Source organism: Chenopodium album, chromosome 21 (assembly GCF_948465745.1).
Source record: "Chenopodium album chromosome 21, dcCheAlbu1.1, whole genome shotgun sequence".
NCBI classification, from domain to species: Eukaryota; Viridiplantae; Streptophyta; class Magnoliopsida; order Caryophyllales; family Amaranthaceae; genus Chenopodium; species Chenopodium album.
The window spans coordinates 33,370,845-33,442,933 of NC_137854.1; the positions used below are offsets into that span (position 1 = coordinate 33,370,845).

The 72,089-nt window shown below is 35.4% G+C and overlaps 3 protein-coding genes across 4 annotated transcripts; 2 read left to right on the plus strand and 1 right to left on the minus strand.

The window, feature by feature from the left end:
- Window positions 1-796: 796 nt before the first annotated feature.
- LOC145602589 (ultraviolet-B receptor UVR8-like) lies at window positions 797-4,419 on the plus strand. Of its 2 annotated transcripts, none has more exons than XM_081658770.1 (8): window positions 797-1,105; window positions 1,215-1,370; window positions 2,147-2,305; window positions 2,544-2,711; window positions 2,811-2,942; window positions 3,038-3,124; window positions 3,562-3,651; window positions 3,739-4,419. In XM_081658770.1, exons 1-8 carry the CDS (start codon window positions 823-825, stop codon window positions 3,897-3,899), a joined length of 1,236 nt encoding a protein of 411 aa, XP_081514896.1. In that variant the 5' UTR covers window positions 797-822; the 3' UTR covers window positions 3,900-4,419. The 2 variants fall into 2 exon arrangements, with proteins under 2 accessions (XP_081514896.1, XP_081514897.1); XM_081658771.1 differs by having other exon boundaries at window positions 3,562-3,655; window positions 3,739-3,875.
- A 104-nt stretch (window positions 4,420-4,523) lies between these two features.
- LOC145602587 (protein PTST homolog 2, chloroplastic-like) lies at window positions 4,524-10,758 on the minus strand. Its single transcript, XM_081658768.1, has 8 exons — window positions 9,918-10,758; window positions 9,375-9,544; window positions 8,824-8,991; window positions 8,485-8,720; window positions 6,236-6,381; window positions 5,562-5,709; window positions 5,059-5,127; window positions 4,524-4,898 (listed from the first exon to the last, which is right to left on the minus strand). Exons 1-8 carry the CDS (start codon window positions 10,496-10,498, stop codon window positions 4,803-4,805), a joined length of 1,614 nt encoding a protein of 537 aa, XP_081514894.1. The 5' UTR covers window positions 10,499-10,758; the 3' UTR covers window positions 4,524-4,802.
- Window positions 10,759-52,539: 41,781 nt separating this feature from the next.
- LOC145602723 (protein NRT1/ PTR FAMILY 2.12-like) lies at window positions 52,540-62,432 on the plus strand. Its single transcript, XM_081658891.1, has 4 exons — window positions 52,540-52,864; window positions 56,426-56,643; window positions 60,320-60,915; window positions 61,340-62,432. Exons 1-4 carry the CDS (start codon window positions 52,672-52,674, stop codon window positions 62,211-62,213), a joined length of 1,881 nt encoding a protein of 626 aa, XP_081515017.1. The 5' UTR covers window positions 52,540-52,671; the 3' UTR covers window positions 62,214-62,432.
- The last annotated feature ends 9,657 nt before the right edge of the window (window positions 62,433-72,089 follow it).

Sequence of the window (72,089 nt, forward strand, 5' to 3'; positions counted from 1 at the left end):
TACATATCTATAAGTACACTTTCTCTCTCTAATACTTTCTAACTTAGGCACCGGAGGGGGGTTCTTCGAGCCACCCCCGAGGGCAGTTTACGTGTATTGCCTTGTGTAGGTTGTCGACGGGGCCTAGCTCACCCAGCAGAACCCTTGGATCCACACCTGGAACATTAGGTCTTGTTAGTTTCACTTAATATGGCCTGCGTAGTATATATGATGAAAACTAAAGCTACCAAAGGCTATTTTGTTCATTTTGGTACTTCGTATATGCTTTACAATATCAGTTTTATATAGTTAAAGGTATAAAAGGTTGAATGGAGGATATTAGCACGGTACCCTATTAATGAGAACAGGAAAAGAAACTTGCACGTTCGGGTTTCAATTTAGGGTATCTCTCTTTATACTACCTCCTATTTTTTGGGTATTTATGAGAGAGATAAAATATTCCAAAGTTGCAACTAAAAAAAAATCGGAATATAGATTTCGGATCCAAAAAATTGAGAACCTAAATCGAAATCTATTGTAACAAGTTATTAATTTTACTACGAAATCGAAAGCTTTTGTACAAATTCTAGTTTTCAGAGTACCTTGGATTTTGATTCTAGTTTTCAGAGTACCCTGGATTTTTGCTCACCCATGCTACCGTACGAGTACCTACTTGGAACATTATATTCCTGTACAATAATTTTAAACAACTTTTCAAAAATTCTCCTTTTTTTTACCATGAAATTCCCAAAATACCCATTACTTACTCTCTCAAAAGGCCAAAATTACAAATACCCTCTAATAGAACAACTCAACAAGTTTTTAGAAAGCAGGCAAGCAGCAATGGAGGAACAAGAAAAAGCTGTCAAAAAACAAAAAGAAATCAACGAAGAAGAAGAACAAGAAAGAGAAAATGCAACAGAAACAACACATAAGCAGACAAAAGAACTCAAACAGCAAGAGTTATGGAGTTGGGGAGCAGGAACAGAAGGACAACTTGGTACTGGGAGTTTAAAAGACGAACTTACCCCTCAACCTCTCATCAACCTCTCCAATTCTCTCTCTTCTTTTGGTCAAATCTCTCTCCTTTCTTGCGGTGGTGCCCATGTCGTTGCTCTCACTTCTGGTACAAAACCATGAATAAAAATCCAATCTTTTTTCATCTGTTTCTGCAATTTTGTAGGGTTTTCAATTGAAGGGTATTTTGGTAATTATGATTTGATGTTGGTTTGCAGGTGGGAAGGTCCTGAGTTGGGGTAGAGGAGCATCTGGGCAATTGGGACTTGGTCAGATTATGCCTAATTGCTTGTACCCTAAGCTTGTGGATTCATTGACAAATTTCAACATTTCTCATGTTTCTGCTGGTTGGAATCACTCTGGTTTTGTTTCAGGTTTCTTTTTTTTTTTTTTTAAGCTTTTCTTGTGTTTTATGTTAATTTAAATCCAAATTTGTTTGTTTGTAAATATCAAATGTGTGTTTTGTATGATTGGAATTTGTAAATGTGTGTTATGTTAGTTGCAATTCTATTGATCAGGCATGCTTGTGTTAGTATTCAATCTGACTATTCAATAATTCGACTTGCTGATGATTCATATTTATGTGAATATGTGATAATCTACTGATGAGTAATTGTAGACTGTTGTGCATACCATATGGACTATCACAAGTATGTAATGTAAATTTACGTTTTTTTTGTGCTTATAGGAATTGACTTGATAATATGTGTGTGTTATGTGATTTTAGTCTTTGTACTCATGTAATTTGATATGTATGTGTGAATTGTGATGTAGTGGAATTTGAAGTTCAATTGAGAAGTTGCTTGATAGAGCCAATCATGCATGCTTGTATAATACTGTATTTAATATGAGATTTTGGCTTGTCAATAATTCACAGCTGTATACAACAAATGAGTATTTGTGTGTATATTACATGAATTCTCACAAGTATTGAGCACAAAAAAATATCCAAGTATCAGAAAATATGCCAAGAGTATTGAGCATTTGACTCTAGAACTTAAGGTGAAACAATTAGATATATTAACATAAGCTATAATTTTGGAGTATTCTTTTAAAGATGTGGACTCTTGATATTAGATTCATAACTAACTGTGAGGTGAAAATTGTCATTATATATTGCTGTATTGGCACCAAAAACTGACTATGTTAGATGCTGGGCGCCTCTTCACTTGTGGGGATGGCTCATTTGGTCAGCTGGGCCATGGTGATCATCAGTCCTGCAGTTCCCCGAAGGAAGTTTCATTTTTCAACTCTAAGCATGTAGAACAGATAGCCTGTGGCATGCGACATTCATTGGTACTAATAAAAGGTAATTTTCGAAGCTTAATCTCATCCAATGCAAGCTTAAAGTCTTTTATTGGCTAAACATTATATTGTGTGGTCTTAATAATAAGATTCTCCATGTCTCCTGTTTATCTGCTAGCAACTTATTGAAGTTGTGACTAGTTTCTAAAGAAGTGAAAATCTAGATTATGTACCCTGTATCTAATCATCCTTGGTATATTAGAATTATTTAAACCCATAAAAAGTGATATAAATTTATGCAGGTAATTTGGGAGACAAGGTGTATGGATTTGGTTCCGGCAAGCGTGGTCAATTGGGTGTATCTGAAGATAAAATAAAGTCGGTAAGTATTCCCAAGACATGTTCTGGATTGGAACATGCTGAAGTGGTGGCCATTCTTGCAAACGGAGATCAAAGTGCTGCATTGTCAGGTGAGAAGATGTGTCTTCTTCATATTAATATGGGATGTAGAAACTTGGGGAAACACTTGGATGAAGAAACTTCTGATTACACTATTTTGATCTTAAAAGCCAGTGGCCGTCTGTACACATGGGGAAGAAGTTTTAGTAGCAGTTCAAATATTTGTATCCCTCAGTCTCTGTGTTCATCTTTGAGCTTCAAGCAAGCTGCTCTTGGTTGGAATCATGCCTTGGTATTAACAAGTAAAATATGAGCTTCTTTTGTAATTTGATCTGCTACTTGCTAAATGTGAGGTTTGTAACACTAATGACTAACAACTGTATGTTCTAATTAATAGGTGAAGGAGAAGTCTTTATGCTTGGAGGCAGTCACCATGGAATGCTCAGCGAACCTCAAAAGATGATTCACCTTCATAATTCATCTGGTAATGCGATTAATGTTTTCTGCATAAAATCCTGGATTTTGATAATAAGAAAGAACCCAAATTTCCTTTTTGTTTTCAATTTCTGGCTTGAAATTTCACCGAAGTTTATATTTTGCTTCACTTGAACCTCTGTTTGATACAGTAAAATCCTCAAAGAGCTCCTATATCTAGTTGTTTCCCAAATTGACATGCTAGACAATTTGTGAATTGGACTTCTCGGAGAAGATACAGTACATTTGGTTAAACTGTTTACTTTGTATGTGACGTACAGGATATACTATTTCAATTTGTGAATTGGATGTTGGCATGCTACTGTGATTTGAAAGTGCTTAAGTCTTACAAAAATTCCAAGCTTCCACTTTCCCGTCTTCCTGTTCTTTCTCTTTGTTTCACTGGTACTGCAATTTAAAAATTCTTTACGTGAACTCTGTTTTCAGGTGAACCCAATTTGTCAAAAGTAACTGGTCTAGATGGGAAGAAAGTTGTGCAAATTGCAGCTGGAGCTGAACATTCTGTTATACTGACAGGCAGGTTTACTTTTTATTTCATGAAACTCACTCTATTACTCTGCAATTCACCTTGAGTTGAAACTTTCTTTTGTTTTGCAACAACAGATGATGGACAATTATACACTTGGGGTTGGGGTGAACATGGTCAGCTTGGTTTGGGAAGTACTAGCGATCACATTGTCCCCCAACTTGTTCTACCAGAAGATAACAATCTGATGTCAAGTGTTTATTGTGGAAGTGGGTTCACGTTCGCTCTGAATATTTAGACTTGAAGAACTTGGTGATTTATAATCATAGCACACATATTACCGATGTCAATGTAGTCTAGAAGATCTTTCTTAGCCACTGCAATGACGAGGATTAAGGTGGGAAATAGAAGATGATCCTTTGGTAAACAACCCTGAATTACGATGGATGATTAAGCATATTTATACTAAATACGAAGCAAGTGTTAAAAAAAATGTACTCGGCAATTAAGTGCTATTTTTGCTACTTTGGCAACCTGTATTCATCAGGATCTAGGTGTTCTTGAGAAGTAGACTTGATGTTCAGTTAACAAAAAACAGAGGACGTACAACTTCCTTTATCAAACCGAAAGTTGTTCTTGAGAAGTATATTTTGGCGCTCAGTTAACTTAAACTGTGTACTCATTGCAAGGAGTTTATAGCTATACAGGCAACATATAACCTCCACCAAGTTAAGTATGTGGAATTTAGTTCTAGAATTGCCTCGAGTTATGTTGTCTTGTTTATCATCTGTGCGCGAAGCCTATGTATTAATGAGATTTATATTATTTGGAAGATCAATCATACATATGTACATTGAATAATATCAGCAGGAAATAAATAATATCATAATGAATAAATACAATTAGGGCATAAGGTGGAATATTGATTGGCAAAGATGGGAAAATTCTGGTATAACTTGTCCCAAGGAAGAAATACCATGAATGGTAAAATGTACAAGCATGGAAGCTATCTCCTAAAGGAAGAAATGCCGTGAATGGTAAACTGTACAAGCACGGAGGCTATTTCCTACAGGATGGCTGCAAAAGTCTTGTTAGTATTTGCATCAACTATAGATATACGTGCATCAACATCAGCGCTTTCGTCAAAAGAAATCACTGATCCTCAGACCAATTGCTATCCTAGCTCTTTCAATCCGCAACTTCAAGCTATTGTAAGAAGATTGTTCTCGAACCCATTGTTGTTTACTATCGGACGAAGGGGGTCAACTTGCCAGACACCATCAACAATGAACTTTATCTGTGATGTACAATTAGAAAAAAGATGCAGACAATTAGTCAAGATTTGCTTGAATCTTCCCCTTCATTTTTTTTTTGGGGTGGGAGGGGGGTGGGGTTGTGGGTGGGGGAGGGTGCAGGGGAGAAAGAGCCTGAAACATTTGAACTGTAGAGATCTCAACCTCGTATTTGCCGGGATACAACTTCAAGCACAAAGAAAAAATGCCTGTACTTGACCTTGTCATCTTCCTCTGTGATGCATTTGCAAAAAAATTAGTTTAACAAAAAAAAAAAAAAAAGTGTGTCAGCATTCATGCTAAAAGAGTATACATGCAAAGCTATTCAAGCATTAAGGTATATAGTGCTGCTACTTCAGATTGACTGATATTAGCAATTTACTCTCTGAGAGATATTTACATTTCACAGATTATGACTTCGACTGTTATCACCTGATGCCAATGAATATAGCATATTTACATTACATTTCACTGAATGCTATACACGTAATTTCAGTCAGTCATAATGATTATGTAGTCATGTATGCCAATTGAAGTTTATTCATAAAAGCACCATTTTTATTTAGACATCTCGACAGTCTAGCTGATTCTTCTTAATGAAAGTTTCCATGTTGCACTAAAAAATCAATCTGTTAGAGAATTGACTTTTTAAGAGTATAAACCCATACCTGAGTAGCCCATCCATCAAAGGAGCCAGCTAGTAGCACCTCTGATCCAGAATTAGGCCAAACTATGCAGGTAGTTCGAAGAAGTTGGAGAGCTCTGCGAGCATCATTAATCCTTTTTTGCTTCTTGTCTAATATATTCTGAGCATCTCTGAAGTTAAGAAACCAATAAAGCAATATTAGATTTGGTTATTAAGCATACAAGAAAGAGCAAAAGAGAAGAAAAAAGGCCACAAACAATGATGTTAGTTTACAAGGTACATACTGCAGTTCAATATAATAGTATGATGGTAACTCATTGGCTCATTGTTGACCAGATCACATCTGAGGCATGGAATGACGGCTACACTATAACACAATGTTAATTAGTAGGAAAAGTTTCTAGCAGGATAGAGTTGAATCCAAGAATGTTTGTTTTAGGTTATAATCAATTTGAGATGACACCATCTAATGGCGCACTGACAAAACAAGAAATTCAGGTATATAAGACAGATTCCCCATGAGAAACATATGTGCTTTTCTGCTTTATTCTAATTCTAAGATCATTACGTCCATAGTTAAGTACTCACCAAGCACCAGTCAGAAAACAAAAGGTAAAGGAAATTCAAAAGAATCAAAACAAAACAAACAAACAAACAAACAAACAAACAGACAAAAAGTTGGAAGACCAGGCTCACATTATTGCTAGTGACATCTTCCCTTCTAATACTGCTAGCTTCGCACGTAGTGTCCTCAACTTGTCCTGCGCATTCATCATTTCATTTTCCTGGAACTCTGAAACATCAGAAAGTTGCCTCAAGTCTTCGGATAGATCCTCCCTTGCCTGATATGAAATTCAGATAGGAGATTTCAGAAACTAAAATAATTCGGTAAATGTATCAATACAAGCCCTTGAAAGTTTTACGGCATTTGATTTAATGTCAACATTGGAACCCTAAGGATAGAGATCCTACGACTCCTAGTGCAGCCTAGAGAGAGAGAGAGAGAGAGAGAGAGAGAGAGAGAGAGAGAGATAGCAGAGATAGAGAGATAGCTCTTTTTGATATGGACAGTCCTCATCAGTTATGAAATATGTATGTGTTGCTATACCCTAAGGTTGGCAAAGTGTTGAAAAGTATAGCCAACTTCTACCCTCATCAATCAATATAGTGATATACTAGTACAATCAAGTCCCTCTCATGAAGCACCCAACAAATATGGCATTTGAGGAGTGTTTAAGAGTATATGGTTTGGGATAGCATAGCAAAGAGATTCATCTAATCATCAAACAAGCTACATAAACCCAAGAAACATATGAGCAATGGTTATCATAAGAGGTTGTTTCCTGTAGACCCTAAAGTGGCTAAAAGGCAATTGACGAGTGTTTAACAATACACCAAATAAAAATTAGAGGACTACTTAATGAGATTATTTTTTATCCAGTTCTCTGTATCCCAAAGCTGAAAGTTACTACCCTTTTACATAATTTTCTAACAGATTCAATCTAGCCATTCTCCAATATGAATACATAAGTTGATTCAATGGTTAGAAGAATATATTGAAGCTCTCAGTAGGGGAAAGGAGAAACAAAGGAGGGTGGAAAGGAGGATGAAGGTTTTAAGATAAGAGGGGCAAGTAAAAGCTAAAGAAAAACCTTTGTGTAAGTCTAACCATCATGCGACCACATCTGTGACTCATTGCAAGATTGGCAATACATGACCCTATCCCAATGTCTCTCTCACCTTGGCCCAACCCACCTATAAGTTGGTCTTATAATGGTAAGACGATTTACTTTTTAAAAAATTATAAAGTTGAAAGGCATATGAGCACAAGCAAGGTATGGCCATCAGACGAAAGTAAGGAAAATAAAGGGGGGGAGGTAAGCTGACCACCAATTGTGGAAAATTGAGAAGAAATAGGAAAAATGGATTCTATTAATTTATTTATTTTTCTTACAATCTTCACCCCTAATCTGAAACCCTCTTACCTTAGTGTGTGTAGATTACCGTTCTTGATATTAGAACAGTATTAAAAAGAAATAATTATGGGGCAGTATAAAGCAGTCTGTCTTATTAAATGACTGATGGCAGAAGGCTGTCATCACTGAATACAAAAATTGTGACGAATTTACAACATTTAAATTGAAGGAAAGAGGAGTCGAAAGAAAGCAGATTGGACATGGAGCCAAAAGAATGGAGCTGGATTTTTAATTTGTTGTTCTTAGCTCACACCCTACAGAATTGTGATTGCATATGGTTAATCCAGCTTTGAAAGATAAGTGACTTTACTTTTCTATTTTTGGGAAGGGGTCCAACTCTGATATATGAACCTAAATTAATAGCTCAATTATTAACACCAAACTCTACCTAAACAAAGTTACAATTATTATCAGAGAACCTGCCACATCTAGATATTAATTGACTGAATACGTTTTTTAATTACTATTTCAGACTCATAAAGCTGGCAAAAGCCAAAATTTGAATACTCCCCACCCCCACCTCCCTTCTTTCTAAAATAGCATGCAACTTTCATATCAAATTCCAACAAATCAATACAAAGAGAGCGCGCCAATATCGATCCAGCTGTAGATTGAGTTTCAGGAATATTTCCATGTGGGCAGCCTTACCTCTAACAGGTCGATACTCTATAGTCTATACTACTAAAGAGGTTTTGTGAAAGAACAGAGAGCAAGATATCTACCTGAATGCAAGCTTTGCAGTGTAACTGGTATGATTTACTAAAAATGGGAAGCAAGTAAAATTGAGGGTCCCTAGATAAACACAATTGGGGAAGAAACCCAAAAGATAAGCCCTTGTTGAAGTTTTACAATAAAGTCCTACACAACCAAAGGTCTACATGTATACAGTATCCGTGGCATTCCATGGATGAACTTCCAAGACCTTTGATGTAATATGTAACACAAGGTCAAAGTAGTCATAAACCATACCTTTCCAGAAGTGTCGATGGTGTTTGACCTTAATGACTGAAGTACTGATGAAAGTTCCCCTTCAAGATGCTGAAGATGAGTTTTCAGTTCACCTTGTGTAATATCTCTATAGTTAGGATCTGAATTTTTAGTCTCGCCTTGAACTCCCCTAAAATCATTAGCCACTGCACCTATTTCACCCATGAACTTATCCACTGTACCTCGTTTAGAATTTTTGCCGAAGTCAATTTCACCAGCTGAGCTTAATTGGAGAAGAGGATTTTAGTAACTATAGAGGTTGATTAACACAGTACAAATCTAGAGTAATAGCAGCCCTGCTGGGCTAAAGGATAACAGTACCTTGAAATTCTGTCTCTGAAAAGCCAGCCCTCTGAATACTCCATGATCTCCATGCATCTGCCTTCATACTTAATCTATTGGAATATGATCTATTCAACCCATTGCCACTGATCAGACGTCTATCTTGGCTCAGTGATGCAGGTTCACTTCTTTGAGGATGGCTACTGTCTTTTACAACGTAAAAACTACATGTCACGTGATAGTTTAACAGCTTTTACAGAACAACAAATGACATTCAAAATGCAATATACAGATCAACCATGCAAATGTCACATGATAGATTAAGGTAAACATTTTCAGGCAATGAAAGACTCCACCTCCACCCTTTGACCCCCGTAAAAACCTGCCATCCACCAACTCCTTCCAACATAAAGCATCTCTAAATGGAATAATGAATTCATACATTAAATGATACTGGATCAGAAATTGAGATATTCAAAAGCAAGGAAACAGAGGATTTAATAACTAGTCCGAGTTCTATCTAATTGAAAACATCAATAAGAACATCAATTGGCTAAAACGGAGCAGGATTAGAAACAAAGTCAACTCACCCACATCCTTCCTTATTCCCTTGGATTGATTAAGGTCACCAGCACCTCCATTGAAGTTATCTACATTAGTACCATTCTTCCCCAACTTGAAACCAAAACTCAGGTTTCTTTGCCTCTCCAATCGATTCAATATACCCTCAACCCCGCTCTCATCTTCTGTGGCCAGTTCTCTGCAAACAAAGCTTTACATTAGGACTATTGCAATATGTCTCTAGCTCTCTTATCTCTCAATCTATATGACAAAACCCTGCATAATAAAAACTTGTTCTTGCCGATTTCAGACGTTAATGACTGACCCCTCCAACAGATATTGATAACAGATCGTACAATTACCCATCCTCAAAATCAGATTACATTTTAGAGAACCTAAAATTAGTTTTTTAGGTGATTTATAATTAATAAACACCAAAATACATAGTTTTCATATGGAAAATAAGCATAAAATTGAAAGTGACTTTTTGTAGGTGAAATTCAGCAGTGGGTTAGAGCATAAACCAAAGTTAAAAAAAATCAAAAAGTGCAAAACAGGAAGAATGTCCTCACAGTGATCGACCAGAAGACGAAGGCGCCGGCGAAAAATTGCCCAAAAAGGAAGTCCCTTCAAAAGACCTTTCTCCATTAGCATCTGACCCTCTTCTTTCCTCATTTGCAGAACCAATTTTACCCTTCTTTTCCAGGACTACCTCTATTTTTCTAGCTAACCCATTTTCACTAATCCCATTTTCATCTTCATCCTCCCAACCTACTGTCATCCACCCACCTTTCTCCATTATTGCATCAAGCAAATCCACCCTCCCTGCGTCAATCAACTCCTTTTTGCTAGGAAATTTCTGGGGTTTCTTGGAATTTTTCATGAATTCCAATAGTTCAAGCTCTAAAGCTGGGTCACCTTCAACTTCCCAATTCTTGCACTTTCTTACAACCCCAGAAAACTCAAAGAAGAACCGATTCAGCAGTTTCTTCTGCTTGAATTGTTTGGTCATGGAACGAAGTGGGTGTTCTCGTTTCAATGGATTGACCACAAAAACAACAGGAAAACAGCTGGGTGAGTTCAAATACGAAATGGGTTGATGAGAAAAAAGCGTTAAATTTCCAGAAGAAGCTGCTACAATGAGTGAGACCATCGTTCAGGCATTTCGTCGAACACCTTGTATGCAATATTTTACAAGCTATCCTTACAATTAAGATTGTAAGATTCAGATCATAAATGAACGAAAGCTTCACTGGAAATATACCCAGATAAACGACAACCCAGTTTAGAGGACCAAAGCTCGCAAATTAAAGATTTTGATATGTCAAGAAAAACGATGTTTCTCTCTCTTCTTTCCCTCTCCCAATGTGCGAGAGAAAAAGAAGAAGGATTTCTTGAGATTGGTTGTGTAATCAGAATCTATAATTTGTCAGATTTTGGTTGCATTGCAATTAGTTGATGTAATGATGTTGTTCATCCTCAAATTTCTTTTATTAAAAAATGAAAATGTAAATTTTCTTTTACCATAAAAAGGTACTTTTTTTATTTTTTATTTATTTATTTTTTTTTTAATTTTCTTTAGAAAACGGCATTGACGAGTTCGAGCAGTCAACCAATGAGCTGGAGCAACTTAGAGACGAGAAATATTATGATTTCAGCAAGAATCAAAATTGTAACAAAATATCTCTGATAGCTCCCAACAACCAAATACAAGAAATATCATCCGAACACAAACAACATAACATGAAATCCAGAGCCGTGCTGTCTGTATAAAGTAGACAGTAGAGGACTCAAAAAACCTTTTCGTCTAGCAGCTTGGAGAGCCCATAGGCAAGCCTGTAATTTCGACTGTAAAGCTGACAAAGTCTGACGGGCTCGAGCACACCCACCCAAAACTGTAGGGGAAAGCTCCTCTCTTAAAATCCAACCTGCCCTTGCAGTCTGATCACGACTATTCCAAGCACCATCAAAGATTATACAACAATCTGCATTACCAGACTCAGAGTCGTGTAAACACCTAGATGTAACAGGAGGGGGACAAGGAAGCTGACGTCGCCGAAAGGACGAAATAGGGCTAGAAAGCGTAATAGCCCTCGAACTATGCAAACCCTATTCTGCAGAATTATGAAGAACTAAAGCAGGAAACCAGACTGCCTGCCTAAACACATTTGATTACGAGTAAGCCAAATAGCCCACAAGAGAGGGACCAAAGTGGCTAGACTATGCCAATTTCAAGACTTCCCATAACTAAAAATCGGCTTAGTGAACCAGTGAGTAAATGAGTGTACACTTAAAGTAGTACTCTATTGGGTAAAAAAAAAAAAGAAGTACTCTGGAGTCCTAAGGGGCCAGTCTTCAAGAGATGAGAAACAAACAAACAATTCCAAAATAAATGCGACGTCGTTTCCAAGTGATCATGACAAAGAACACAAAACGGGGTTAACAAGAAGTCCCCGGGAATGCAAAGTAGCAGATAGAGGTAAAGCATCATGAAGCAGTTTCCAGCAAAACATCCTCAATTTGGACATAATTGGCATTCTCTAAAAGCATTTCCACCACGAAGTCGGAACTGGATCACTAGCCACTGACGCCATAGACTGACGAATCAATAATGCATAAGCCGATTTAGTGGAAAACTGACCATCACGTGTAAATTTTCAATGAACAAAATCATCCATCAGTTTCTTAGGGCGGTCAGCAGACAAAATACGCGAAGACGTAATATTGTCGAAAAACCGATGGACCTAAGAAGTATCCCAAGCGTATGAACGCGGATTAATAATTAAAGAAACATGGGTCGGAATATCTAACTCACTCAGACCAGAGTTGAAGGAAACAGGCCGCTAGGGGCCCAAATATCCTCTAGAAGACAAACCCGAGTCCCCGAACCTACTTTCCACGCAATCTCTAGAGCTAGGGTGGACATACCAGTCAAAAGACCTCGACAACCCCATGTAGGCCATGAAACTCGATTATGCTAGAAAGGCTGAAGGGAGGAATACTTTGCCGATAACACACGCTAAACTAAGAGCTGAGGATGCTGATATATACGCCAACTCTGCTTGGCAAGCAGGGCAGAATTAAAGCTAAGCCTTTAGGAAGATGAAGTAGAGAAGAAGAGCGAATGACCATCCCTCTAGACGAACTTGAGGAACGCCACCAGAAACGAGCAAGCATTCGATCAACTTGTTGACAAATCGAGGAGGGGATCTGAAACACAGACAAAATATGGTTGAACTGAATTGATAATCACCAACTTAGCCGCAAAAGAAAGCCGAAGAGAAGCGAAATCAGAAAGACCCTTTGACACTTTATCCACCACGAAACGGAACTTCGAAACCTTATTCCTGCCCAAGTTAAACGGCAATCCCAAATAAGAATCCAAAGAGTCCCTAGATTGAAGCCTCTAACTACAAGCCAAATAATCCTGATAATCTGAAGGGGTGTTCTGACTAATTTAACAAAGGACTTCTGCATATTGACCATCTGACCAGACATACAACAAAAATCCGAAAGAAGGCCCATCAGATTATCACAAGCAAATGGAGACACTTAGAAGAACAATAGGGAATTGTCCGCAAAGAAAAAATGTGAAATAGAAGGTGCTCCCCGCAAAATACAAATGCCTTTGATTAATGACTGCTCCTCCGCACTGCGCAACATGGCTGAAAGAACTTCCATACATAGAACAAACAAGGATGAAGAAAGCGGATCATCCTATCGAAGACCGCACTGTAGTGGATGAAAGGTTGGAGACGGATCCCCAGTGACCAACACCTGATAAGAGACTGTACAGATGCACTGGTGTATAATATGAATCCAATAAGGAGTAAAGCCAAAAACTTTTAAAACATGAAGTAAAAATTCCCAGCGAACCCGATCATAGGCCTTGTTCATGTCCAATTTCAAAGCAACATAAAACCGTTTCTTAGCCCTTAAAGCATTCATGAACGAGAGAAGTTCATGGGCGATTAGAGCATTGTCTGACATAAGACGTTCTTGATTAAAAGCATTCTAGCAATTAGAAACCAAAGAAGGTAAGACAAGACTGAGCCGACCAGTAATACATTTGGCGATGCACTTGTAAAGAACATTACAAAGACCATCCAATAGGATGAAACTGCGTAACAAGCTTCAGACTGTCAATTTTAGGAAGCAGGGTTTAGAAAGTACGATTCCACTCTTTCAACATATAGCCGTGATGAGTAAAAAAAATACTGAACTACTCCTACCACAAAAGAACCAACCAATTGCCAATGAATCTTAATTAAAGCCGACGTAAAACCATCCGGTCTTGGAGTCTTATTATCATCAATACTAAACATGGCATCCTTAATTTCCAAAGCTGAAAAGGGAATTAACAACTTCTTTTGTTGTTCAGAGGAAAAAGAGGGTAGGTGAATCTGATCCCACCAAGAAGAGTCTGACACTAGAGAGGACCCTTGGATGGTATACAAATCCTTGGACGGTATAAAAACGGGAGCACCACAGACTTAATACCCATAGGATCCGTTACCTAAGAACCATCTAAGGACTTCAAGCTGTGAATCTCATTACGACGATGACGAGACTGAAAGAGAAAAGGAGACGAGAACGGCTCTCTCCATTGGCATCCCAATTAACCTTCGTATGCTGACGCCAAAACATAAAGGCAGCCTGAGCCTCCACAACCTTTTCTTCCCTCATAGTGAGAAAAAGACATTGACCAACTTGAGTAAGCAAAGTAGAGACCACCTGACCAATAGACACAACTAGATTCTTCCAACCAATACCCTACAATCTTTTATGAGAGGTGCACCAAACTAACAGACGTTCCTTAATGAGAGATAACTTCCATGACAGAGAAAATAAGAGAGAACCAACGACGACGATTGAAACTAAAGAGTCAACTATAGAGTATACGTCCTTTGCCGACAAACACCAATTTTCTATCCTATAAGGTCGATGAACTCTACTATCCTCAGCTGAGTCAGATAGAATAATAGCAGCATGATCTGAAAACAGAATAGGATGGTGAATTATTTGTATCTGGATACTCTTGAAACCGAGAAGAAGTCACATAAGCCTTATCCAGGGGCTCAAAAGTTGAGTCAACTTCAGAACGATTATTTGTCCAAGTAAACTCTAGCCCTGAAAATGGAACTTCCAATACACCTGATTGTAAGAGCCAGTCCATGAATTCATGACGACCAGGTGATATGAAATAACTAAGAAAACCAAGAAAAGAGGGGGAAAAATCAAGTAACAACAATTTTAAATCAACAAAACAAGATAAACCTATCTCAACAATCACCAAGATATATGAAATAGGGGTTCTTAATCAAAGCCAACACAAAGTAAAGCTAGGATTAAGGTGTAACCACAAAGATTACAAAGTAGCAATCACAAAGAAAGCAAATAATTACAAAGGTTATGGCTAGAGAGAAAATCTCATTGATTTCAAAATTAAGCAAAGCTCCTCCCCAAAAGAAAGTTTATCCCTATTTAAAGGCCTTACAAACAACCCTAAAGTTCTTAAATTACACCCCTTGGATTATAAATGAAAGGCCAAGATTAAAAGATAGTAAAAGAAGCACAAAAGAAAGGAAGTCGTTCGCTCGAAACAAGGCATTCAGGAGCGACTGCTCTAAAGGGTAGGAGCGGGTGCTCCTCACTTTTGGAATATCAAAAGATACCCATAGGAGCGGGCGCTCCTCCTAGGCTCCTCGCGACTGCCTAGACAACTCAACTTCAAACGTTCATAACTTCTTCATTTCTTGCTCAAATTTGGCATGTGACCTGTTGTTGGAAAGCTCTTGAACTCTACTTTCACCTCCAACTTGAATCACATAAAAATTCTTTGTAATGAAGGAGATATGGATGAATGAAGTAGATGAATCATACATTGATAAATTTCTTTCTTGGCTAACACACGGAATCCTTGGAGCTTTGTTATAAGAAAACAAAACTTACTCAAGGTTGATGGTAGTTAACCCCGAGAGGTGACCACCAAGGAGTTTAGCTTGACTACGTGTCACAACACGTGGCATGTCTTCAACTTCCTCCACCAATTTCCATGCACCCGCGTCACCATGTATAGAAGTAGAACCACCCACTTTATCCGTTAAAAGTTCCACCTGGTTAAAATCCCCTAATAAAACCAAGCGGGAGTTTGAAAACAAAATATTCGAAAGAGCAAACCAAATTTGAGGCCGGTCAACGGCATGGGGCACCCCATACAAACACCACATATTTTATTACAGACCCCGACCCATATGTATTTTACATGAGATGAAATTTGAAGTAATAAAAAATAAGAACTATTTGAAGCGGGGAAAACCACAACAAAACCAAACCACCACCCAAACTAATTAAATCTGTACCACAAAATCTTGAAAAAGGAACACCAGACAACGTTTTTTCAGCAATATCTACAGAAACCATAGTTTCCATCATAAATAAAACATCTAAACCACACGAGCAGACTAAAGATATAATATAAGTAACTTTAGAGGAGTCCGCTTGCCAAAGATCCCTACAGTTCCATGATCCAAACTTCATCTCACACCGGGTGGCCCAATAGGGGGAGCCACCGACCCCTCAGCAGAGTCATCAAAAGTAACATAAGACGAAAGAATCTAGCAATAGCATGACATGTTCGCTATTTCAATGGAAAAAAATAGAGCCGGTCTAACGACATACTAGCTAGTTCTTAATTCATCATACAAAGTCGTGTCCAAAACTTGTAGAAAAGTCACTTTCCTTCTCTCGTTCCCAAACAACATGTTAGTCAAATAAGAATTAGAGACATTTTTGATCTTGAGGAATGAGGAAAAAGGGGGTCATGAGTTTGGCTTTAGAATCGGTTCTCTTAAAAGGAGGTTTTGGTTGCTTTAAAGTATTTGATCTTTTTGAGGATAGGGGTATAAATGTCCACTTGGGGTTTCTGTTACCCAAGATTAAAGGAGATTGAGTAGATGGAAAAAAATGTTGGTAGGTGATGGTTGACAAACATGCTTAATTAGGATGAAAATTGAAATGAATCTGATCAACCCCTCTATGCTTTTTTGGATGTAAAGATGAGCCAAGGTGCAGATTATTCTTTTTTGAATTGTGAAGAATTATTTTGTGGGTTAAGAAACTAGATTGGGTTGGTACACGGTTGGGTTCTTTTGGAGTGTGGTCGAGTTCTTTCGGAGCAATGGTAGCATGTTTTGTTGGTTCCAAGTATATTTTCCTCTATTTCTGTAGACATCTATTTTTGGCCTCTTGTCCCGACAAGAAGTGCAATGATGATAAATAAAACCATCTTCGTGTTGGATCAAAGTAAAGAATGCTTATGTATGACTGGTTAAATTGCAAAGACACAAAAAGACTAGCCTAACCCAAAAACAAATGTAAACAAGGTCCAATTAACTAAACCCAATCATAATTAGGCTTAAGCCCGTGCTTTAAGCCCAATAATGACGGATTTAGAAGCGCTTAGGTTAAAATTAATGTTGTCGCAGAAAGCCGCTCGCATCTTAATGAGTCGCGCTGGGCTGGCGCGCGCAACTAATTCAGTTGCGAGCGACACCCATGGCAACTGCTAGTGATGCGCTCACGGAAGATTCAGAATTTCATAAAAATATAAAATCGAATCTTACCATAATGCCGTGCCCAAGACATTCAGTTGCGCTGCCCATAGCAGCGCAACCAAATTACTTGCGCTGGGATGCCGCGCGCAACTTATCTAGATGTGCGCGACACCTACTGCAGCAGAATGCTTAAAACCCTAATTGTACTCATTTCCTATAAATAGAGGCTTAATCCGAGGCTTAAACACACAGAAATTAACCTAAAATCCTAGCAGAAATCTTGTGAATTTGTGCTACCGAACCCCTCCTGTCCTAAACACTCACCCCTTTGATATTTTGTTACTACGGTGGAGGTTCCCGAACAAGAAGGAGTCCATAAGTGTTCTAAACGGAGATCTAACGAAGAGAAGTGGTAAAATCCCGAGCACATAGATAAATCACTTTCATTTTCTTATTATTTAAAGGAACTTTAATTAATCAATTAGTGTTGTTTGATCACCTAAAAGGATTTCTTGATTAATCAATTCCACATAGTATCTTGCGTTAAATAAAGATTAGAATTGAATAATTAATTGATTGATTGGTCACTTAAGCCAAGGCGAATCTTGTTTATTTTTGCTCCTTTCACAAATTTGAATTAAATAAAGAATAACGACTTTTCAATGTAATTCCCACGTGATTGATGCGTGTAAATAAAATCAACTAACTTAGGGCCTGTTCTCTTACGTTGAAATTCAGTTCAGTTCAGTTCAGCTGAGTTCAGTTCAGTTCAGTTCAGTTCAGTTTTGTTCAGCTCCTAATTTCCTTCTCTTATAAAATATTCATTTCAGTTCAGTTCAGTTCAGCTGAGTTCAGTTCAGTTCAGTTCAGCTGAGTTCAGTTCAGTTCAGTTCAGTTCAGCTGAGTTCAGTCAATGAGAACAGGCCCTTAGTTTTAGGTATCACTTTGCGTATGTTGTTTGGTGATGAAATTGTGAAAAAGGAAGAGCTAGTAGAGGTCACACTAGGGCTAGGATAGCGATTCCCCTCTAAAGGGAATGTTATTTTAGTACCCTCACTCCAGAACTCATTTCTGGTTTATGTTTAGGAATGGGTAAACTTACGATTCGTGCTAATTATCCCATGAACTCCACATGGGAGAAAGGCATGAATGAGGTTTATGAGTTTTCCTAAAACTCAGTGGCGACTCCTACTTGTTTCTTACAAAAAAGCGTAATGATAAAATCATAATTCAAGGTCCCCCAAACAGTCAAGAATTTAAATCCTAATACAACCTAACAAGTGTGAAGTCCTAGGCTTTTAAAGGCCTGTAGACACCTATTTGTGTCTCCCCAAAACCAAACCTAGTGATGAATGCCTTTTACGTCGAACCATAATCGAATGAGGTGAAAGTGTGGAAAAGTCAATTAGTGTTGCGGTTTAGTTTTTATTAAAAATTCTCTTCTCTCTGTTTTTGAAAATAACTCTATTTTATTTAAAAATAGTCAATCTAGTTTAGTTTGGTTCATGATAAGTGTCCAATAATAGCGTAATTGGATGGGGCTCGAAAAGACCTTTCCAACGATATATTATAAGCCCGATTCCGATAAATATTGAGGAAGTTATGGCCAAAATACTAAAGTGGGCCGGTTCTTTATTCACATACGGCCCAATGATCTAGATGAGGGCCCAATGTTAATTATTATTTCTAAAATAATTAGGATCAATTATAACTTTCTAGAAGTTTATAGAAGGTTCTTTTAAATTCTAATATTATTAGATTTAATAATTATTTTAAGATGGATTTTTATTTGGAATAACATATTATTATTTTTATTATTATATTATTATTTTTAAGGATACGTTTTATCTTCTGTACGGATTCCGTAGATCAAATTTGGTTAAAGATCGGATTCCGCGTGGAAAGCGCGTGCAAGCCAGGCTGTCGCCAAACGACAAGTCTGTCTATGCTATTCCTTATCAAATTCTATGCTTTTCCGGACTATTTTCCTTATAAATAGGGTCCTCGACCTCCGTTTTTCAATCATCAACTCTCATCAAGAATTACTTGATTTTTCTCTCTCTCTTTCTAAACCAACCTTTTATTAAACACAATTCCGCATACACAAGATTTAGAATCATCTAGCCAAGTTCGAAGTTGCCTTCGCCCTAGACGTGCAAGGTTTAATATTTTCTGAGGGTTTGGTCCAAATCTAGTTTAAACTTTATTTAATTTAATTCTTATTTAATTCTCTAATTCTTTATTATTTTCATTGAAGTTTACTAACTTGTGTATTTTGTTATTAGAAAGAGGTACGAGGCTTCAAAGTAAGTAGAATAGCTTACTCCCTATTTCTTTCACAATGTAGAAAGCATGTTTATTATTGTTTAATATTCCTAGTATCATGTTAGGGTGTTTTTATTGCTTTCTAGTATCATGTTTAGGGTGCCTTTACTCTTTTCTAGTATCATGTTATCATGTTAGTACCATGTTAGGTTTAAAGCTTTGATTTTTATTGCTTAGTGACATGCTAGGATTTGTTATTAATCTTGTTAGTATCATGCCTAGGATCTTGCTATTATTATTAAGCTTTATTATTATCATGATTATTATTGTTATTATTATTATTATTATTATGATTTTGATTTTGATCATGATTATTATCATGTTGCTTGATTGCTATTTATTATTTATTGTTATTGCTTGATCACACCTTTTATGCTTGTTAAAGGGAATTTGTACTTGGAATCACACTTAATAAGATAATTAATAATTTGGTTTAGGCTAATATGATTTTAATTCAAGTGATCGCCAATAATATTTTTATTTGTGTATTAGTATTCAACCAACATAGATAAACAGGTTTAGGATTAATATAATGTTTGCATGTTAGTCAGAAAGCGCACATGAATACAAGTAGAACAAAGTAGAGGCCTATTTTATAGGGCGGATCCTTTCTTTTGTAGATTGGATTCGTACCCTCATCCCCGAACCCTATTTGGTTCAAGATCTTATGGAGTTGACGATCTCCTGGATCGTTTAAGGGGTGTAGCCTTCACCTCGTTATTGGTTTACAAGTTCCTAAAACTTGTTGGCGACTCTTTTGCTCTCTTTTCTTTCCCTTTGGACGCCACCATACTTAAGTGTATGATCACAGTGGGGTTCAAGCTAGGGATCATAATGCTTGAAATATTCCCTACAGTTTTTGGCGACTCCGCTGGGGAGGATTTCTATTTTAATTCCTGAAATTTATTTTGGCAATGATTTAGAATGAGCGGATGAGACTCGAAAAATTCTAAGTATTTCATGTGCGTAATTTTGATTAACATTATTGTCATATGCATAAAAAAAGGTCCTCATTGGATAGACCATCCGAAATGAGTAAAAAAATGGGATTTTACACGTAGGAAATTTGAGAAATATCTTTCACAACTAGAATCGAAATAATACTGCGAAATCTGGAAAATTCTAAGAACACATATACCTGCTGAGGCATGTAGGAACTAGCGTCTAGAAAACAGAGACTGTCGCCTGTAAAGAGCTTCTGTCGCCTGGCGACAGGGGTTCTTTTGCGGCGACAGTTCCTGTAGTCTGGCACCAAGTTCTTCCAATACCGAGCCAGAACTCTGCCTTCTTGTTTTGACCATTTCTAGTACTGTTGGCTCGATTCCACTTCCTGATTGAGTTTTTCTCACTTTTCTGAAACCCATATGTGTTCTACATATGGCCATAACCCTCTGGGGGTTCACGCTCCATCTACCCAATCGAACGCTCCTGGCAACGACGGGTACATCCGAGTTAGTGAATCCACCAAACCGTGGAAGCAAGTTTTTAACTTGCGGGGTCCCATCCATACGCGCCAACCCTTCAAGGTTAGGCTTCCGCGCATGCATCCGGACTCATAACCATGGAACCTCTTTGACTTAACCCATATCCTTGAACTTTAGAGAACTAGAGCCATGGTTAGGTTGCAAACTCATTGCATCATATTGTGACTATGTGAACTACTTGTGCATTCTTGCTTGTGCATACTATATATGTGTTAACCGTTTGTTTGACTTGTGTTTAAGACTAAATATATTGACTAATGACTAAAAAGGACTTTGTCTAATTAATTAATTAATTAATTTATGATTAATTAAAGGCTAATAAATTAATCAACTTGACTTAGTACGACTTTAGGCATGTCCCTTTAGAGTAAAATTACTGGAAACAGTTCAGGTTAATGTTCTAGTAATGGCGCAGAAATCTAGGCTGTGGCACCTCTGTTTATTGTCTGTCGCCTGGCGACAGGCTTTAGACAGTAGCGACAGTCCTGTTGTTATAGCGACAGTCCAGTTTCTTGCTCGAGTCATCACGACGAGTTAAATAGTCTACTAATCAGTTTACCGATTTATTAACGGTTCAAACCATGTCCAAGTCTTTAATTGAGTTTAGGCACTTAAGTCCCCTACGATGGGCATGGGCATCTAAGGAGAAGGATCCCCTACGATGGAAACACCCTCCTTACAGTGGCGACTCCGCTAGGGACTTAAAGGTTACAAGATTAGTTCTTAGTTATGGTCCAAGGTTTCCAACATTAGGTTTCCTATGGGTTGTAACGAGAATTAACTTGGATAATCTCTAGTTAGAAAGCGAGACTTGAACGCATAATATCTTCCTTTTGTACAAAAGTAAAAACCAAATAAGCAACATTGCATCATGCATAATCATAGCACACTTTAACCTTTGGGGATTGGCTCATTGATTAGGGGTTGCCAACACTAGGCTTCTATCCCGAAATCAATAAAAATCGTCCCACTCATATCGCCAACAAAATGTTGGGAGAGCGATGCCATGAGTCAACACGTTGAGTGATTGATTTGTGCATCGTTTCTTAAGATATGGAACCTTTGGACACCCAACCCTTAGCTTTGACCTTAGAATGGCATTGTGTGAATCTTGACTTATGATATGCTTATGTGTTACATGACTATATGCGACGTGTTAGGATAGATTTTTTTTTAATTGTTATTTTAGTTTAGGTTCCTGATTACGAAGTGTCTCTTCGTAATTTTGAGTTATATTCGAAAGGTAGTAACACAAAAAAAAGATCGAAAAAAATATATTGAAAAATAAAAAAAAAAGCTCGAATTAAAAAAAAATTACGAGCAGGTGGCGTGCACAACTCATTGAGTTGCGCGACCCCGACCAGCACAAGTAATTCGGATGGTGCACCAGCCGTGCACCGCCTAGTCACTTGCGCACGCCCATTGTTACTAGCCATTTTGATTTTTCAAAAAACAAATTGGCTCATTCAAACAATATCTTCATTGAAGAATTGTTTCGGGGTGATGCTATCCGCTCGAATATATCTTATGTTCTTTCCTCTTTCTTTTTTCTAAACAAGCGTATCGATTTACTTACCCTTTCGTACTTCTTTTAGGGCCGGTTTTCAAGCTTGGGAACGAAGACTCCCTGGCACTGGCATTCTACGTTTACCATCAAATAATCAACCCCTTTCAAACTACCTTCTCTCGACAACTAGTCCTAGTCCAACAACAATAATGTCAACCATTGAAGAACTTCAAGAAGAGATTCTTCGTTTGAGAGAGGAAAAGGCTCAAAAAGCCGAGGAAAAAAGTATTAAGGAACTCGAAAAGGCTGAAAAGAAAAATGCTGAAACCTTAGCCTTGCAACAAAAGATGGAACAATTGTCCATCAAAGAAAAGTCGTTGGAAAAACTAGTTCTTCGTTCTACAATGGGAAATAAGTACTTCGACGCAGAAAAGTTTGCTCCTCGCGTAGGACTTGCTTTACCAGAAAAGTTCGTAGCTATGGACTTGCCAATATTTAAGGTGACCAATAATCCACAAAATCATCTAATGTGTTATACTGGCACCATGGCATTATGCCTTGACTTTCTGTTTATCTCTAGACCCAGCCGCGAGAGAGTGGTACTATGGGCTAGATCTAAAATTCAAAGCAACATGGGAAGATGTAGTATCGGCTTTCATTACCCGATATAAGAGTAACGTAGAGTTCAAATCAACTCTACGTGAACTTGAAATGCTTAAGCAAGGCGACGATGAAGGTTTCCTTGCTTTCTATGGTAGATAGGAGAAAAGACGGCTCACCTTGCCCAAAGGCCACCTGAACTCGAGTTAGTACAAAACTTCATTGACAATTGTCATGAAAAGTACAACAAACATCTACGTTACCTTGATTTAGACACTTTTCAAAAGGTCTATTCTGTGACTACTAGGATTGAAGATGATCTTGCTAAAGAAAAAGCAAGCAAACCTTATCATCATCAACCTAAGAATAACTACAAAAAGGGGAATGATAACACCTCATCCTCTATTGATGTATTTGCGACCTCCACGCAATATAATAATACAAATCAATATAACAGTAATGATCCTCGAAGGAGATGGACAAAAGACAAAAAATTTACACCATTTCTCGTGAGCTATAAAGAATTATTAAAAAAAATTGATCGAAAAAGGTGTAATTGTACCAACAGGGCCAACACCACCCACTCCATCGAAAAGAAGGTACGCTCAATGGGATGGGAGTGCTTATTGTGCTTATCATAGAGGCGTTGGGCATGATATCGAACGTTGCTACGTCCTAAAGCACAAGGTGCAAGATTTAGTAGATGATGGGAGAATTCCCACGCCTAAACCTAACAATAATGCATCCCCATTAGGGGTGTTTCACATTGATGAGGACCATATGGGAAGTGATACGTTCAATCCTTTAGACTATATCACACCTATAGGAAAACCTCTAACCACGACACTCATAGGGGAAACTAATGAAGTGTGTGGGCTATGGGACGATGAGTTTCAAGACTTATATGTCTCTAATTATGCCGCCATCCCACCTCCATCTTGTTTACAAAATGAGACAAATGGAGCGCTTAATTGGGATCATTTCTTGGGGAAGTCACAAGACTTGTCGAATCTCTCCTTGGATGAAAAATGGCATCAAGCACAACTCATGGAACATCTTGAAATGGAGGCACATTTTGAAGCCTGTAAAAGAAAGTTGGTTCACGAGTCCTACAACTAACCCAAATGAGATAGATCATCTAACTCGTTCTGGGCGAGTTTACCAAGCACCAACAAATGGATCTTCGACCACACAAAATCAAACTCAAGGTCAGGTACAAAATCCGATATCACCTTAACTTGAGGTGGAAGATCCATTGGTCAAACAAATTCGCCAATACAAGGCGAATGTTAGCATTTGAAAACTCCTAAGTACTTCTAAAGAACATAGGAATTCTCTTATGAATGCTCTTACGGCTTTGTCTGTAAGTACATACGCAACTCCTCAGGATCTCGTTAGCTTGCTTACTAGCGAGAATTCCAACAAATCAATCATTTTCACTAATAATGATTTGCCTTTAAAAGACACTACCCACAACAATGCATTATACCTAACTGTGGGGTGCAAGGGATACAATATCCCTCTTACTTTGGTAGACAATGGGTCAGCTGTAAACGTATGCGCATTGCGAACTGCAAAATATTTAGGTCTCATTCTAGAAAAAGATTTTCAATCAACAACTCAAAGCATTAGGGCCTATGACAACTCGAGGACATCGGTGAGTGGAATTGTTAATCTACCAATTACCATAGGCCCAATTCAAAAGATGGTTGAATTCCATGTCATGGACATTAAACCTACATTCAACCTTCTACTTGGACGTCCTTGGATACATGAGCTTGGTGCAATACCATCCTCACTTCATCAAATGATTAGGTTGAACTATCAAGGCCAACCTATGACTATATATGCTTCTCCTCTCAAAATAGCTATAAATGACCAATCACTTTTATAAATAAACCATGATAATGATGAAGAGGACATGTGGGGACTTGCCGCGGAGCCAATTTGCACAATTGAAATGGAAGAAATCCTTGAAGAACCATTCAAGTTTGATCCATATTCCACCCAGATAGTAAACATTATCTTATTTAAGAGTAGTTACTTTCCTGGGATGCCTTTGGGAATAGGAATGAAGAAATCTCTCTTACTTTCTATCCCAAAGAAAAGTTTCTCCTTTGGATTGGGATACAAACCAACCAAAGAAGAACTAGAGACTCACGATGCAAAAAACAAATCATGTATAGACAACAATAAGAAAGGGATAATCACTTTACTCCCATCCTATCAACAAATGCTAAATGGACAATTCATTAGGGAGGGAGAAGATTACCCATGTTATGACTTTCCAAAACCATTAGTTCTGGAAGGAATCAAGAAGCCTGGATTCAAAATATTTCACGATTGCTACTTCTTGAATGACGATCTCGAAATCGTTGAATCAAAACACCCAACTCCAGGGTGCTATGATAGGCAAGCATTCAACTTGCTATTTGGACTGAGCAAAATCATGTCACTACAATGACTAATCAAAATGCCATTCAAGATGAAGCTTTTGACCCAACCTCGTTGATCACCCCTTCTAATGAAACCTGTAAGGATGGATGGAGGAAGTCTTTCAAACGGACCAATCATAAAGACGATAAGCTGGAAATCGTCACAGGCGAAGGGAAGATGTTTGAAGAATCGGATGACGAATCAAGTGTAGATTTTAAGGAAGCTGAAAATTTGAGCCTTGTGGCCAAAACTGAATCTTTTTTTTCTAGATCTAAGGACGAAGATCCCAAAAAGGGTTCTTCTCTTGATGTACTCTCTTTTGAATTTAATAATATAAGTTCTATTTCCGAGTATATGCCTTCTTTTGAATGCTATAATAATCAATCTAATGAAGATGATCACATTAATAAATTGGTTGAATTAATGAATGAACGAGAACAAAAAACCCTATAATTGAAGAAACCAAAACAGTCAATATAGGACCTAATGAAAACAAAAGAGAAGTCAAAATTGGCTTTAAATCCGGAAGAGCGATCAAACCTCATATCAACGCTCAAAGAATTTGAAGATGTGTTCGCTTGGTTATACAAGGACATGCCTTGAATAGATAGGGATATTGCGGAACATACCATTCCCTTGAACCCTACCTCTAAACCAGTAAAACAAAAACTTCGACGAATGAAACCTGATGTCGCGTTGAAAATAAAAGAAGAAGTAAAAAAACAATTAGACGTAAGTTTCATTTGCGTATGTAACACCTAGAATGGGTAGCGCATCGTCCCAGTCCCTAAAAAGGATGGACGGGTTCGCATGTGTGTCGATTTTAGGGACCTTAATAGGGCTAGCCCTAAAGACGACTTTCCTCTACCTCATATTGATATATTGGTAGATAACACGGCTGAACATGCAATATTATCCTTCATGGATGGATACGCAGGTTACAACCAAATTCTAATGGCAAATGAAGACGAAGAAAAGACATGCTTTATCACCCCTTGGGGTACATATTGCTACACAGTCATGCCATTTGGTTTAATTTATGATTGGTTTAAAAAATGCCGGAGCTACGTACCAAAGAACGGCTACGACTCTCTTGCATGATATGATGAATAAAGAAATAGAAGTGTATGTGGATGATATGATTGTAAAGTCCAAAGATAGAATGAGACATATAAAAGCTTTATGCAAAGTCACTCGCATAAAAGAATACAAAATGCGATTGAATCCATAAAAATGCGCCTTCGGAGTAACTTCTGGCAAATTACTCAGATATGTAGTGAGCACAAGTGGTATTGAGATCAATCCCTCTAAAATAAAGGCAATCGTTGATATGCCTCCCCCTTAAAAAGAAAAAGAAATTAGGGGATTACTTGGCAAAATACAATACATTAGTCGGTTTATCAACAAATTGACTATGACTTGTGAGGCAATATTTAAAAAATTGAAAAAAGAATTAAAAATATGAATGGGACGATCAATGCCAAAAGGCCTTTGAGAAAATCAAAGATTATCTCAAAAGTCCACCAGTTTTAACACCACTAGTACCCAAACTATAAACTAAGTGGGTAAACTTGATCCCACCTTTTACACCACTAACTCAACAAAATCAACATAGCATTCTACTGTAAATTAGGAACATAATATCCCACTATCTTTATTTACTCTAACTAAATAACACATACACCTAAGAAATAGATAACTACTTTGAATCAATCCAACATTCTCCCTTGATTCAAAGTCTCATACAGTCAACTAAAAATGACTTCAAATTCCATATTGCCATGGACTTCGACTTGAACTTGCTAACTTTTATCTCAACATGAACACTTAACTGCACACTCGACTATGGAAAAGCTTGCAATCTTCCTCTTTAAATTTCATAACATCTTGCTAGACGTTTTAATTTGTGATGCACATCTCATCACCTACACATAATTTGTTGATGCACATTATCACCAACATGACATTCTCGGAGCACTTCTCTCCGCACAACCAATGCTCCACATTTATTTTTTATTTTTATTTTTTTATTTTACTGATGCACTTCTCATCAATTACTCAATCTTGTTGATGCACATTATCATCAACTTACATTCAATGGAGCACATCTCTCCATTAACTCTTTTTGACATTTTCATCCAATTGACCATGTCATCTTGCATCATACCAAACATCTTTGGCATTATCTTGGAAACCGTCTCTACGTTGATTACGACTTCCACACTCGTAAAGATTACGCGATCTTTACCTCAAACAATTTTTTAATTTGCCCTCTTTTTTATAGGATTAAAAATCCATTTCATGGACTAAATGGGAACCCATCAACACACTAAACTAACCATTACTTTCATGTTTAAGCACAAAAAATACTCACTAAAAGAATTTATTGACAATGAAATCAACCTGCGTTGCTTGTTTCTTTTTACTCAATTTTTTTTTAATACTCTCTTTCTCCCTTTTTTTTTTCTTTTTCTTTTTCTTCATCTCTTTCCCTTCTCTTTTTCCCCGGATCTAATTTTTCTTCATCTCTTTCCCTTCTCTTTTTCCCCGGATCTAACCTGAAACTCTTGATACCATGTAGAAACTATAAAGAGAGAGAAGAGAGATACAAATTTGATTAATCTATTTGCATTAACATACTTGAAAAATGAAAATACTAGGCCCATATAAATAGGCTTACATAATGAAACTAATAGGCTATAAAATAGCAACTAATAAACTAATTGGGTAAACTTGATCCCACGTTTTACACCACTAACTCAACAAAATCAACATAGCATTCTACTGTAAATTAGGAACATAATATCCCACTATCTTTATTTACTCCAACTAAATAGCACATACACCTAAGAAATAGAAAACTACTTAGAATCAATCCAACATTCTCACCATATCCCTAAAGGACATAGTGTTGGGTTGATGAACAATGGGTGAGGGAATAGGTTGAATCACCGTTTCAGGAGTAGATTCATTATTAAAACTGAGATGATTGATCTTGTGTTTCGATTTCTTTTTAGATCGAGCAAGTTGGTCATGTTCTTCCAAAGAAGTTCCTTGGTTGAGAGCGTTTTCCATAAAGAGCATTTGGTTGTATTTTAAATTGTTTTCTTTGTTGATTGTTGCTGCTTCTCTTGGATTGATCGGTATAATATTAGTTGTAGAGTTTGTTGTCATAAATTAAAGTTAAGTAAGGGAATGTCGTTTTATACATGAGATCGAATCTCGTTTATTCGTTAATATTATGACTGCAGCTGATGGGAGCGGCTATATTTTACAACCGCAGTTGTTGTAGCGGTTGTATTTGTAAAACCAACATCAGTATTAGGCTATTAGCGGTTCATTATTGCAACTTTTTCACTTTTTGACAGTCACACCTACCACTTATATAATATCTTCCAAACATGAAGAGGAATATGAAATGGAGGAAAGTTATGCATTTGTAAATGCATAACATTGATTAAAATATTTTAAAAACACATGGTAGAGAGAGAAAAGAGAAGAGAGATAGGAAGAGAGAGACTTGTAGGTGGGCCCCACCTATTTTTTGGTCGGATTGTATCACGTGATGGGGGACCACATGCTGATTGTTCCACTGAAAGTTTATATTGTACCATTGAGTCCTCAGTGGTACTATTTACGCATAAATTTAGTACAACTGAATGCATATATATATAATACAATTATGTGCATATATAGTATCACTGTATATTGATCATCCAATGATACCAGAATATTTATTCGTTTGTACATATGCATAATTACATGAATACCCCTTGTTATGCATTTCTAAATGCCTAACATTCCTCCCTTTAAAATTCCTCCAAACATGAAAGCATATGTAGCAAGCTATTAGCCAATAAAAAGTAAGATAAGGAATTGGGAAGAATAAGGCATAATGCCATTAGCCAACTGTGCCGAACCAACTGAATATGCAATACACCTTGAAAAAAATTCTGAAGTAGACCAATTAAGAAATCAAACTTCATACTGAAAAAACCGCCAATGTTGATTGCGGTTTCAATGATAAACCGCTAATATTGATTACGGTTTTATTACTTAACTGTTATTACCACTAGCGGTTTCACTTATTAAAAAATATTTGAAAAAATTTGTGACCCGATCCTATGTGGACATTATTTAGGAAATTTGTTTTTAAAACAACTCAAAGTAGGAACTAATTTTGATTTAAACAATTTCTAGGGAAATCGTTCTACTGGAAGCAACTAATGCAAAAAACCTGATCAAATTAGCAAAGTAAAACCGATAACTAACACAAGCAAATTGCTAAACAAACACATACAGAGTAGTCTCTTACAATAACTTGTCATCTAATTTGGGTGAATTGAAATATGTTACCGAACACACTTACACAACACACCCATACATCATTAATTCATTATTCATTAATGTGTCACGTGATGATATACACTTCAATTTTCGTAGATTCATAGAAGTAATTAAATTTTTTTTGTTTTGTGAAACATATAATAAGGGTCCGTTGTGATTTACTAAATTGAGTTGAATTAAACTGAACTGAGCTGAACTGAACTGAAGTAATTGGAGCTAAACTGAACTGAATAGAACTTAAATGAATTGTTTATAAGAGAAGGAAATTAAGAGCTAAGCTGAACTGTACTGATTGGAGCTGAAATGAACTGAACTGAAATTAAGCTGAAGAGATAGGCTCTAACAAGATTTTTTTTTTTTCCTTTTCTTTTTTTAAAAAAAGGGAGTCAAGGAGACAATGACATGGGATTTGGAGAAGTTTAGATTATAAGCAAAGTTAGAAACTGAGAAATACAAGTGATTATTCCATTCAGTCATTATTCTTAGCTTTTATCATTTCTTGCATTGCCTTCTTACCTTCTTGGGCCAAGTATCTTCATCATAACAAAGTTAAAAGATGCTTTGTTAAGATTTTCGTGATGTAATAGGTGTTTCGATCGCATAAAAATAATAACCTAATTTATATTACTATTTTATACAAGTACGAAGTAAGAACTACTACCTTTATTTTTATTTTATTTTTTGAAACAAGTACTACCTAATTCTAAGCAATTTCTCTAATGCATGCATTATTTTAATTGTTTGCACTATTTTATACTTGTATACAAGTATTAATTTTACTTTTTTTTTTTTTTTAGGGAAGTATTAATTAAACTTCGTACTTTTGAATGTGTGTTAATAAATTATATAGGAACGTTTATTAGGAATTTTTATTAAAATGTGAGTGGTACTACACGTTAAAATTCTACAGTAGTACGTCACTAAAGGCTATACATACATGCCTACATGGTGCGTTTTTATTGGCTGGATTTTATGACATGGAATTTCTTTTTCATTAATTTATTTAATCTTAAAATTAATTAATAATGACTTTCTAATTCAATTGCTAATTTTGAAAATAAATTATAATAATTTCCGAAAATCTATTTTTTTTTATTCTATTTTTAATATTATAGAATTAAATATTAATGTCAGAAAGGGTTCGTTTGCTATTGCTGAGGTTTTTTTGTTTTTTGGTTTTTCGTTTTTTAAAAGTACTTCCTCCGTTTTTGCTTTTTTATTGCGCCATAAGGGGTTTGACGCTTACAAATGCATTACTTTGGCTATTAATATCTTTGATTATATTTTTGTAAAAATTATAAAACTTGATATTTGAAAAGTAGATTTCGAAACGAATCTAACTAAATCACACATGACTATGTTTTTCCTAATTGATAAATCTCAAATGATGGGCAAAGAAGATTAAGTGAATAGTGTAAATATCTTTATGGTACAATAAAAGAAAAACGGAGGAAGTATATGATATATATCACATAATAAAACAAAAATTATTTAATCTTATGAAAATCATGATAATTTTGCAAACTGACAACAAAAAAGTGGAGATACTTTTTTCTTGTTTCCTGTTTTTGGTTTTTAATTTTCAAAAAGACAAGAAATCGAAAACCAAAAATGATGCCAAACAAAAGTTCAAATTTTGTTCTTCATTTTCTTCAATGAGTTCAGGAGTAAATGGTAGAAATGAAGTAATAAGGTATGCAAGTGTAGACGGGTAGTAGATTAGGGGGTGTTTGGGAAGTGGGAATTGGGGTGGGATTGGGACTTTTAATCCCAATTGAAAAAATAAGCCATGTTTGTTTGGTGGGAATGGGAATAAAAAGGGGATTGGGAATGGGATTATTTATGGGTGAATTCCCACCATTTTATTACCTAGGGAGGATAGGTAATAAATTGATGGGAATGGGAATAGGGGTGAAATGACATTTTTGCCATTACTAAAAAGAATAAAATAGTAATCTTAGTAAGGGTATATTTGTAAAATTGTTATTTATTCCCTATATATTACCACCCACTATCCAAACAAGGTATTGGCATATTTTCATGTATTCCCATCAATTAATTCCCAATCCCATTTCCACCTTTTAATCCCCAAACTCTCACTCCCACAATCCAAACACCCCGTTAGAGTAAGAACTAAGAAGAACATAGATTATGTTTGGAATGAAGTATGGAGAAATGAATGCAGATATGTAGAAATGGAAAGTAGCTAAAAGTAGAAATATGGATCAGAGGTAGTTTTATATTATGATACGATCAATATTTTCAATCAATAATTTCTCTATATCATTCGATGTAAGAATAAATACATGAATTTTTAGAGAGTAATAACATTACATAAAGAAAAATGATATACATAGTTCTTAGGGCTACATATAACTACATAAGCATTATATATTCTCTAGAAAATTGCTTAATTTTAGAAAATTATGACAAAAACACACTAATTACACTGATTTACGCGTATTTTTGTCATGAATTCTTAATTTTATATAATTTTCAAGTATTTAATGCTTATATGTAGCCCTAAGGGCTATTTATAGTATTACCCTTACATAATTACGTTAAGAACTTGATCGATTTATTCAAAATTGTCTAATTTAATTTGATGATTCGATTAACTTTTTATCTGGCATTTTGCTTCCACATAGAAATCATAACCTTATGGCTTAAATCATTCTTTGGAGTATGCCATCACTGCCGGCTTTGGTGAAGATAATACTAGAGTCACATTTTGCTTACAAGTAGACCCATAAAAATTGCTTCATATTTGATTATTCGATCACACTCAACATAAATTCATTGTTTCATAGCATCATGAATGATTAACTCCTTTATCTCGGCAATAGAAATAAAAAATGACAAGGCCTAACGCAAAATTGAAACTACCCGATTGATTATTGAAATTTGTTATATGCACTAAGGTATATCGCACATCTAACTAACCTAAAAAAAAAAAAAAAAAAAAAAAAAAAAAAAAAAACCTAACCCAAAGTTATATTTTGCTCTTGAGTTTTTTTTTTTTTTTTTTTTTTTTTTTTTTTTTTTTTTTTGAGACAACAGCAAAATCAAACTATTACAAACTACATTAAAACACTTAAATGAGCTAAACTAGCTCTTACACACCAACAAAAGCAATAACAAAAACTTAAAAACTTCTTGTTTGAAGGATCTCAGACCTCTCGGTTGCTTGAAACCAAATTCACTTGTCTTGGAACATACATCTGAAGAGTCGTCACAAGAACTAATAAAATAGTTGAGAGTAGGATGGAGTAATTTTTGTTGTTGAGGAGCAAACCACAAAGGACTAGGATTAACGATAAAAGAGCTGGTAAGAAGGAAGTGTCAAGGCCACACCAAGTGAAAAGAATCACAACTTGTAACACAGTACCGTAAACAGGTACTCTTTGTCTCTCTTTAAGAAGTGAGACTTTTAATGACATGCTATAAACCCCCAAACTTTGCATTTGGGGAGCCGCCTTCAGGGCAACGATTTGATAAACTGTTGCAAAGTTTAAATGAGAATTAAACATAGTCAATTCTCCAAAGATCTTTCGACAATTGAAATCCAAAGATAAACCGTTGCTCTTGATTTAATGATTAAATGAAAATTAACAATTAAAAGATTAAAGTGTTAATATAATATTGTAATGTCATTAACATTAAAATCCATGTTAATATTGACAAAACAACTTGAAAGACTAAGACATGCACTTAGATCAAAACGGATGGCCGCCCCTCCTTTTCTTTTTCTCTCTTCACTCGCCTCTTTCTTCTAAGATTTTAGTTTTTTAGGCCGAAAGTAGTCTAATTTCTTAAGGAGTTAGACTATTTTTTACTCTTTTTCTTTAATTCAATTTAGTTTTTGCTTTGTTTTACGTTTTGTTTTGTTCTCTCCATTTGTGAGAGCTTGTCCCAATTTTCTGGGATTTTGATTCTCATCCATGGATGAGATTTTTTTTTAGGGTTCTTATAATAATCGGAAGGCGATTTGGATTCCTATGGGTATGGGGATTTTCATCAACATGTCGATCAAAATATCAGCGCAAATAGCGGAGGTCTCTACTTGGAAAGATGCAAAGACATCGAAAATATTGCTCGCGTCAAGCTTGAAGCAGTAGAGTATGATCTATGCCAAATATGCAAATTAATTATGATATTTTCTCTAAATTTGTGGTTTACAGATCTTTATTATTGTAGATGTCGTATGGCTATTATTTAATGATATTATTACTTCCTGTTCAAAAAAAAAAAAAAACAATGCGAAAGACTAATTTTTCGATCCTTTTAGGGTTTTTCCCTAGGGAGGGTTTTTTCTAACCTCCATTGCTAAATTTTATAGTTTTTTTTTTTAATGGTTTTCCTTCACTCTTCTCCCTTTCCTCTCCTTTCTTTCATCTCTTTTATTCCTGATCTCAATTGTGAATCTTAGTAGGGGCTTCAACAAGTATTTTTACCAGTGGTAAGCCCCAAAAACTTTTTAATTCCTTTTAATAAATTGATTCCATCTTTAAGATGGTGGTTATTCTATTAGGTTTAATTTCTTTTTTTGTTCGTCTGACGCGGATTGAAGATTTAGGGTTTCATAATCTCCGAAATCTAGAAGACCATATGAGTATTATCACTCAAACAACTCTTCATCAGTGGAATCAAGCCGAACTTGTGCTAACTCGCATATTGTATTGCTTCGGATGAAGGTTTTTAGTAAGGCAATCGTTGATCGAATTTGCAATGTTATTAGTTGTAAGGTGGTATGTTGTTGGAATTTTAGATTTCTTAGAATTTGTTTATAAGTGTCGTTTGACTATAATTTGTTAATAAAATCCTTTTTCTTCCTGTAAATAAAAAAATAAATAATAAATCAAAACGAGAATAAAATACTTACTGGTGTAAATACATTAAAGGTTGCCGCGTCTAATTAGGGGCCTACGATTCTACATTCTATCAATTGAACCGAGTGTCGAGTCTAATCAGGGGCCTACGATTCATAACCTCATATCAGAGCGTGTAAATTTATTGAGTGGGCCGTCCAATTTATACTTTCTACTATATCTTAGATATCCAAGCAACCTTCGGCCTTTAGTCGATCTTACTAATATCAGATAACAATTGGGCTTTGGTCCTGTTTGGTAGTAAGCTTATTGAGGGTATATTAGCTTATTTGACTAAATTTAGCTGATTGACTAGTCAAACAAGCTAATACAAATGTTTGGTAGCAAGCTTATTGAAAGAGCTTATTCCACTAAATAAGCTCTTTTTGAAAAAGCTCATTTTAGGAGCTTTTTCAATTAGCTTATTCATTAATTATTATGAAATGACACTTATAACCTCATTAATTAACAATCCTATCTAAACTACCTACCCCACAATTAGCTTATTGGTCATTTCACATACTCAATCACCTTTAAGCTATCAGCTATTTACCAAACACTTTTATAAAATCAGTCAATACAATAAGTTAGTCAAATCAGTTAATAAAATCAGCTAGTCAAAATTAGCTAACTCAATCAGTTTCAGCTTTCTCCCAAACAAGGTCATTGAGTACCACTATTGGGCTTTAATGGACGTGATTAAACTAGAGTCCACAACAGATTTCCATGAATACCATCTACTCTACTATTCCTAATCCTAATCTAATATCTAATATATAAATATCTATATATCTATATATATACTAAAATAACAACCGCTGATGTCATTACTGTATACGTGTCACTTTCTTATTTAATTTTTTCCCTCCAAAATGCAAGGATGATGTCATTTTTTTTTTCTTTTTTAAGCTACCCTATTTAACTACTTTGAAAATTAAATTCTATTTGAAATTTTAAATTTTGGGTTTTCTACACATATTATATATGCTATTTAGTTATTTATGAGTTGTTAACAATAGTTAATAATATAATTTAATTGAAATTTTCTAATTAAATATGAAATTATGCACGTTTGGGAATGGTATATTCATATTTAATTAAAAATTAATTAGGAAAATGGAGAAAGTAGTTAATTCTATTCTTGTTATAAAACCGTGCATCACACGGGGTTAACCTAGTATATATTTAAGGGGGAGTTTTTCTCCGAGTTTTTAAAGAGTCACGTAGGATTTAATTTTCTTAGCGCGCCATGTAGGATTATAAATTTAAGTTGTAGACAATTAAATAAGAGATTATTAATTTCTTTTACAATTAAATAATTCAAATGTCACGTAAGCAAAACTGACGAATGAGATTTTAATGTTGAAATTAATTAAATACAAAATATTATCTTTTGAGATTAGGAATTTTATCTAATATTTTAAAACTAATATAATAACAATCGTAATCACATAAATATGAAAAATATTTTTTTAAAAAAAATACTAACAAACCGTGTATCGCACGGGCTTCATCTAGTACTAATTGTAATTGAGAAGAGCTACTAGATGTGGTAAAGAGCATCTCTAATGGTGAGATTTGGGTGAGTTTTTTTTAGTAGAGAGTATTTCTTGTAAAGGATACCAATAAGTTGGTATCTAAACTTAGCAACTCCAAAAGAAAGTTGCTAAGTTTAGAAACTCAACTTTAAGTCTCATCTGACAAAATGTGTGGGCCCTTATCAATTTTATAATATATTTTGTAATTTGTTTAAGTTTTTTTTTCTTTTCTTTTTTTTGAAAAACTTACAATATAATATGGATTTGGTGGACTATAAATTGAAAGTGACATTAGTATACTACAGTGAGTCTCACAGTTGGGAAATTAGACTTCACATGAGTTGCTAAATTGAGAAGTGAGTTGGATATCACCATTGGAAGTAAAAAACAACTCATTTTGTATTTCAATACTCAAAGTTGAGTCTCACCATTGGAGATAGTCACACCGATGATTCAGATGGGATAAAACACATAACCCGAAACTTAATGGGTGACTTGGTGCTAAAACACGTTGGTGCAAAGTGTGTGGCTTAGTGACATGGATACATGTCTTTGGCAGTGTTGTGCGAAAAGCCCTTAATGTGACCTCACTCGAGATTGAAAAATTGTCGTGCCATGGATCAAAAGTCCATGGTGGTAGCATCAGAACAAAACAAAAGATCTATACTACAGTAGTGTTATAGGCTTAGGGCGGCAGTGCAAGAATGCAAGATGGTTTTGTTACAGGGGAGATAATGAATTATGTGGTCTTTGGCTTGAGGGGAGGGTTATTGGAGTATGCAATCTAAGTCACATATGGAAATAATAATGAAGTAATAACTTGCTTATAAGTATCCACCTAATCAATTCATATAAGGTCTTTTGGAAAGGTGCGAAAAAACAAATTTGTGCGAGCTTGATTTAAAGCGAACAATATCATATTATAGAGTGAAGGAGAGCATTATGTTTGACAAGTTTGAAATGGAATACAAATTGTTTTACCAATTGTTTCCCTCCTACATCCCTTTATCTTAATAAAATATTAACCCCAATATTTTTTTTTAATAATTTTTAATACTCTAACTACCCTAATTACATCCTTCCATACAGAGTATTAAAGTTAATTTATCAAAAACTATGCAGCGGTCAAAGTAATGTAACATTTTGAAAAAAAAAAGAAGGGGGTATTACTTTGGGCGTGGTCTACTTTTTTTTTTTTTTTTTTTGACAAGTGGTCTACTTAATTTATATTTATATACCTTTGATTCAATTGGTTGTTGGTATAGCGGTGATTGAAGCTGCACTTGGTAGGAGACTAGAACCCATCCACCCAGAATCAGAAGGAGACTGGAACCTATCCACCCACAATTGAACCCCGAATCCAAATTAATCTAAAGGATGAACCGGGAACTAACAAAAAAAAATATACCTTTGTGCTAACTCATTAAAATCGGGGATTAGCCCAAAGGATGAATCATATTGTATATTTATATGCCATATGAATTAAAAAAAAAAAAAAAAAAAAAAAAAAAACCAATTATCAACTACACATTGAAGATACCATGTTTGTAACGACAAAGTATCAACATTATTATGTGTATGGTCGTATACTCGTTTGGGGTATCAAGGAACTACTCTACAAATATGTGAAGTATTTATTTAAGAGAAAAAAAAAGCTATAATAATTTTATTTCTATACATGAATTGTCAATTAACATTCCATGCAACTTATTGATCTACATACACTCAATGATTAAGAAGTATTTGTTTTTATCAAAATAAACTCCACTAATTATTACTCCTACTTCGTATTAGTTTAATTGTACGATATTAAATTATTTGATAAAGTTTAAATATAATCTAAATTAACAAAATTCTAAAGTGACACTTCACCACCTCAAGTTCTAAAGTAGGAGTCAATCACTTGATCACTTCTACACAAGATCAATAGGTGTTCCCATTCCCAAAATCCCAATTTCCCATAGTGTGCGGATGTGATTTCTACGTACCAGACGACCTAGCTAAGGTAGGTGATTTTAAATCTTTATTCTTTAATTTCCACCTTCAAGGCTCCAACATAAGACGTACTAACCACGTCTTTTCTCCAATCATTGTGCACTTTTTTGAATTCTTAACTCACATTGACCACAAATGGCACAAAATTACTCTGTATCTCATTGTCATTGCTAAAACGTACTTTCAGCATTTTTTTAAGATAAAAATTAGTCTTAATAACACTAAGGTCCCGTTCTTTAGAGCTGCTCTGTTGAAATATGCTCTACTCTGCTCTACTCTGTTGAAATCTGCTCTGCTCTGCTCCGCCCTGTCCTGCTTTGCTCTGCTTAAAATAAATTATTATAATAATAATAATTAATATTTAATAATTATAATTAATGTTTAATAATTATAATTAATATTTAATAATAATAATAATAAATAATTAATATTTAATAATAATGATAAATAATTAATATTTAATAATAATAATAATAATAAATAATATTTAATAATAATTAATATTTAATAATTATAATAAATAATTAATATTTAATAATAATAGTAATAATAATATTAGTAGTAGTAGTAATAATAATAATACTAATAATAATAATAATAAATATTAATAATAATAATAATAATTATTAATAATAATAATAATTAATATTTAATAATAATAATAAATAATATTATTATAGTATTAGTAGTAGTAGTAGTAGTAGTAGTAGTAGTAGTAGTAGTAGTAGTAGTAGTAGTAGTAATAATAATAATAATAATAATAATAAATAATACTATTATTATTATAGTATTAGTAGTAGTAGTAGTAGTAGTAATAATAATAATAATATATAATAACAATAATAATAGTAATAATATTAGTAATAATAATAATAATAATAAAAAATAATAATAATAATAATAATAATAAAATCTGCTCTGCTCGGCTCTGCTCTGCTTCAATCTGCTCTGCCCAGAAGCTCAAAAGAACAGGGCCTCACTATATGCTAAGTGCAGAGAATAGCACAGCCTTAATATAATTGGGATTTAATCAAGTGTGTTATTTCCTTCTCTCATAGAGCTGAATATTTATATGTATCACTGAACTGAATAAAGCTAAACTACTAATAGTGTGTTATTGTGTTGCAAGTATTGTGGCATTTCTATTATAAGCAAGTGTTGGAAGTATTAGAAAAACGAAGCAAATATAAATAGTTTGGTTTGATTTCATGGTAATCTTATATCTATTTGATTAATGTCATGTAATTATTTATTTTAAAATATATACTTAATATAATTATAAGGCTTAATATTAATACTTCGTTTTTGTGCCTTATAATTATTCCATATTTTTATTACTGAGCAAAAAAAGTTTCGAATATTAATCTTCATAAATATAAGATCACACTTCTTATCATCTTAACCAAAAATAATTTGTGTTATCTATATACAGATGAATAAATATATTTTAATGTACTCACAAAAAAAAAAAAGATAAAAAATAATTATGTAGCATGAAAAAATTGAACAAAGAGGAAAAATTTTAACAATTCCTAGATAATGGAGAGAGTAAATCTCTATAAATATTCTTTTAATCCATTCAAAAAAAAAAAAAAAAAAAAAAAAAAAAAAAAATCTGTTTTAGTACCCATAAAATAGAGATATTCTTTTTCTTCTTCTTTTTTTTTTTTTTTTTTTTTTTTTTTTTTTTTTTTTTTTTTTTTTTTGGTAACATTGTATTATAATTAAGATAGCAACTCGGTGCAACCTACATGCCATACACTAGTTCTTTTAGTATATTGGTAAAATGTTGTTGTCAAAGTTCGTGAAATTTGATTTTGAATTATCATTTGTGACAAACTGACAACTAATGATTTTGAACATAATGAAAGGATATCATTGAAATCTTTGAAGAGTTCGTATATAAAAAAGCTTAGACACAAGCTAAGGCAGAGCCTTAAACTGATACAAACCTATATGACTCTATGACATGCGAGCTTTGATCATTAAGCCTAACACAACATCTAGGATCGTCCAAGCTATATACAACGAAAACACATCAACCTATTAATTTAGAAAATACAAGTTCATTTTGATGATAAACAAAATTTGTTTATCTAATGGCATTTTCGTAAATAAATGACACTTATTTACTGAATATCAATTCAGCTCCAATCAGTTGAGTTCAGTTTAATTCAGTAAATGTGAACAAATCCTTAATTTGACACAGAATTACTTACTATTAGTAGTTGTCTATGTTAGTCATTTATATCTTTTTTTTTTCCTTCAACGTAAGACAATTAACCACCTAAAATGACATCCGTGTGATTTTTTTTTTCACACACTATGGGATTGAGAGTCATAGTCATTAAATCAAAGCATAACCATTATGCACAAACGATCCAACGATGTGATGACAAGAGGCTTATGTAACGTGTCGTTCCACTATGTATGGATGATCAATCAGCGTGCATGATGATTTTGGTATCAAAGTTTTAATTTTCTATCAAAATTTAAAACTATCAAGATCAAACATGCCCTATCTTTTTTGTTTTTTTCCTTCTTTATTTTTTCAGCAGACAATCGAGAAATTAAAGGTAGTAGTGTACTCTTATTTGAGCAAGAACAAAAATAGAAAATATTTGCTTGCACTAAAATTTCTTTTCAATCACTCCCAATCTCCCCATGACAATTGACACCCACGATTCTTATCAAGAAGAAACGAGAAAAATAAAGTAATTAAAGGGTCGAGAAGAAAGAAAATGACTTAATCAATCCTTAGACATTAATAAATTACTTTCGGTATTTTATAACTAGTTAGTGTCTCACCCGTCATAACAGATAGTGAAAATAGAAATGACACGTATGTGCACACGCAAGCATATAACAACGCCAAACAGACCCTCTGCTCCAAAATAAATGCTATATCGCTCTTTTACTAATAGGTCAAACATTATAAAATTGAATATGCATTCTTACTATTCCAATATTATAATTTACAAAAAAAATACATTTTATTTCTTTTAGGTCAAAGCATTTAGTTTTACAACATCAAAATTTCATCTTTATATAACAAATACTCCGTACATAATTTAAGATATTGATACTAATATATTAGAAGGCGTTACTAAAAATGTCTATGTGCCACCACGCCACGTCACCTACTTCATCTCTAACTATGCCACATCTTCACTACTCAATCAACTAGAATATTGCTTCATATAAAAAAAAAATGATGATAAGGGGATTTAAACACCCAACCTTTTATAAGAAAAATAGTTACTTAACCATCTAAGTCAATCATAAACTATGTTATCAATATAAAAATAAAAAAAGTATATAATTAATAATTACAAAGTCTAATTAAAGTAGCAACCGATGTAACGCGCGGGCTACACACTAGTTGATACTTAATTAGTATCACAACCGGTGCAAGCATGTTGAAGTAAAAGACTCCTAGCTAGATTATTTAATCTATATTAATTGGCATGTTAATTTATCTCATACATCCAAAATTCCAAATGCAATTCAATAATACATAAACGTGATTTATGATATGATGTCTATTATTATTGTTATTTTTATTTAAATATTTTGAGTGAGAAACTTTTCATTACTACTTTACAACAACTATCAAAAGTTATTTGTTGAATTTTTAAAGTTAATAGTTATTACTATGATGATGATAGTGTTTATTTTAAATAATCTCGTCAGAAAATCTACTATATTGCCATATAGAAGTATAATAACTGATCTGAAGATGTTGATGGCAGGTTTTGTATGTAGTATATATTAATCATGGGAACGGTAATGAATATGAGTGTAAAATAGTGAAAAAAATTTTGTCATCCGATAATACCATTACCAATGACAGTGAAGCCTCATCTCTTTACAAGCTTCATTTCATTCATGAGTTTTCATTACCATTCATTACCATTTATAAGGAAGAATTGTGTAGCCTGGTAATGAAAATTCATAAAGAAATTCCAAATTTATGGGGAGGGATTACCATTACTGTGGCCTAGTCTGGTTCTCCCTCAGTCCCCCCTCTTTTTGCACCATGTACCAACTTTTTATGAGAGCTTTGTAGGTTAGGTATTATAAACAAATAACCTACAAATTTAGGAATTTTTGAAAATAACCGCCTACTATTGTTGTCGTTTTAGAAATTATCACCTATAATTTTTATTATTATTTTTAATATATATATATATATATATATATATATATATATATATATATATATATATATATATATATATATATATATATATATATATATATATATATATTACCACCTACTATTTTTAAAAACATGAAAATTTCTCACTTGATTTCCCAAGCACTCATACATGACGTCATCATGCCTTCTTCTTCCTCGATTCTTATGTTCAATGAATTTTTTTTAATATAAATTAAAATTAGATTAAGAAAAAGAATTTAGTTTTCGATTTAACAGAATTCAAGCTCACACGAACATAATTAAGTCACTAATATGTGCCGATTATAATTTGTTATTCTTCATTTCGGGTTTATCCCAAATTTGGGGAATTTTTCAAACTGAGATAATTTTTCTAATTATTATTATTTACATTGATTAACTCTATATACAACTAATATATATGCTCAATTTAGGATTGTAAATCATAATGTAGAAAAATGCTTGATTTTGAAATATCCCTAAAATACATATGAACCCTAATTTTTCATATGAATAATTAGTAATAATTTCTTAACAATAATATCAATGTCAGTACTAATTGAAGACATTATACGTTAAATCGATGCAAAATAGTCCCTATTTCATAAATTAATCACTAATTACCAATCCTAATTATATTTCAAAACCCTAAATGATGAACACCATCTTATAGTTAGCCCCAATTTTGTAAATTAGGTACCTTAGTTAGTGGTTTGTTTTCATAATTCAGATTTGCTATTCAAAAAATCGAATAACAAGGTTAGAAAAAGGAATGAAACTGAAAAAAAATCCGTTAATGGGGTCCACAATGACGTCATGTAGGCAATCAGGTGGGAAATTTTCATGTTTTTAAAAATAGTAGGTGGTAGGAAAAAAAAATCGTAGGTGGTAATTACTAAAACGACAACAATAGTAGGTGGCAATTGTTAAAAAATCCACAAATTTACATTAATCAAACGGGTCGTTAGTTGTATGGTTTACATTTACTAACATATACTTCGTACTACATTGGGCTGAAAAAATAAATATACAATCTCCTTTTTTCTTTATTGTCCTATTTTGAAACCTTTGGTATAATTTGAGGAAAGGGAAACTCTAATTATGTACAATCTTTGACGGATATAACAAGAACATATTTATCCGATTAAATTATCCACGATGTTTTACTTCAAAACACTCCGTATATGATACATATGTTTAGATGTGTACATTGAATTCATGCAAAAAAGAACAAATATGTGAAAAAAAAAAAAAAAAAAACCCATAGAATGTGAGTGTGAGAGAAAGATTTCGTTTGGAAAACATTCACAAGCTAAGCTAAAGTTGTATATATTCTCGTTGTATGAAATATTTCACAAACTACATACACTTATTGTTTCAACATTTTATCAAGTATTTGCCACCCCAAAACTAATAAATCAATTCAAAATATGTTAGCCAAAAGTCTCAAGTACCGTCCTTTTGCCCAAACCCATACATACTTGATACTCCTACCCTTTATATCCAAAACTTTTATCCCTCCCATATTTGATAAATCTACATTTCGATAGAGTCAAATTATTTATGATTATAAGCCAATCCGATCTATCACTGGCGAAAGTTCTATTAATAGTCGATACATGTAAGATGTATCTATCGCAATTACCCCTCTTAATATTTTAAATTTATAAGCGCACCTCATAAAATCTCTTAAGATTACAAGGGTTTTGGGCACAACACCGAATTTCAAAAGAGAATTGAATTATGTGTAAAAATGGGTAGTAGACTAGTAGGTAAGAAGAAGCTTCAATTGACATAGTGATTCTATGAAGTGTACATGTGATTCTATGAAGTGTACATATCCAAATGGACTAACTATTTTAGGGCAAAGTAAGTAGTGGTATACTATTTTTTGGTAAAAGTAAAGTTGATACTCAAATTTTAACTGTCCTCCATATATAGTTTGGTTTTTTCTTTGGATATGGGCAAGAATACAATACTTGTACTCTTTTTTTTATTTTTTTGGGAACTTTATACCTGACAAACATTTTGGACGGCTTAGTGTTAGCCTAAATTCTGAATTGACAAAATGATATAAGGTGTTTTGTCACTAAGTTTGTAAACCAATAACAAAAGAACCCCATTCCATGCAATCAACCGTGTATATTGAACTACAGCATTACAAACTTTACAGTACAATTTTTGTAACGTTTTATATGGACATCGACGTAGGAAGAGCATCTTGAAGGACAAGACTTATTTTGGGACAAATTAATTACACCAATATAAAACCTATCTTTTTCTACTTATTTTTTTCTAAACTGATTATGAATTCTCCTAAATCTTTTGATTTTTTTTTTCCTAACTTATCCATTGTAAACTATATATACGTCTTATTTATACCTTTTATTGTATTAGGGTAGCTAACGCGCGCGATGCGCGCACATAGCTAGTCAAATCTAGAGACTCTTTCGGCTTGGTCTTAAAATCATAAATTTAGTTGTTGACAGATTTAATGACAAAAAAAAAAAAAATATGTAAACAACTATGTTTATGAGTATATAAATGTCCAAGACAACTAACATTAAAGCATGAGAGCAAATAAGTACATAATTAAATATTTTAGAGGGTATAATTGTCCAAACACTATTCATTTAAAAAACTTGTATATATTAATGAGGGTATATATGTAAATACACATTTTAAAGGGTATACTTGGCATCTTAATTGAGTGATAGCGAAAACACGAGAAGAGAATGAAAATTCGCAACAATAAGATACAAAAAACATCTAAACAAGTATGGTGATAATTAATATACATTCTGGTTTGCTAACAGATGGCATGGTTGAGACATAACCACTATAAATGAGTTCGTTGGCTGACCTTGCCAATTTTTCACATGAAGAAAAGTCTCTCACGCTTTCTAAGAAAATTCGTTTGTCTGTTGGTTGCCCTCCATTCGCCACGTATTATAGTACTAGGGCAGCAAACGGCGCACGATGCGCGCGTCATAGCTAGTCATATCTGGAAGCTATTTCAGTTTGACCTTAAAATCTTAGATTTAGTTGTTGGCAAAACTAATGAGAAAAAATATATAAATAATTATGTTTAAGAATATAAATGTCCAAGACAACTAATATTAATGAGAGCAAATAAGTACATAAATGCTACCTCCGTTTCTTTTTAGTTGACACGTTTTGACTTTAGCACTATTCATCCATCTCCAGTGGCGGATCCAGAAAAAATATTCAACGGGGTCAAAATACATTGTTTTATAAATTTTAATGGGGTCATTTGATTAAAAAATAAGCAATTTTTTTGGGAAAAAATTTAATTATATAAGAATTTTTATTTTTTTCATGTTCAAGTGGGGTCAAGGGACCCCACTTTGTTACACTTGCATCCGCCACTGTCCATTTCCCTTTGACCGTATTTTGTGCTTTATACGTACTGAAAAATATAGTTATGTGGGATCTTGTCAGATTCGTAACGTTGTATACTTTCAAAATATCAACTTTTCAAAATTTTTGCTTATCGACAATTAAAGATATTAATGAATGAATAAGTGCATTGGCAAACGTGACTAAAGAAACGTGTCAACTAAAAAGAAACGGAGGAGGGTGTAATTGTCCAATACTATTCATTAAATAAACTTGTACATATTAATGAGGGTACATAGGTAAATACACATTTTGAAGGGTATAATTGGCATCACACTATTCATAAGAGTAATGTTCTACTTTTTATAAGGTAGGGATATAATATAAGGTAGGGAAGTGTATCAAAATGCACGTAGTATGAAAATAAATTATCTTTTATTGAATTTTGTTTATTTTTTTGAAACCGGAAGGGAAACTCTAACCACTTGAGCTATCCTTCACTCCCATTGAATATTATATATATTTAAAATTTTTTAGTTTTGATTTTATTTTTACACTACAATTTATTAGATGCAGATGTGAGTATTATTTTTTTCACATTGAAAAATGAAGCATTTTTTTATGTTTATAACCCAAATGAGGTACTCGTCATACTATTAGGCCCTGTTCTTTTGAGCTTCTGGGCAGAGCAGAGCAGGAGTCAGTAGAGCAGAGAAGATAAGATTTTATTATTATTATTATTATTATTATTATTGTTTGTTGTTGTTGTTATTGTTATTAATTATTTAATATTATTATTAATGTAATTATAATTAATTATTATTATTATCATTATCTTTAAATATAAGTTATTATTGTTAAATATTAATTTTTATTATTACAAAAATTTTATGACTATTATTATTATTATTGTTATTTTCATTGTTATTAATTATTTAATATTATTATTAATATAATTATAATTAATTATTATTATTCTCATTATCTTTAAATATAAGTTATTATTGTTAAATATTAATTTTTATTATTATAAAATTGTTATTATTATTATTATTATTATTATTATATCAAAAAACCTACAAATTCAATCAATTTGCATGATAGGGAGCCGAGATACAATCTGGGCCCCTCCCCTCTAGCTATAGCGAACTTGATCCTACTGAAGATGTGAGCAGCTGCACGAGCACCAATATCTTAAGCCTTAGCGAATGCCTGAACTCGCTTCAGCAACGCAATAGCATCCTTGTCTAATTCCCCTAACGAAGAAAAGGAGAAAGGAAGAAAACCATAACCAATAGCACTGCAACGTGCCCCATACTTGTCCCGCTTCCGCTGAGCCGCCGCCGACACAACACGACCAGGAACGAAGTCAGACAACCTCGAATGTGTCAAAGGTGAAGAACCCGTCAAGTCGACACATACATCACGACCTCTATCCCAGGAATAAAGCAACACATCTTCTGGTCGTAGCGCCCCCTCCTTCCCTCCAGTCAATCGAACGTTAACCTCCTTTCGAGCAGAAATCCCAGACCGAAAACAAATATCAATAAGGGTGTCACGAACAACGTTGTGCCGATGTTTAATACCTACCATCCCAGCACAAGACCCTGCATGATCCCCATAAATATCTCCAACAAAAACCCTTGAGCAAGTAGAACACGGTGTTGAAACGGAGAACAATGGAACACCAAATCGATAGCAAAGAACACTACGGTAAGTCTTACTATTCATAACCCAAACCCAATATCGGGACAGTCCGCAACCAGGCCGAAGAGTGATCCCCCTGTTGGGACTTCCATAAGGCAACCTGACGCGGAGATAAGGAGAAAGTGGAATCCGCAGATGCAGTGACCTTCGTGAAATATATATCTGCCAATTTTTTCTTGAGTCTGGGGGAAGCGATCTCACTAGGGTTACTCAAAAGGTCAGTCTCCACAGTCCTGTTAAAAAGACTAAGAGCACCATCAAAGGCCGGTCCCAGACCAAACATACCAGAATCGCAAAGAAGTGTAGCCTGAAGACTAGAAGACAGGAGACGCGACGCAAGGAAAGCATAATGCTGAACATCACCCGCCGAATAGACACCCAAAACACCATAAGAAAAAGGTAAGGTGGCAAGTCGCCATTGCCAATTACCAAAATCAGGCCCCGAAGCAGTCACAATACGCTCCAAATAAGCTCGAAAGGCCACGTCAAATGAAACCTACGCCCTTTCAAAAAGACGAGGAGGACAAGTGCGCAAAGAAAAGTAGAGTTTTGAAACCCCTGTACACGCACGGAGAAGCAACAACTCGCATTGGGGATCATCGAGCTTAGCAACAGCATCCATTAGCACAATGGTCTTTGACACTATCTGCGAAACAAGCTCACCACAGAAAGAGGAATCAGCACTGACAGGACCACCCAGCAACTTAACACCATACACAAGACGACCAATATCTGGAGGAAAGACACCGACGAGGGTCCTCCGAGGGCCAGAATACCTCCATTTTCTCAACATTGACATGGAGTCCGAGACGAGGTCCCTCCGCCAAAATCAACTCCAAAACTTTTCCTACCACTAAGATATCACAAATAATAGTACTGTCATCTAAATACCATGCTTGCAAACATAAGTCAAAAGAATCCCTGATTTGGCACATTAACGGGTGAAGAACCAAAGCAAAAGGCAAAGGACCTAGAGGATCACCTTGTTGCACCCCCTGACATGACCATAAGATATGCTCCCCGTAAAACAACCTGGCTGGAGTGGAGTAACAGAATTCAACCCATCGTGAGAGAGAAGGACAACAGACATGAACCTTACGCAACAAAGCCGACCGGTATACCAAATTAAAGGCATTCTAGAAATCCACTAACAACATGGAGATGCCAACATCACCACCACGCGCCTCAACCAAACGATTAATAGCATGAAGAATAGCCTCACCACCCGCCGGCACCCCAACACCAAACTGAAGACCTCCTAGATAACTTCCCAGACGTGGACCAATCAAAGCAGCACCAACCTTTGAAATCAGATGCCTCCAAACAGTACCCACAGCAATAGATGGAATACCACCACCAGGCTTGACAAGCGGCGTAAAAGGAGCACTAGAAATGTATTCTCCCAACACAGCAGGACATTTCCAGCGAGAAAAAGATTAACCACTTGCGTAATAGAGTCCACCGACTCATCCGAAATAGCAACTACAGCACCACTCAAACAATCCATAAGGTGTTGAGCACGCAAGCCGTCTCTACAGCACGACGTACCTCGCGAAAACCCATCCAAAACAACAGCAAGAGTAGCAATAAGGTGCTGATCAACGGGAATATCCGGGAAGATAGGAGCCGGAAAGGAAGGGTGCCAGCTTGTAAATCTGCTAAAGTAGGTCATTGTAAGGGGCAAGACTAGAATACGAAAGAACCCAAACCGTAGCAATGTAATTAGGGATGGCAACGGGTCGGACTTGGAGCGGATTATGCTAAATCCGACTCCGATCCAACAGGAAGTCGGAGGTTAAATCCGACTTCGACATTTAACTCCGACATCCGACTCCGACTTCAATATCCGATCTCCGACTCCAACTCCGATCTGACCCGACTCCGAGTTTTTTTTTCATTATTCAATATACTTTGATATGTTGGGCTATTTGGGCCTTTACAACCCACACTCAATGCCACCATGACCCACACAAAAATCCACTATCTATTGGAGTCGGAGTCGGATAATCCGTCAAAGTCGGACATTTGTCGGAGTCGGATTTTTTTCTCGGATTTTTTGTAGGATCCAACTCTGACCATCCTCCGACTCGGAGTTGGATTATTTTAACGGATTCGAACTCGGGTTACTTATTTCTCGGAGCGGATTTTTTTTACCTCGGATCGGGGCGGAGTAGGGTCGGATTCGGACTGGATTGTCATCCCTAAGTGTAATGTCCGTCAGAAATTTTTCTCTTACACTGCTTAATATTACGCTCGGACAAATCATGGTCCTCATCAGCATCCAACAAAGGTGGAGACACATTAGCCAACATGTCTCGCACAAGCTGCACAGAACCACCAGGCTCACACCAAGAACGAATATATAGCAGAGGTGATTCTCTTTTCCCGTCGCTGACGCTTGACACCTAAAGAACACTCTCGACTACTCCTCGGGGAAAAAGGTTTTTAAGGACATAGAGAGGCAACACAAGCAATTGAACCCAACAAGAGATGTTAATTATTATTATTATTATTAAATACATTGTATTAATTATTATTATATTTAAATATTGGTTTTATTTTTCAATATTAATTATCATTATTATTAATTATTATTTTTAAGCAGAGCAAGAGTCAGCAGAGCAAAACACCTTAGAAGAGCAGGGCCTTAATTGGTATTAGGATAAGAAACCTCTTTTGGACTTTGGTTAGTCACTTAGTTGTCTTCCTCCTATAGTTCATTGGATTTTTAAGAGAATCTCACTTTGACCTTAGACACAAATAACCCAACATGACTATAAATGTGGAAAATTGGCTTAAACTAATACCAAATATCAACGTGTATATAAAATAATACGAATCAACTATTTGCTATTAGCGGTACCACCTTTTGTACAATCTGTGTTAATGTGTAAAATAGTATGCCGGTCACCAAAAAAAATTATTTGAGGAATATTCCGTCTATATTTATTATTATTATTATTTTAATATAAATTTTTTATTTATTTTTTGTTTTTCTTTGCAAAATACATATTATGTACGAGTAACAATTTCCTTTATAATCCAAATTAATAATGCCCTATCCTTTGTTAGGCATTATTTTATTTTTTTTTAATTGTCAATATTTAATTATGATTTTTTTTTCAAAATACTTGTAGTAATTTCTATTATCACACAATAGTAAATAGGGTATTTAAATACATAATTATGTTCATATTTATTTTGGTACCCTTAGTTCCTTTAATGAGACTGAATTTTTTTCATAACCTAAATTCGTGTTTTCGAATTTCAATGCTTAATTAGTTCATATTGATTTTGTGATAGTATATACTTCCTTCATTACTTAATACTTGGCACATTTCAAATAAAAAAATGTACAATCCTTAAGAGCTTGATCACTAAGATTTATATCGTCAAAATGTTTAAGAGCTTGATCACTAAATGGAGTTCTTGTCAGGGTGTAAATTTTTTTTTTTTTTTTTTTCACTCTAGGGTTTCTTCTTGGGATGATTTTCTGCTTTCCTCTTAGGATTTTTCTTTTTTTTTTTTTGGGGGGAGAGGGTTTTCTAGATTTTTTTTAGTTTTTTTAGTTTTCTTTTTTTTAAGGTTTTCCTTTACTTTTACTCTTTTCCCTTTTCTACTCTCCTCCTCTTTCTTTTTTTTTATTTATTTTTTTTTTCCTGATCTCAATTATGAATCTTGGTAGGGGCTTCAAAAACTTTTAAATTGCTTTTAATAAATTGATTCCATCTTTAAGATGGTGATTATTCTATTGGGTTTAATTTTTTTATTGGTTCGTTTGGCGAGGATCGAAGATTTAGGGTTTCATAATCTCCGAAATCTAAAAGGCCTTATGAGTTTTAGCCGAATTAGTGCTAACTCACAGATTGCATTGCTTCGGATGAATTTTTTATTTATTCGATCGTTGATCGAATTTTCGATGTAATTAGTTCTAAGGTGATATGTATTTGTGTTGGAATTTTAGATTTCTTAGAAATTGTTTATAAGTGTCGTTTGGCTATCTATTATGGAAATGGAAAATGATATACATAGCCCTAAGGCTATTTATAAGAAGCTAAAAGAGGAAAGTATAGATGATATAGTTTCATTAATTACACTGAGTTGCACGTGATTTTGTTATGCATTTCTAAACTAATACCAAATAAGGAAAGATATGTAATACTTATATGTAGCCCTAAAACATTACCCATCTATTATTAATGAAATCCTTTTTCTCCCTGTAAAAATAAAAAAAAATAAAAAAAGGGCTTGATCACTACTAAAATTTACATCATAAAAATGTTTTGGCTTTTTGCACTACCCCACCCAGTATTTCTAGAAAATTTTATTTTCTCATACAGAAAACAAAAGGAAATTATTCTAGATAACATTAAATTACGAGATAGATGCAATTCTTAAGAAAATAAATGATCCTCGCCTATTATTAAGAGAGAAATAGAGTCCATTTTTAACTAGATGAACCACCACAAGTCCACAAACCATGGTACACAAATTAAATCCCCTTCAATTTTTCAAGGTAAACCAACGTAGCTGCAATATATAAGCTATAAATTCATGCATAATTAATTTTTAATTGAATCATAGACAGGGTCATGACTTACCCTAACCCCCCCTTGATTTTGCCCCTGGTTACAACTAAGGGTCTGTTTACATTTACTGAACTGAACTGAATTGAACTAAACTGATTGGAGCTGAACTGAATTGAACTGAACTGATTGGAGCTGAAACTGAGCTGAAATAAATATTTTATGAGAGAGAGAAATTAGGAGCTGAATTGAACTGAACTGATTGGAGCTGAATTGAACTAAACTGAACTAATTGAAGCTGAACTAAATCGAACTGAACTGAAATTACGTAAATGTGAACAGGCCCTAATATGAAACGAAGTTAGTACATATTCTAACATATTACACGAGGCATAAACAAAATGAATTTATGATATCATTCGTCTTTATATGGAATATATAAATTTTCATGTTCATTGAAAGGGACAAAAAAGGCCACTTTTAATATTTGGGTCCATATATTAAATCTTACAGAGTATTGCTTAGTTTTATTTGTGCCAATATATATATATATAAAACAGGGTCCACACATTAATATCTCATTATTATTAATTAATAATTGATGAATTTTATGGTAATGTTACACACGTCATTTTCATTAATAATGACGTGCTACGTATTCTTTCACGAAAATGCTACTACTAGCTAATTTTTGTTTTGGAATTAGTACAAGTAACACTCGTCTCACACTTTAATAATTTTGGTCAGTTTCATACCACCAACTTGCTTGATTTAATTCGCCGTTTTTATGTCCCATATATATAATGGCTTTTGGTGCTATTAACCGAGTTATAATAATGCACAAGAAAAACAAGACTTTATAGTTAGAGTGAGAAAGAAAATAACAACTAGCTAGCCATGGAGATCAACAAAGAGCAAGTACATTCTTCTTGGTTACCATGGTGTTGTAGTCGAAAAGCATTTTCGACAACTTCGAGCGAGGTCCCTTTGGATGAACGAGAAGCTCATGAGGATGATGAGAAACGAGTAGTTATGGTGAGCTCAAACTCGAAAAAGCCCGGTGGATGGAAGTCTATGCCTTTTATTCTAGGTCGATCTCTCTTCTCCTTTCTTTATGTCTAATTTTTCTTACACTTACACTTACACTTTGATTATATCGAGTTTAAGGTGTTATAGTCTATACGTACACCCAATCATTCACGTACTGCGTATTATACCTCGTATTAATTACTCTATATATTCGGGCTATGCAGTGTGTTTTAGATGGTATATATGAAACATAAATAATATACATGTATATTTTACTAGAAATGGGTAAGAACTCTATGCAAGTTTAGTATTTAAGATTTTCTCTAAAAAAATCATATTTGATACGGAGTACTTATAGCAGTATTGAAACTTTCTTATTTAGCTTTTTCTTGGCTTTACCGATAATTTAAAAATACATACATATACATATACATATATATATATATATATATATATATATATATATATATATATATATATATATATATATATTGAGACAATTTAAATTAAGGCACAATTTAACGACCCTTTTGAGAAAATATGTTAAATGATTTTAGAAATAAAAAAGTATGTTTATTGAAATTTCCTTCCGGACCTTTAATATCTTCAACACGTTAAAGCGCTTTACAAATTGTTATTCTACTTAATTTGACACAAGACAACGTGGTATGGTAAATTTTTCAATTGCACATCTTAATTCATAATTTTCGTTTTTTTTTTTTTTTTTTTAGATTATAGGAAAATATTATTAGGAGTATTTTTTTTTTCTCGAAGTAAAATAATCAATTAGTACTCGAAGTACTAGGTTTTGAAGTTTAATTGCTGTTAATTTAGAGAAAGTTTGGGACAACGCATGAGATCGCTAAAACGAAGAGTAAGCATTAATAATTTGGTATGATAATCTAACATTGCAGGTCTCGGAATTTCGTTGATTTAGGCCCCGTTCTCTTCACCTTATTTTTGTTGAACTGAAATTATTTTTACTGAAACAAAATTATATTTGTTGAACTTAAATTATTTTTACTAAACTTAAATTAATTTCTGAACTGAAATTATTTTTACTAATATTCTATTATAATTCTTCTTTAAGAAAACTGAATTTTACTGAACTAACCTTATTTTTACTGAATTGAAATTATTTTTACTGAATTGAAATTATTTTTACTGAACTGAACTTATTTTTACTGAATTGAAATTAATTTACTGCCTAACTTAATATTATTTTTATAAGGTGAAGATAACATGGTCTTAGAAATTATTGTACAAAATTTGAAAGTCCCTTTTAATTTTCATTAATACAAGAGAAATTTTACAAGTGTTCGACCGTTGTATGTACGAGTATAAGAAAAAATGATGTAACAGAGAAACGACGTTAGTCAGAGCAATAACCAATGAACATGCAAAAGAGAATATCGTGCATATCAGAAAATTGTTACAAAGGCTTTATATACTAGTATTTCCACTCCAAATTAATTCAGTGATCACGTTTTTACTATTTGATTCAGAAACACTATCAATGTGATGATTAATTATTGATATACAGAGATAGAGTAAACTTGAAAGCTACTCCGTACAATTTAAATTTGTTATAATATAATGTAGTTATAATCTGAATGATGTATAGTACTTACAATTGAATCTAATGTTTCATTTTGACAATTTTAATTTTGTGATTACACGAATAAAATCCATTAATCGTACTACATTACTACTATAAATGTAATACATAGTGTTGTGTACCATGAATCAATATATATAGAGTTTTACAAGACTCGTAATCCTGGTAAGATAAGGATACAGAAAATATATAAATACTATCCTAAGCAGCAACAAATATTTTCATAACTATAAAAACTATCATATTGTATAATTGTAGAATTTACTATGTAATAAACACATTTGAAGTAAGTAAGATAACATAATTCCAAAATAGCTCATGACAATTAAAAGATTATACTCATGTATTACTCGTAGAAAGCAAGAGTGCACACAAGCTAAAAGGCTTTCTCTCTTAAAGGAATATATCCAACTCCATAGAAGGCAACCACGCATGGTTTTCAATTGAGCTATTAATTATTAGCCTACCTTAATAAAAAATTTTAAGGCTCATTATGTTCCTTATTGTTTGTGTCGTTTGAAATCTTTGTGGGAGTTAAAAAATGTTGAAAGCGCATAACACAAAAAAAAAAAAAAAAAAAAAAAAAGAAAAGTGAAGATAACTTTTAACTAAAGGGAGACAATTACTATACAAATAGAAAAAGTTGAAAGATCTAACAAGCAAGAAAAAAAAGATCGAGATCAAAAGCAAAAAAAAAAAGGAAAAGAAAAATAGCACTTGAAAGAAAAACTAAGAAAAGGAAAGGATTTAAGGATCCACTACTTCTACTGTAATTTTTAGCTAGACTAGAGGACCATTAAGTTCATCATAGTGCACCTTTTTTTTTTTTTTTTTTTTTTTTTTTTTGTCTTTCAAATCAGTAAATCTCAACCACAAAGCGACATAAGTGGTACCCACGATAGACTTATCCTAAAAAAGATTAAGATTTTAAAGAAATAGCATGTTCATTTCTGTTCATGAAAGAGACCCATGCTCTACACTTTATCATGAGTTCATGACCCGGTGACCTCATTTCTGCACCTATGAAAGAGTTACGTATGAATATTGAAGCATAGTGACATAGACGAAAGTTGATTTCAAATGTCATTACCTTACACTACAATACTAGATTACTAGCTGCATGCATATATTGAATTAATGAACTACTATCTCTGTTTCACATTAGTTTGTTATAACTTTTAGGTAGTTTAGTGAGATATAAAAATTTTTAAGTTACAACTAATGTGAGACAGAAGTAGTACTTGACTTCCAATCATCTAAAGTTATTAACTTGAGGACAAACATGATAGCGTGTATTTTGGATGTTTCCTAAACTACATGGTAGCATGGCTACCTTGATTCGGGTGTCTCGAATTTAGTTCCTCTATGATCTATCTCTTTGTCTATCCTCAATCCATGACACTAGGTAGCACTCCTAAAAATGAACTTATTATTGATTTCCTAAGTTGGTACATTAACCCTCATTCCCTCAAACTGTTCTCTAATAACCGAGATCCTTCTTCACCAACTTCCAATTAAGTTGAGGCTAAGGGAAAAGCAATACCAACTTGGTGTTGGCTTTTAGCATGAAGAAATCAATTATAGTGTACAATTTGGTTAAAGTTAATTAGGTATCATAGAATGTGGAAATGTTATTTTATTTTATTTTATTTGATAGTTTTACGCATATATTATTGTAAATAACATGTGCACGTTTGAATTTTAGATAAATATTAGCGATGATACATTTGAGTGTACTTACATGACTTCTAGAAAATCTAATCTCTCATCTAGAACGAGTAAAAAAAAAAAAATAAATAAACCATGAATTTTGTCTTAATAAAGCATACATATATGCATGAAAGTACTTTTAAATAAAGAAAAAGAACAATGGAAGAACTTAAGGAAGTTTAATGTTTTATGATTACATAAATTAGGTCAAAATCATTTTATATTTTGCTTAATTATGATCTATAGCAATTTACAAATCAGTTTGGTAGATATTAAAATTTGTGGTGGGTGCAGGAAATGAGACATTTGAGAGGCTAGCAACATTTGGGGTACTAGCCAACTTTATGGTGTATCTAAGGCGTGAGTATCATATGGACCAGGTGGCCGCCACTAACGTCATCAACATCTTCTCCGGGGTGGCTAATTTCGCCCCTTTGGTTGGCGCTTTTCTCTCCGATGCTTTCATTGGCCGCTTTTGGGCTATCGCTATTGGTTCTTTGGCTGCTTTTCTGGTATGCATGTTCCCTTCACCTTTTTTTTAAAAAATCATTAAGAATCAAACTAGATTAGTCAATAAAATCAAATCAAACTTCATATTTTGCGTGTATTTTCTTGTTATTGACATAATATACATCAAAACGTATTTTACAAGACTACACTTGATTATATGTTGTTTAATTTCCTTATATGTTAGTGTATAAATGTAATCAAAGTTTATTAAAAACAAGCAGATGAAAAGATCACGTTAGACCTTATGTATTTAGACCATATAACAACACCTTATTAAAATTTCGTCTTTGTTTAGTTCACATCTATATCTATATCTATATTTATATCTATCTATCTATCTATACTAAGTATTTAAAAACACAAACCACATCTATCTATACTAAGTATTTAAAAACACAAACCACAAATTTTTCATATGACACATGGCATCACAATTCACAAGTCACTCATCACCCCATATGCCACATGACACCTCCCTTAATATGTATGTTTAAGTCTTAATGCAACTTATAAATTCAAGTAAAAAAAATGAAATGTTTCATTTTCACCATAATAAGATAATATTCAATTACTATATAAAAAAAAAAAATCAATTAATTAGTACACATTACATAAACATATGAATTATCATAAAACTTGTCTTTTCATCTCCTAGACTTTAAATATAATTTAAATTAATATGTCATTTCATATCCCACTTTCTTTCATGTATATATATCTAACTAAATTCTTTCATGTTCTTTAACAGTTCTACCCTCACTCTTTTTTTCTTTTAAGTTTTAAAAATGAAACAATTTCTTTGTATAAAAGCATACCTACATATGAATATAACTAAGCCAAGTAACTACCCGTGCATTAAACGGGCCAAAAAGCTAGTTAGGATTAAATAAAATGCAGCATAACGACACCTTAAATGAAGGTCTATGGACGTTGCTGCAATTGAATTGCATGATCTACACGAATAAAGCATAACGATGCAAGCGCATGCATGACGTTAATAATAATATTGGATGATTTATGGTTGTCGTTTGAAAAATGATGACCATAATTTTAAAAATGCACGGTTAAGATTTAATGATTTTTGAATTATTTTTAAATGTTAACATTAAATAAAAATTAATTTAATTATTTCCTGATAAAAAATTAATTTTTTTTTTTTAGGAAAAATTAAATTAATTTAATTTATAATTAAAACTGAATTTTATAAAATTTAATTTGAAAAAATTTCAAAATTCAAAATAATTGATTTTTTAAAAATTTAAATGAATTCCTAAAATAAGAAAATGAATTATTTTAAGCCTCATACATTACAAAACATGAACTAACCGTACACTTATGAAAAATACTCTTATATGCATGATTCTTAACATTATAACATTACAAGTATATCGAGTATCAACGTAGGATCATGTGCAAATTGGGTCATTCATGTGTCACATGTTGTCACTGATTTGTACATGTAAAATTCATGCCAATCAACTTACCACATGATCCTACGTTTATTCTTTACTTAATAATACTATTTATAGCGTTGTAATATCAGCCTACAATACGTGGACTTATTATTGTTCTATGTACATAACCTTTAAGGTAGTCGTGCATGTGATCAACTAATTTAATTGGTTAAACTTTGAGGGGTTATTGGTATTCAAAACTCGTGATTGAATTTTGTCTACATCATTTGCTATTGACTATTGTAACTCTCTAACCCTATAAAGTATAGGAAAAATTGCTCCCATTAATCTGAACTTTGCCTCGTCTGCTGAAAATAATCCCAACTTTCGTTTATTATCTATTGCACCCAACTTTAGGGGGTATTAATTTCTATTGCATCCAAATAACCTGCAACCGGTAAATCAGGTAAACATTTCTGATTTTTTTTGCACACGTGTCAACATGTAATTGGTTGAAAAAAATAGAAAAAAAAAATTAAAAACATAATTAAAAAAAAAACCCCAACAGCCACCTCCCCTTAGCTTCTCTTACTCACCGTCCACCACCGCCACCTCCCTTAGCTTCTCTCAGCCCCAACCTCCACGCCGGAACCCCTGGCCCACCTCGGCGTTGCAACCCCTGGCCCACCTCGACGCCGGAACCACCTCCAAAAACGCCCAACAACCACCAGAAACGCACCCCCATTTCTCCCTGAAAACGACCATAGAAATGGGTGAAAACGGCCAAAATTGGCCGATTCCGGGCTGATTGGTTGGAGTTAGCCCTAAATCGGCCGATTTCTGCCATTTTCTGCCAATTTCGTGGCCTCCTTGCTCGTGATTTGGGAAACTATGGTGGGGGAAGGGAAGGGAAGGGAAGGGGTGGAGGAGGGGTTTTCATGGGTGGGGAAGGGGTTTTCGGGGGTGGGGGAAGGGAAGGGGTAGGTTTTGAGGGAGGGGGAAAGCTGGGCGGTGGTTTCCGGCAGCAGGGAGGGGTTTTCGGGGGTGGGGGAAGGGAAGGGGTGGGTTTCGAGGGAGGGGGAAAGCTGGGCGATGGTTTCCGGAAGCAAGGGAGGGGTTTTTCGGGGGTGGGGGTGATTTCCCGGCGGGGTGGGGGTGTGGTGGCAGCCGCTGGGTATGGGTGGTTTGTGGGGTTTTTATTTTTTTTTGTTTTTTGTTTTTTTTTTTTTTTAAAAAAAAGCCAATCATACGCTGACACGTGGTTAGGTAACCTGCTACATCAGGTTAGATGACCTGTTGGGTGCAACGAAAATTAATAACCCCCAAAGTTGGGTGCAATAGATAATAAACGAAAGTTGGGATTATTTTCGGCGGACGAGGCAAAGTTCAGATTAATGGGAGCAATTTTTCCTAAAGTATAATATAATGAAATTAAAAACAATAGTTGAAGTAATAGTTGTGCTTTTAAGATTAAGTGTAGAAGCATGGATTTTCTAGAAGGTTAGTAGCATATTCAAATTTTAGGATAATAAGAATTGATTAAGCACACAACGACGTCTAACCACGTTTTAGAAAATAAGTTAAGGCATCAAGACGTGTTATGTATGGTGAACTGATGCACAAGGGTAATTAATTAATCGTAGAAGATCTAAGTTTGACAAGAGCTAACTTCACAACTGCCATTGAGAAAAATATCATTAAGTATATTATAAGAAAAGAGTAGTAATTCATTTGTCCAATGGTTACTTTCTTTAGTTTCTTCATAATGTGACTTAAGAAGTTTTGAGTCAAATTAGAGTAGGTATCATTATGAGATGGAGGGAGCTTAGTAGGTTTTTTTTTTTTTTTTTTTTTTTTTTTTTTTTTTTTTTTTTTTTTTTTTTTTTTTGAGAAAAGCTTAGTAGGTAATTAGAAATGAATAATCATGGAATTTTTGACGTGCAAATGAAACTAATAATGGCATATGTAAAAGGAGATGTTGAAGTTATACACGTGAATTATGAAGTGATATGGAAATTAAAAAAATATATATTATTCAAAATTTTTATCAATAGCATGAGTGTACATCAAATTAGGAAACTTTTATATCCAAATAACTTTTGATCATGCTAATATTTTTTTTACAATTGGTGTAAACATCTATTATACACCTAGTTTATATAAAATATTGTATGTTTTTTTTTTCTTTTAATTTTTGTGAAAAGGTAAAAAAATTAAAACCTCTGGAAGCCCTCTTCACAAGAGGAGTGCTATAAAAGATAACAAGTTTTAATTACTTTGACAGGGAATGGTGGGCCTAACATTAACAGCATGGATCCCTAACCTAACACCACCTTGGTGTCCATTCAATGACAGCAAAAATGTCCAAACATTAAACCCAAAACAAATGGGCTCATGTCAACAGCCCAATGGACATCAAATGGGCTTCTTAGTCCTTAGCCTTGGGCTACTCTGCTTAGGAACAGCAGGAATAAGGCCCAATAGCATACCATTTGGAATGGACCAATTTGATCATACTACTGAAGAAGGAAGAAGAGGGATTAATAGTTACTACAATTGGTATTACACAACTTTTACAATTGTGGTAATGTTAACTCTTACTGTTGTTGTGTATATCCAAGACTCTGTGAGTTGGATTTGGGGGTTTGGTATCCCTACATCTCTTATGTTTTGCTCCATTTTGCTCTTCTTCTTTGGGATGAAGTTGTTTGTGTATGTCAAGCCTCAAGGTAGCATCTTCTCTAGCATCTTTCGAGTTTTCGTTGCAACTTATAAAAAGCATCACCTTGAACTTCCTCATAGTGTCGAGAAGGGTGTTTACTATGATCCGCCACCTTCTGGGGTTTTGGAGTCTGTGCTTCCTCTTACTCATCAATTCAGGTAATTTTTAATTTCCTAAGATAAAAATCTACAGTCACAACTTTATACGACCGGTATGATAGGTGACAATAAACATTAAACAACGGTACTAGTTATATGAGCTTTCTATAAATGATAATTCATGGTACTTTTTAAATACGTTTGTTCTCTGTAATTAAGTGTTAATAGAATTATACATATTTATTAATTAGGTGTTGAGTTAGATTACCCTAGAAATTGCAATAGCTTTTCATTTTCCTACACAACTAATCAATTAGGAAACCAAAATTATGTGTGGAATAATGAAAAGCTCTTGCATTCATCCTAATCGATTAGTTGTGTAGGATAATTAGAGGTTAAAGTTCGAAACTTGATCCTATATACCTTTTAATCTAAGATTCGCCACTGTATTTAATTAATTATTTGTGGAATTATTACATGCCAGCTTCTTAAACAAATCAGCAATAATACAAGAGGGAGAGATCAACAAAGATACATATACAAAAACACCAACAAGTAAGTGGACCTTATGTAGCGTACAAGAAGTTGAAGAAGTAAAATGTGTGATAAGAGTACTCCCAATCTGGGCATCAGGTATTATTTGTTTCACCTCAGCTGCACAACAATCAACCTTTGCAGTCTCACAAGCCATGATCATGAACCGAGCCATAGGCCCGAAATTTCAAATCCCACCAGGCTCAATTAGTATCATATCCATGCTTGCCATAGGAGTATGGGTGCCAATATATGATCGTTTCATCGTTCCATCTCTTCGAAAGGTCACGAAGCATGAGAATGGCATTACACTTCTCCAACGAATGGGGATTGGCCTAGTTTTCTCGGTCATGTCAATGATAGTGGCCGGTCTAGTAGAGCAAAAGAGAAGAAACGCGGCAAATGATCACCACCAAATGCTATCGATTGGGTGGTTGGCCCCTCAGTTAGTCATGTTAGGACTAGCAGAAGGGTTCAATTTCATAGCACAAATTGAATTCTACAACAAGGAGTTTCCTGAGAATTTGAGAAGTATCGCAACTTCTATGTTCTTTTGCACCATTGCCGGTGCAAACTACTTGAGCAGTGCATTGGTGAGTATTGTTCATAAGTTTACCGGTAGACATGGTAAGCCAGATTGGCTAACCAATGATATAAACCAAGGAAGGGTGGACTACTTTTACTACTTGCTTGCTATAATGGGTGTGCTAAATCTCATATATTTTGTGATTTTTGCTAAGAAATATAAATATAAAGGTAGCAATAATGTTAATTTAGAAGGGAAAGATATTACTGACATAGAGCTTGATCTTGTTAAACATTGAAGAGAAGAGAGTTCTGTACTACTTAGTCTAAGGCTCTAAGCTAGATAGGGTATATATATATATATATATATATATATATATATATATATATATATATATATATATATATATATATATATATATATATGTAATAAGGTGAATTTGAGAATTTTACATAGTTGTGTAATATTTGATCTTTTAATATTATCTAACTCATGTTTTGATGGGTGTAATAATTGAGACGTGCAATTTTTTTCGTTGTAATATATAAAATGCGTTCTAGCAAAAGTGAAAAAAGTATGGGTAAAAAACTAACATTTAGCCTAGCTTATTGCACTTTAAGAACGACAATGCATTTATGTTCACATTGCTTATTTTTTTGTAAAAAGGGTATTTGAGTATGTAGGTAAGATCGACATCCCAAACCTTTTGTTAGGAATCAATTCAACAAAAAACTTAAGTTAACGATTAACAAAATACATTAATGTTAGAAATATGATGTTGTGACCATGAAAATAATAAAGAAATTAGGGCAAAAATACAATACTCCATTGTAGATCTCATAAAAGCTGTGACGCGTTTTACGGCTGCCCTAGAAGTGTATTTCGCCACCACCGGTACGAGGCTCTCAGTGACGAATGCTCCCCAAGGGTAACACAGCTACCTTCCAATTCCGTACCCCGATTGGAAGGTTGGAATTACTTCAAGAACTGCTCAGACCTCTATGGGAATGGTTTTGTGTTTATTGTGTTTAGGGTTTCACAATACTCTGTGTTTTTCTATCTCAGTAAAAAATAATAGCTCAAGGGTATTTATAGGTTATGAAAAGAAATCAAGAATAAGGAAACAAAATCCCGAACAAAAACGCGTTTCCCAAATCCTTGCAAGGTCCGCCCGGTCTGCCAGGGCGAGTCTGCCCTACCGGGCACGACAAGCAAAGCTCAAAAACCGGGTTTTAGGCTTTGCCCGGTCTGCCCGGGCAAGTCCGCCCTACCGGGCGCGCAGGGGTAAGTAATGATACGGAGTAGTTCGAAGCTCCGCCCTGGCAGGGCAACTGGGAAACAAAAATAGGGAGTTTACTACCTTGATGACAAGCTTACTTCTCACCGCCCCACCCCCCAGGACAAGTCCGCCCTGCCAGGGCAAGAAGGATAAGAAGCTTATCACCAAACATAGCTCAATACAATCGACCGATTGAATTGTTCAACTTGCATTACTCCCAACAATCCCCCACAAATGCAATCGAACATGAGATCTAGAAATCTGAGCAGTAAAGGAAAGGATAAGCGCATAAGTGAAATAACCCATAAGGATTGAACTAACACATTAGTGGAATGGGGTGTTCAACATTCTATATAGTATAAATTGAACTCCTAAGATCATTGAAAGAACCCGACACCACACACTATACCTTTAAAGGCTTGAAATAATTCCGCGTCCGCATGAAACGTCATACGAGGCCAACTTTCCCTTGGATTTCTAGTGAGTGTTGTTAGGAACCTACATAGATTCCATAGGAGGATGCCAACCCTGTTCACTCACATAGGTGTCTCATCAAGTCTAAATGTCCCATAGACCACCCAAAAGGGATATGAAACATTAAGGACAACGTCCAACCTATCCATTAGTGTATCCATCAAGACCGATTACTCGGACCACTCATCGAAGCTATGGATACATCAAAACACTGATGTTTAGTCTCACAATCAAACACATATGCGCATCTATCTAGGCTTCCTATAGTTCAACCCCTTCTCGGATGACTATAAGGCTAGATGCATTCAACATGAAGCTCAACTTCACAACGATGGTGAATCTATCAAGTTCTCTCATAGAACCACCCAATTCGGGCTATAGATTCATCATGAACGATAACGTTCATCTCATAGATAAATATGAAGGAATTGTGTCTTCAATAAGTGCAATTACTAGATATATCAAGGATCACTATTATGGAGATAATAAGTTCATTCTATTGGGGCGTCATCCTCTGTTGCTAGACTATGAGAGATGATCTTTGGACTAGTCAAATAGTCCAAAGCCCTCTAGAATGGATCCTATGAGGTCACACACAAGGGTAGTATTAGGTTAAGCAAGTAAGAGGCCCATTAATGGGCCTCATGAGCAATTAACTAATCATGAATTGGATTGGGCTAGCATAGTTAGATCGGAATTAGGTTTTGGGCTTTTAACATGGGCTCTTATTTAGAGATGAGATCTATAAATAAGATCCATGCCTAGGGTTTGCTGTAGGCAGTCATAATTCACACATAGTGAATTTTGACATCAAGGCAACCAATCCCAAAAACCTTAATCCCTCTCTCTACTCACGGCTTTCCTTCTCCTTCCCTCGTCCGTACGGCCGGCCACCCTAGGTGGCGCATGTGGTGTTCGTGGTGGTTCATGGTGGTTCGTTGCTCGCTCTTCTCCATAGAAGGTCAATTGAAGGTTTCAATTGCAACTAACTAGCATTAGTGGAGGTCTTAATCCATGCCCGTGGACCAAGTAGAGGAATCACGCTTGAGGTTCTTTATCTCCCCTTGTTCTTGCTCGATCGCATGCACGTGGAATCACGCTTCAAAGGTACAATTATGTGTTCTTTATGTGTTATGCAATGATCCTTGGTTTAGGTGCTTTATGAATATGATTCATGTTTATTTCCGTTGCGTAGCACCTATAAACCCCTACAAAATATTGGCGGTACATCTATCAAGTCCTTCACAATAGGACCACCCAATTCGGGCTATAGACATATTAAGAGCATAACTCAATCTAGATCACACATTAGGTCCTTTAAATTAATAACATAAAGGCTTATGCCAGAGAAACATACATTCCACATGAATGAATTAATAGAAGATCACTCACATGAGTGAATAAGTAAGCAATATTAGATTTAACATGTTTAATAATCACAACATCGCAGAGTCTCAAAAATAAACTGCGGAGCACAATAAGGAATATCTCACCTTCTATAAACACCCCCACACAACAAGCATTTAGGTTATCACATATATAACTAATCTGTTAATCAAGAGGGGGGCTAATACACCTTTTGTGAGACAAACCATTAGCCAACAAGAGAGCTGAACACAATATAATTGCTACCTCCATATAAATTTCAATAACCAACATTAAGACACTAACAATTTAAATGGCCTCTCCAAACAATACGATCATACCTTCAATTATTTCATTGTGGATTTCTTCTCTGAAAAACAACCTTGACCAACCTAACTCTTTTAGGCTTTGGTCGAGATAACACTTTTACTTCTGCTATATATAAACTTAGAAGATATAAACAATTGTCTCCCTTAGACCACAAAAGAAGTCATGCTACACGCAAACATCAACAAGAGGAATAGCAACACATTCACAATTCTACTCGATCTCCAAGTCTAACAAATTAACTAAGTACTCAAGAATTAACTCATATAATTCAACTACCCTTTAAGTCACATACTTGTAGGGTTCACTCAAAATACTTAGTTAAATTAAACATCATAATATCCATTTGCCACTGGATTAGGAATAAGAATAACACTTAAAAATAATTAAGGGTCACACAAACAAGTCCTAATCAATCAATGCACCCAATCAATGGATAATATACAACATAATGAGCAGAATTAATTAAGCACTCACTATAAAATCAAATAGCATGTAGCCACACATGAATAAGATGTATACTTCCTCAACATACTCACTATGGTGAGTCATACTAAATTACTAACATACTCGTTAGTTTCAATTCTAACTTTATTCCCCACAAAGCACAACAAAGCATCACAAAATACATGTGTGTTAAGCATAAGGGGCACATAAGAAAATACATTTGTAAAGTTAGAATTTAATAACAACAAATTAAAGGGGAACTTCCCTGGCATGAGTGGCACGTTCGATTTTGTGAGCGTCCAAGCGAGGTTGCTTGTACTACCTTTGAAAGAAGGATCTAAGGCTCATTTTTCTATGCGATTGCACGATTCAATTCGCTGCCCTTCGATCAACATTGCCGGTCAACATTCATATCAACCATAAACGACACTCATAGCCGTCTCTAATTACTTCAACTCTGCAAGACCAATATACAGTCTCGCCAATCGCAACCACGATCAAGAATATTGTTTGCAACTTTGCATACACCAAGGACAATGACGAACTCAGTTACGTTGACAAAAGGTCCAACAATACCATCCTGCAATCATATCAAGCATGCCGTTATCAAATCTTATAAATTAACTAATGTTTGATTGCAAACCCGCTAATAGCCACCACATGACTAAGCTAGTTGGAAAATTCATAAGATACTCCAATTTGAGACATCCACTATCACGTTCCCAAATCTTGGTAAAATAGTGATTATAGCCTCATGGAATAAAGAAACCGCCTCAGGTTGACTTTCCTTGGAAATTAATGGCTTAGTAATCTTATTCCACCCAATTTGTTGCAGACTTCGTAATCTAACAATACAACAAATCAAGAAGCATACTTACACACCATATGCTAACCACAAATTAAGAATAATTTTCCTTGCTCAATAACATCATAAATCGGCAGAGGACACTCCGTAGAAATAGTGGCCTCTCCAAAAGCTCAATGAATTTAATCGAATCAAATTTGGCAACCAGAGAATCAAACATGGTAACAACAAAAATACGCTTCTAGATTGTTAGAAATATGATGTTGTAACCATAAAAATAATAAAGAAATTAGGGCAAAAATACAATACTCCATTGTAGATCTCATAAAAGCTGTGACGCGTTTTACGGCTGCCCTAGAAGCGTATTTCGCCACCACCGGTACGAGGCTCTCAGTGACGAATGCTCCCCAAGGGTAACACAGCTACCTTCCAATTCCGTACCCCGATTGGAAGGTTGGAATTACTTCAAGAACTGCTCAGACCTCTATGGGAATGGTTTTGTGTTTATTGTGTTTAGGGTTTCACAATACTCTGTGTTTTTCTATCTCAGTAAAAAATAATAGCTCAAGGGTATTTATAGGTTATGAAAAGAAATCAAGAATAAGGAAACAAAATCCCGAACAAAAACGCGTTTCCCAAATCCTTGCAAGGTCCGCCCGGTCTGCTAGGGCGAGTCCGCCCTACCGGGCGTGACAAGCAAAGCTCAAAAACCGGGTTTTAGGCTTTACCCGGTCTGGCCGGGCAAGTCCGCCCTACCGGGCGCGCAGGGGTAAGTAATGATACGGAGTAGTTCGAAGCTCCGCCCTGGCTGCCAGGGCAAAGTCGCCCTGGCAGGGCAACTGGGAAACAAAAATAGGGAGTTTACTACCTTGATGACAAGCTTACTTCTCACCGCCCCACCCCCCAGGGCAAGTCCGCCCTGCCAGGGCAAGAAGGATAAGAAGCTTATCACCAAACATAGCTCAATACAATCAACCGATTGAATCGTTCGACTTGCATTACTCCCAACAATTAATACTATGAAAAAGGCTAAAAGTTAGGCATGAGCTAGGCTATATTTAGTAGTCAATAAAAGATATAATAAAATATTTATGAGAGTAAGTATTCTATTACCTTTTGTTTGGGGTAAAATTACCCTAAATACGTGGCCCAATCTTCTAACAACACGTGACCCAATAAGAAGACGACACGTGTCCCTATGAAAGGGCGACACGTGTCCCTCTTGATAGGGTGACACGTGTCAGCTGTCCCAAACATATAATAAAACATCAGAAAGAGAAAAGGCCTTTATTACATCAGGCCCAAATCCCGAGGAAAACCCTTGAAAGCCGCAAAACGGCGCCCCCCTATGACACGTGGCGGCCTCTGATTGCGCAGCCAATCACGTCACGGAATTCTAGGGTACAAACCCTAGAGGGGCACATGTTCCCACCCCTATAAATACCCCAATCATTTATGATGGGAGGGGTGGATTATGACATAACATTAAAAAGAGCACAAAAAGAGCTCCAACTTCTCTCTACTTTCTCTCTCTAGCTTTTCCGATTACCGATCTCTAACTTGATCGTCGGAGGCGAATATTCCGATAACGGAATATTCGTTGTTTTGCAGGTATCCGCGTCTCGTTGCCAGAAGAGCGTGACCAGTATCAGAGGAGAACACAAAAAACCCCGAAACATTTGGCCCCGTCTGTGGGGATACTCGTCCGTTATGGCAATAGATGGTCAGACACCTAATACTGGTCATCGTCCAGGCGATGACGGATATGTAGAAGACTTACATACAACCATACATTCTAGCAATCCTTTGACCGCCTCATTTCAAGAGGCCGAGCAACCTCCTGTTACCCTAGCTACCCTAATGGCCGAGCTGACTAAGCTTCGCCAAGAGTTGGCCTCTAAACAACATAAGGGGGGAGGAGGTACCTCCAAGAAAACACACAACAAGACCAATGCAACTGATGCTGGTAATACTCCATTCCGCCGTCCGCATGGAAGGTCTCCTCGAGTCCCACGGACCAATCTCTCTAGTCTGTTGGCGAAAACACAGTCGGCTGGGGGGAGGGGCAGACAGCCAAAAAGAGTGGAGACTGAGCCGTCGCAGCGTTTCAAGGACGCAAGGGATTACATTCGGCACAAAAAAAAGGAGAGGGCCGCATATTCTGACACGGCCTCTACTCCAACCATGCCGGATGAAGTCTCCAACCAATCTTTCTCTCAATATACCAACACGGCCGTCTCCAACAGAAGCCAAGCCGCTCACACTATTACTCCCATTCCAGTTCAGCCATCACAATATCAGCCCCCTCAAGTTCTCAGTGGGTTGATACAGCCAACTCCCCAGATCTTCGGGCAGTATAGGCCGTATGGCCAGACGTTCGGCCAGGCTCCCTACCTGGCTGGACCGTCCGCGTAGCCTCAGCCCATTGACTGGCAGATGCGCTTGTTGAATTTTGGAGATAAGCCGCCTCCGTTTTCGCAAGACATACTAACGTCCCCTCAACCAGCAAAAGTGAAGAGTGTACTAGTGGGTGCCTATGATGGTACGGGCAACCCAGAGGAACATATTACCTCGTATAGGAACCTGATGTACTTGCAAAGTGTAGATGACGCTACTTAGTGCAGATGCTTCCCGACCACCCTTAAGGGAGTGGCTCAGGATTGGTTTAATAGCCTTCCGGCCGGATGCATAAATTACTTTACCACCCTCAGTCTGTTATTCGTGGGAAATTTCTCTTACAACATCCCACCAAGAAAGACAAGTCTCAATTTGGCAACAATTGTCCAAGGAAAGAATGAAGGACTACGTTCGTACGTCCAAAGGTTTAACCAAGAAAAAGCCCAAATTCATAATCTCCCGGACGAAATGCCATATTCAGAATTTCTCCGGGGATTAAGGCATAATGGTTTCAAGTTTGATTTGGTAAGAAAAAAGATTCGGTCGTACGCAGGTTTATTGCGGGAAGCCGAAGCCTACATTGAGGCCGCGGACTTTTGTTCGCTCACCAAATCAGAACAGTCGACCAAGGGGGCTGAGAAGAAGCAATCTTCTCAGCAAGACTCGGCCGGCCGAAAGAAAGAAGGAAACAAAAGAAAAGAAATCTGGGTAGCTGATGACAAGCAACCCGAGTTAAAGAAAAGCAAGACGTACGAGCCTCAGTATGAGTTCAACAAGGACGGCTACTTCATTTTGATAGAGATAAAAGACAAGTTTGAGTTTGAGAAACCTCAGCCTTTGAGAGGCTCGGCCCAGTACAGAAACAAAAACAAGTATTGTCATTATCACAAAAATGTAGGTCATGACACGAACGACTGCATCAATCTGAAGAGGCTGTTGGATAAGTTGGCCACAAGGGCCTGTTGAATCCTTATGTGATGAAGTCCAAGTTCACCTACAAACGGACAGACAACACGTCCGAGAAAAAGCAACAGAGTGATAAGAAAAATGACAAAGAAGATGATGGGAATAGCACTGACTCAGGTTTTGTGGTCTTGATATCAGGAGGCTTTGCTTCAGGCGGCCCTACCATGAAAGGAATCAAGCAGGACGCCCGAAAATTTTCAAATGTGATGCAAACGGATGCCGTTAAGGCCGAGCCTTTTCCTGAAGTGATCATCAGTGAGGCTGACCGTGGGGAGGTCAGGGCCTTGCATAATGATCCCATGGTCTTTGTCATGAAGATAGCAAATTTGAAGGTGGGACGAATATTGATTGATACGAGCAGTTCGGCCGACATCATCAGCCTGACCGCCATAAGGAATTTAAGCTTCCCAGAAGATGCTCTCCAAGACATTACCCACCCTTTGGTAGGATTTGGGGGGAATGTCATTCATCCAGTCGGACGGATAGATCTTCCCATCCGTTTCGGGCAGAAGGGAGAGATATGGTCGTCCGCTTCCTAGTTGTCAAAGAGCTAACAGGATACAACGTCATTCTTGGCCGCCCTACTCTGAATGCAGCCAAGGCGGTCATTGTGCCCCATTTGATGTTGTTGAAGTTTGAAAGGTTGGATGGTAAGATAGGAACAATTCAAGGAAGTCAGAAAATGGCTAAGGAATGTAATCAGCTGGCCGTGAAGCCCACAGCACGCGGCCCAAGATTGTCCGAGCCAAAAGAAGAAGGAACCTCACTCCCAACATACCAGGTCGGCCAGAAGCGTAAGGCGGCCAAGGTAGAAGAAGCCTAGCAATTAATGACTGTCGGCCGGCCAGATGAGTTGAGGCCCCAGCCGGCCGGCAGCCACCAGGATATAGTGCTTGACCCCAACCACCCAGAACGGACGGTTAGTGTTGGCACTATAGCCTTGGGAACGCTTGGGGATGAGTTAGTTCAGCTGTTAAGGGAATTTAAAGATGTGTTTGCATTTGAAGTTGGTGAAATGCCAGGGATAAGTCCTGACTTGGCCGTACACAAGCTAGCCGTAAATCCTTTGATAAAGCCTGTCCGCCAGAAGAATAGGAATCATGGAGAAGAGAGGAATCAGGCGGCCGCGGCTGAAGTGAAAAAGCTGCTGGACGCCGGTTTCATTCGGCAATGCTTCTACCCAGATTGGGTGGCTAATGTAGTTCTTGTGAAAAAGCCGAATGGAACTTGGAGAATGTGCGTGGACTACACGGATATGAACAAGGCGTGCCCTAAGGATAGCTTCCCTTTGCCCAAGATTGACCGTTTCATTGATTCTACGGTCGGGCACGCCCTAATGAGTTTTATGGACGCGTACTCCGAATTCCATCAAATCCCCTTGTGGGAAGAAGACCAAGAAAAGACAGTGTTTGTGACCGAGCAGGGGTTGTATTGTTACAAGGTTATGCCATTCGGCCTTAAGAACGCCCCTGCTACCTTTTAGAGGCTTGTTAACACAGTCTTTAGAGATCAGCTCGACTGGAATATGGAGGCGTACATTGATGAGATGATTGTCAAGTCAAAAGAGCCGGCCGACCATCTGAAGGACTTACGAGAAACGTTCACCGAACTCAGGCGGCATAAGATGATGTTAAATCCAAAGAAGTGTGTATTTGGTGTTGAGTCCGGTAAGTTTCTCGGATTTTTGATTGATCAACATGGAATTGAGGCCAACCCTGAAAAAATTCAAGCCGTCCTTGACATGAAGTCACCAAGAACAATTAAGGAGGTGCAAAGACTGACCGGCTGTTTAGCAGCCCTTGGAAGATTTTTGTCAAGGTCAGGGGATAAGTGCTGTTATTTTTTCCAAACCATTAAAAAGAAAGCCATGTTCGAATGGACAGAGGAGGCTGAGGAAGCATTCGTACAGTTGAAAAGTCACTTGCATACATTGCCTCGCTTCGTCAGTCCGCTCAGGAATGAGAAGTTATTCATCTATCTTGCCATCTCTGAACATTCTCTAAGTGTCGTCCTCCTTGCTGAGAGGGACGGCCACCAGGTCCCAGTCTATTTTATCAGTCATGTACTTCACAATGCTGAGCTTAAGTACCCCCCAATTGAAAAATTTGTCCTGG

Excerpts from the sequence above, each read along its gene's own strand:
- LOC145602723 (XM_081658891.1), top strand. The coding sequence starts at position 52,672 with ATGGAGATCAACAAAGAGCAAGTACATTCTTCTTGGTTACCATGGTGT. Across the intron at positions 56,644-60,319 it reads GTTCTTTGGCTGCTTTTCTG|GGAATGGTGGGCCTAACATT; the intron begins GTATGCATGTTC and ends TTACTTTGACAG. Across the intron at positions 60,916-61,339 it reads CCTCTTACTCATCAATTCAG|CTTCTTAAACAAATCAGCAA; the intron begins GTAATTTTTAAT and ends ATTACATGCCAG.
- LOC145602587 (XM_081658768.1), bottom strand. The coding sequence starts at position 10,498 with ATGGTCTCACTCATTGTAGCAGCTTCTTCTGGAAATTTAACGCTTTTT. Across the intron at positions 6,382-8,484 it reads CCATCGACACTTCTGGAAAG|GCAAGGGAGGATCTATCCGA; the intron begins GTATGGTTTATG and ends ATTTCATATCAG. Across the intron at positions 5,128-5,561 it reads TTGATGGATGGGCTACTCAG|AGGAAGATGACAAGGTCAAG; the intron begins GTATGGGTTTAT and ends AATGCATCACAG.
- LOC145602589 (XM_081658770.1), top strand. The coding sequence starts at position 823 with ATGGAGGAACAAGAAAAAGCTGTCAAAAAACAAAAAGAAATCAACGAA. Across the intron at positions 1,371-2,146 it reads TCACTCTGGTTTTGTTTCAG|ATGCTGGGCGCCTCTTCACT; the intron begins GTTTCTTTTTTT and ends TGACTATGTTAG. Across the intron at positions 3,652-3,738 it reads ACATTCTGTTATACTGACAG|ATGATGGACAATTATACACT; the intron begins GCAGGTTTACTT and ends TTGCAACAACAG.